The sequence below is a fragment of the Streptopelia decaocto genome (genome assembly GCF_964273445.1).
Source record: "Streptopelia decaocto genome assembly, contig: HAP1_SCAFFOLD_58, whole genome shotgun sequence".
Taxonomy (NCBI): Eukaryota; Metazoa; Chordata; class Aves; order Columbiformes; family Columbidae; genus Streptopelia; species Streptopelia decaocto.
In genome coordinates, this window is record NW_028115117.1 from 676,876 (window position 1) to 747,691 (window position 70,816).

The window sequence follows — 70,816 nt, forward strand, 5'->3', positions numbered from 1 at the left end:
TTGTTGCCCTACCAGGCAGACGTAAAGCAGTTGGCCCAAGATACTTTGGAGTGTTGGTACCTGTATCTTTGCCTGACCAGTGAATGTCAGGGCAATCACAGTTCCCCATAGGAACGTACTCATTCACTGGTGAGTTGCTCGAGTTGCCGACAGAAGATCCATTTCTTCTCCATGATCAAGTAACTTGTAGCACACATGTTGTCACCCTGTACTGGGCTTACATGGCAAAGCCTTGGAACTGGGGGTGAGTGTGGGTGTGCTACAGTTGTCACCTCTGAGAAGACAACAGGGTTTGACCAACATCAGACAGAGCTGCTTTCAGCTGCTCCAAGATAGACCCACTCCTTGCCAAATCTGAGACACTCAGTGATGCTGGCAGCACCTCTGGGATATTGTATTTGAGAAAGGGTAAAAAACGCTGCACAACAGCAGGTGGGAGAGAGGAGGGAGGAGATGTGAGAGAAAAGCTCTGCAGACACCAAGGTCATATCCCATAGGACCCAAGCAGGTCCCTCAGCAGCCAAATCCTGCTCTCCTGAAATCCTGCTCTTGGCCTTGTTCTCATCTGCCAGGAGCCTCAGCTCCACTTTCCCCTCCCTGACTGTGCCATCCTGACCAACTCTTTCTGGTTTGTAAGTGTGAAGTCCCACAGGGCACCTCACCTCACTGACTCCTCAGTCACCCGTGTCAGGAAGATGTTGTCAATGGGTTCCAAACCCTCCTGGATGGCTGGTACCTTGTAGATATTCTGATATCTCAGGTCTGCCACAATGACACGGCCCTGGAAACATGAGGCATCTTTCATTTGTCTGAAGGAGGCCTCATCTCATTCCAATTTCTCATCAGTGAGTCAGTAGCTGATGTCCAGTGACCACAACATTGCCCATGTTGTTCTGCCCTATCATGCTGACTCCTAAAAGTTCAGCTGACATTGTCTGTCCCCAGGCAGAGCTCCACACATTCCTGCTGCTCTCCCACATGAACAGAACCTCTCTCTTTGACTCCAGACCTCTGGCATTATGAGCAATACACGCACAAGACCCCACAGTTTCTCCAGGAGATGGTATTTATAGTGTCCTATACCTCCTCATGCTGTTATGTTGGGAGATACACCCCCATCAGGATAAACAATCTGCATGCAAACTTTAACAGCTGAGCAAATGGAGATTCAATCCAGGGAGAAAATCTGGGATTTACCCAACAGAAAACTCTTAATTTGTAGAAGGAGAAATGAGCAGTGATGTATCAGGGTGGGACAATAACCCCATCCATCAGGACAGAGCAGGACCTGACACGCTGAGCAGTGACCCTGAGGAGAAGGGCCTGGGCACTACAAGGTCCTCACACCAGCCCGTGGTGCACGCTCACCATGAACAAGGCAGCTGCACACGGGGCTGCATGAGGAGGAGCGTGGGGACCCAGACACCTGCAGTTCTCATCCTATTCGGTTCAGCACTGGTGTGACCCACACACACGGGTGTGTGCCAGTGTGCGGCTTCCCAGTTTAGAGCAGCAGGGAGGAACTGGAGAGTGCAGGGCTGTGCCAAGGCAGGTTCAGCACCTTGTGCACATGGTGTGGGGTGCTGAGGGACCTGGGCTGCTTTGGCCCAACAGCGCTGGGGAGGCAGCAGCAGTGCAGGAGTAGCCTGAGAGCACTTGAAGGGCGGTTTCAGAGATGGTGGAGGTTTCTGCATAGTGGGAAAGAGCCTGAGAAAGGAATAATGGCCAAAGTGCAGCTGGCGAGGTCCAGGCTGGACATGAGCAGAAAGGAATGTGATGGAAGGGCAGTGCTGTGGTGGAGCAGGTCAGCAGAGGGAGTCTGCATCAGCCCAAGGCTTTGTGCTTCAGGAACAGCTGGGGAGGATGGAGAGATCTCAGCAAAGGAAGGAAGATGCTCAGACAGGAGCAAGGTGGGGCAGGAGGGGGGATGTCTCCAGCCTGCAGGGACAGAGGTGCAGGGGATGCCACAGCACAGGACAGGCTGTCGTGGAGATGATCACGGGATGGAAAGAGGCTGAAAGCCCCACCAGACATGAGCTCCTTCTCCCCTTGGCTGTGGCTGTTGTCTGCACCTCTGATGCCTGTGAGGAGACACCTTGTCCTTGCAGCACAGGGGCCTCATGGCCTCCTTGTCCCCAGCCAGGAACCTGGGAGGTGTGGGACCATAGTCCTGCCCTTGGCCTTGCACAGCCCCACATCACACTGTCCCAGGAAGGGCCCTGGGCAATGTGGGAGAGACAGGATCTGATTTCCCAGGGCTGGGGGTCAGGGCTTGGCCTTTTGGTTAAAGAAACACAACCAGGTTTACTCAGCATCAGAGCCACCTTTACTGTGCTTTTCCTGACCTCCAGTTTTCTTCTCTAACTGAACCTGGATATTGTTTCTCAGTAGGTTCCCTCAGTGGGACCCATTAACATTACAAGAAACTTTGGAGTTTGAATCTGACTTTGACTTCTTGAGAGGTTTCATCATCTTCCTCCAGGGTCTGAAGTTCATGGACTCAGCACCAAAGCCACCAGAGGGGTCATTAAAGGGCCTTGGGCTGCTCCTGTGCTGCTGAGCTGGGCTGGGCTTCTGGGACACAGGGAGCTCATGGCAGCGGCAGCGCTGCAGAGAGACAGCTCTGCCCAGGAGCAGCTCCTCTGCACACGCAGCAGGGCTGAGGGCTCTGCCTGGGGATCTCAGGAGACGAGCAAGGCAGGGAGAGATTAAAGGTGGTCAGGACTGGAGGATGACTGAGAGCTCACTGGAGGAGAAACCTTTGCAGCCCTTGCCATGGTAAGTCTCTGGTGCAGGCCAGTGCAGCTGTAGCTCCTGGAGGCATCTCCTGAAACTGGCACAGGCACAGCTGGTGGGATCTGTAAGGACGGGGCTCTTGTCAGGCCATGTTGAACAGCTGTGAAGCCGGGTGAGCACCCAGGGGTGCCCAGGGCTGTCCTGCAGAGCAGGGTCCCTGCACCCCAGGGCTGTGCCGGGCAGGGACTCTGCCGCCTGCCAGGGTCAGCACTCAGCCTGCCCGGGAGATCCCAGCAACAAGGAGGGGAGAAGGTGTGGGGGGAAGGAGTGATCCCAGGCAGGACAGGGTCCTTCTGCCTTTGAGAGGGTGCTGTGTGGATCAGAGTTGCTGACAACTCACCCCCAGGGACATTCCAAGAGGGACAACAAGGCAGGGATTATCTGACAGGGAAGCAATTATTACCTTTTGTCCTCTACTCTTGGCTGGCTGGCTAGGAAAGGTAAGATGGAAATATGTCTTTCAGTTACGGGGGAAGTGCTGACACTCCAAATATTTATTTTTCTCTGAGAGCGCAATTCAACGCTCGCTGGCTCACAGAGCAGCAACATCTCCTTTCTAGCCCCTTTAGGGCTGGTGTGATGTTCTCAGCAGAATCCGCACACACATAGAGCTGTTCCTGGGCAGTGCTGAGCTGCCAGGAGGTTTGTGCAGGGAAGAGCTGAGCACACAGGGGGTGGGACAGACTGGCCCTGAGAGCAGTGACAGGGAGGAGACACAGGGACAGAGAAACAGCTCCTGGCAGGAACAGCTCCAGGCAGTGGAGACCTGGGCAGGGGGAGAGAGGGACCTTCTGCCAAAAGTGCCATCACAGGGGGAACTTGGGCACCTCCCTGCCATCCCCTGCAGTGTTGATGTCTACCCCTTAGCAGTGCTGCCAGGCTCCTCTCCCAACCACCACAGCTTCTGCCCTCAAGTCTGTGGTGTCTTGAGCTGAGGCACTTCCTTGGCAGCCCAGCTTCCAAGAAGGAGAAGCTCCTGAGGGCCTGTCCGTGTCTCCCTGTTCTCTCTCAGCAGGGGCGCTGGGCCATGTCTCCTTGTCCACTCAGTGGCTCCGCTGCCTGTGTTCTTCCCTCAAACTCTCTGCAGTTGGCCTTTCAGAAGAAGATCAGATACTGATGCTGGAAGTCCTGCCATGCAGATGTCTCTGTGGGAGCAAATTCCCTAAGCCCATCATGCCCTGTGGGGCTCTGGGTTGTGCGATGTGTGGGGCTGGGGAATGAGCCCATTCTGTCCCAGTCAGAACAGCTTTACGACATCCCAGTGCTTTCCTGGCATGATATTGTGAATTATGATTACGATATAAGTAGATTATGATTATGTATAAACACAAGAACTTGCCCCCTTTCCCAGGTCCTGGTGCTGTAGGGCAGGGCTGACTCCTTGGGAGCCTACAGGGAGAGGTCCTGATCCTCACAGCACAATCAGAAAGCACAAACCACAGCTCCAGCCACGGAGATGACCACAGGGGCTGCCAAAAAGGAGAGAACAATTTGCATTTCTGTATGCGGTGGCACAGGTGGGAGTAGAAGAGGGATGTTGGTTGAGGGGGGAAAGAGATTTTCTGGGAGAACTCTGTCCTGATTTGTGAACATGCTCTCCTGTTTCCACAGTGCCCCATGCCCACAGGCAGCAGATGTCCAACAGCAGCTCCATCACCCAGTTCCTCCTCCTGCCGTTCACAGACACACGGGAGCTGCAGCTCTTGCACTTCTGGCTCTTCCTGGGCATCTACCTGGCTGCCCTCCTGGGCAACGGCCTCATCATCACCACCATAGCCTGGGACCAGCACCTCCACACCCCCATGTACTTCTTCCTGCTCAACCTCGCCCTCCTTGACCTGGGCTGCATCTCCACCACTGTCCCCAAATCCATGACCAATTCCTTCTGGGACACCAGGAACATCTCCTACACAGGATGTGTTGCACAGCTCTTTGTCTTTACCTTCTTGGTAGTAGCAGAATATTGTCTCCTCACCATCATGTCCTACGACCGTTACGTTTCCATCTGCAAACCCCTGCACTACGGGACGCTCCTGGGCAGCAGAGCTTGTGTCCACATGGCAGCAGCTGCCTGGGCCACTGGGTTTCTCCATTCTCTGCTGCACACGGCCAATACATTTTCACTGCCCCTGTGCAAGGGCAATGCCCTGGGACAGTTCTTCTGTGAAATCCCCCAGATCCTCAAGCTCTCCTGCTCACACTCCTATCTCAGGGAAGCTGGGTATCTTGTAGTCGGCTTTTCTTTCGCTTTTGGCTGTTTTGTGTTCATTGTGGTGTCCTATGTGCAGATCTTCAGGGCCGTGCTGAGGATCCCCTCTGAGCAGGGACGGCACAAAGCCTTTTCCACGTGTCTTCCTCACCTAGCCGTGGTCTCCCTGTTTATCAGCACTGCCATGTTTGCCTACCTGAAGCCCCCCTCCATCTTCTCCCCATCCCTGGACCTGGTTTTGTCCTTTCTGTACTCCGTGGTGCCTCCAGCAGTGAACCCCCTCATCTACAGCATGAGGAACCAGGAGCTCAAGGATGCCCTGAGGAAACAGATGACTGGATTTCTTCTGAAGCTATAAACTGTCTCTAACTTCTTCTACATAAGAGTTATAGTCTAACTCATTGCAGCTTCATCCTGTGTGCAGTATTTTTTGTTTCTCCTTGTGTTTGTTTATTATGAAAATATTTTAATTCCCTTTGTAATTCACTGCCTGCTTTTCTTTTCTCACTGAGTGGCTGTGTCAGTGAGGAATTCGTGCTCTCTGTGTTTAAGTACAATAAAAGGACCTTCCACAATTTTTTTTCTACTGACATTGTAACTCCAAGGCCTTTCTAGAGCTGCAGGGACAGTTCCTGTGATGGGAGGAGGGGAAATGTGTCCATCCTGGCAGCCCTGCCAGGGAGCAGCAGCGCTTGTTCTTCCAGAGCTGTTCTGGTTCCACTCCACACTCTCCTTCTCATCCCTGGTGTTGGTGCAAGGTCTGAGTGCTCTAGCAGCTTGGTCACCGTCCTGCTGTGTCCTGTGTGTCAGTGCTGTGGGCGCAGGCAGGGACAGGCAATGGGCACTGCTGTGACAGAGCTGGCCTCACAACAGCCTTTCCAGATAGAAAGGTGGTCTCCTGTGGGCAGTACATGATGGTTTATATCTTCAAGCATATGAGTACAAAAGTGTCCCACAGATTCAAACCCCAGGGTACATCTGAACAGCGTGTGTGTGCAGGGCTGGCACACAGCAGTGTCCTCCCACAGCCAGGCTCCTGCCAGAGACCTGGAGGACCAGCAGAGCAGGGGCTGGGCTGTGCCCCTGTGCACTGGACACCCCATGGAAGGAGCCTCAGGTCAATCACCATGGACTGGCCCCTCACAGCCACCATTTCCAGCTCTGGCCTCTCTCCCCAGCTCACAGAGGTTGCTTTTCCCTCCACGGAGGGACCCTGAATCAGTAGGTCAGAAATCCATGTTTGCACTGTTCAGATGAGATGTGAGCACGCACATCATGTATGTGAGGTGACATGACCCTGAGTGAGGAAAAATTCCATCAGCTGTTCCTGGAGGTTCCATGAAGGCCTGTGGGACAGACAGTTTCTCGAGGTCACTTCACGTTGGAGGTAACAGCCCATGGGAAACCACCCACTGGGATCTTCTTCCTTGAACTGAGGTCCCTGTGTCCATTCCTCATGATGTGGGACATCTCAGGTGAGTGCAGAGCAGGTGACACACCACAGGGCTGAGGTGCATCCCATCCCTTTGAATGGCAACAGGAGGCCAGAGGGACACTGTGACTCCTGCCTCTGTGTGTAAAAGGGACAGACTCTGTCTCTGTACATCCCTGGGTGCATAAGGAGTCCATGAGGTCCGGTCACATGTGGATGCTTGATGAAACCCTGACATTTCTGTGTGTGACTCCAGGAACAAACTTCACAGGTCCACTGAGATTCATCTCAGCTGCCTTGGACAAGCTCATTGCAAGTGCTCCAGTCTCCTACCTCACCCTTGCACCTGATTCTGGATTGAGCTCTCAAAAGTGCCATAGAAACCAGAATTCTTCTGGGGTCCTTAGAAAACGCAGACCTCAAACCCATCTTCAAGAAGAGCACAAACAAGAACTGGGATAACTACAGGCTGGCCACCCTTCCTCCCATCCTGGGAAGGTGTTGGGACACGTCCTCCTGCAGCCATTTCCAGGAATGTGAAGGGCAAGCAAGGAATTGCTGAACCTAAACAGAAAAGACAAAGAAAGGCATGTTGTGTACAAGGCATGGTACAAAGTCCTCCGTGCAGCCAGTTACTGGTGTCATCTCTCAGTGACCAGCACTTGGGCCAACACTGTTGAACATCTTTGTTCTCCCCTTCTATGATGTAACAGAGAGCAGTTTCGGTGCCTTTGAGGAAGGTGCAAACCTGGTTGGAGGCCTTGAGCAACCTCACCTGGTTCACCCTGCCCTGAGCAGGAGAGTGAGACAAGATGAGTGAGACAAGGCCTCTCTGCAAACGTGAGTTATTCTGTGATTTGAATGAATTTTTGCCTTGGAGAGGTTTTTGGAGAGAGAATAGGTAGAAGAATAGGGAAAAAAAAAAAAAAAAAAAAAAAAGAAAGGCAGAAGAGGAGATCTAGAACGTGTTAACGGAAGTACAGGAGTTCCAGTGAGGAGCACTTTTCACTCACAGTGTTAACAGGAAATATATTTGACAAATTTGAACAAGGTGAGGAAGCGAGATGGGTGTCTACAGCCTGTGGGAAAGAGGAGCAGGTGTAGGATGATGTAGAACACAATTCAGTCTTGGTCAGGTCCGGGGTGCTGAGGAGGGGGATGGACGAGTGTGGTATTAGGAGGTCAGTTGTATCTCAGACACTCATAATCCAGTCAGAATCATGTGGCTGTGAAGGGGACAGTGAGGTCAGTTCTGTGTCTGGAGGTGACAGCCCAGCAGCAGGGATATGGCTGGGAAAGAACCTCTGCCAAAGTGCCCACAGGTCTTACCCAGGAAGAGAGACGGGTTGTCATGTCCATCCCACCTGAGAACACGGCGGGACAGCAGCAGAAACATGACCATGTGTATCAGAGATGCTGAAAGGCCAGCAGCACTCATGGGATTTAGAAGATCATGGTGAGTTGACTTCTCTCCATTCAGGTAAAAGACCACAGGAAGACTAACGGGTTGTGTTCCCTGCATGAAGGGCAGTTTCTGAGGTGGATGAGCTTTCCTTGATAGTGGGAAAAAGCAGAAGAGGGAAAAAAATATCACAAAGTGCTATTTGGAAGGTGCAGACTGGATATCAGAAGTAAGAAATGTCACGGGAAGGGCAGTGCTGTGGGGCAAGAGGTGACCCAGAGGGAGCTGGATCAGCCCATGGTTTGTGTTCCAAAGAGCAGCCAGTGAGGGTGCAGACACACCAGTGAAGGTGCAGAAATGCTGGGGTAAGAGCAGGTGGGGAAGCGAGATGGGTGTCTGCAGCCTGCAGGGAAAGAGGGGCAGGGGTAGCACCGTGTAGAACAGCCTGTGCTGGAGATGGCAAAAGGCGCTGTAAGGCTGGAAGGGACCCACAGAACCCAGGTCTCTGTCCCCTTGGCCATGGCAGTTGTCTCTGCCACTGAGGCCCAGGAGAAGACATGTTGTGCTCATGGCACTGGGGCCTCGGTGCCTCCTTGCAGCCCCATGGGGAAGCTGGAAGTTGTTGTACCAATGTTGTCCTTCCCTGGGCCTTGCACACCCACATCCCATGGTCCCAGGAAGAGCCCTGAGCTTGTATTAGAAATGATGTGGCCAGCAGGACTAGAGAAGTGATTGTGCCACTGTTCTCAGTGCTGGTGAGGCCACAGCTTGAATCCTCTGTTCAGTTTTGGGCCACTCATCATAAGAAGGACATTGAGGCACTAGAGAGAGTGCAGAGGAGGTGACGGAGCTGCTGAGGGGCTGGAGCGCAAGTGTGATGAGGACCGGATGAGGGAACTGGGGCTGTGCACGCTGGAGAACAGCGTGAGGGGAGACCTTCTCGCCTTCTGAGGGGAGACCTTCTCGCTGTCCAAACTGCCTGAAAGAAGCTTGGAGCATGGAGGGTGTTGGTCTCTTCTCCCAAGCAGCAAGTGACAGGATGAGAGGAAATGGCCTCAAATTGTGCCAGGGAAGGTTCAGATTGGATATTAGGAAAAAATTCTTCCTGGAAAGGGCTGTCAGGTGGTGGAACAGGCTGCCCAGGGCAGTGGTGGAGTTGCCATACCTGGAGGGGTTTAAATGGTGTTTAGATGAGGTTCTTAGGGACATGGTTTAGTGCTAGATTTAGGTTATGGTTGGACTCAATGATACTGAGGCTCTCTTCCAACTGAAATAATTCTATGATTCTCTGATACCATCTGGAAAATTCTATCTCTTCTTCAAAGTGCTCTTCACATACCTGCCTCTTTACCTACAGTCCTGAAACTTCTCTAATTAAGCACACAATCTTGAATACTAGACGGAAATGATGAAAGCACCATCGCTCTATCAGTCTGGTCCGATACCTGCCAGTTCCAGGCAAACACCTCAGGTACACGGGGGCCTCTCGAGTTGTGTGCTTGTAGTGAGACCATGGAGCTCAGCTCAAAAAACTGAGAACTCCCCTCAAAACTGAAAACCAAACCAAATGAAACCAAACCAAAGCAACAAGAACAACAACAAAACAAAAAAAAAACCCACACTTTTTAAATCTGATGAAATAATTCAGTATTTCCAATAAAATGTCTGTGGAATTTCTATCCTGCCAAAATATGAGTTTTCACAATGTGTATGTACTGTGTCTCAAGTCGTCTCTTCAGAAGCCTGTCTGGGCATTTGCACTTTCCATCGCTCCCCAGAGGTTCTTCACCTCTCACTCTTGGCTCATTCAGAGCCTCTCAGCTCTCACTCTGCTTTGAGCTTCAGGCAGGTAAAGTCTTTCAGCAGTTGCTCTCGTACTCCCTATAGGCAACTCTTCAATTATGGCAATGGACCTCACTGGAAACTACTTAATTTAACCACAGAACTGAGAAACATCATTAAGTTCTATTGTGTTTATTTGTCTCCTTTTTTCTGTTTCCTCTAATTAAAAATTCCCCGGTGCCTGTTTACATCCAGTTCTCTAAGGAAACATGAAGCAATTCCTGCGAAGAAGCTGTAACAATCAGTGCAAACTTCAGTGCAGAATCTGATGTAAAGAAATGTGCTGTAAATCCCAGGGGCCAATGAGCAGAACAGGGAGTTTGGGGAGCTGGTTATAGATTTCCTGCTGACAATCTGAGCAGAGAAACATTCTCCACAGGACTGCTCTGTTTATTTGACACCTTTCAGGTCTCCTCCTCTGCCTGTATTTTTATTTTCTTGTTCCTCCACCTCTTCCTTCTTCCAAAACGTTTCCAAGGGAAAGATCCCTTGAATCACAGAGCAACTCAGGTTTGAACACCATCTTGTCTCACTGTCCTGCTCAGGGCAGGGTGACCCAGGTGAGGTTGTCCAAGGCCTCTGCCCAGCTTTGCACCATCCACTAAGGAGCTGAAGGTTCACTGTGTCACATCATACAGGGGGAGAATAGAGACATTCAACAGTGTTGGCCCAAGTGCTGGTCCCTGAGGGATCCCAGTGGTAACTGGCTCTATGTGGGACTTTATACCAATGGTGACGTTTTAGCTTCATCATCCAGCCAACTTCCCATCCAGCATCCACTTCTTTACTCACAGAGCACCATTTGGGTTCAGTAATCCCTTCCTTGTCCTTCACATTCCTGGACATGGCTGCAGGAGGACGTGTCCCATCTCCTTCCCAGGGAGGGAGGTAGGGTGGCCAGCCTGTTATTCTCCCAGTTCCTATCCCTGCTCTTCTTGAAAATGCGTTTGAGGTCTGCGTTTCCTTAGGACCCCAGAACCATTCTGGTTTCTAGGGCACTTTTGAGATCACAATCTGGAATCACAAGAAAGGGTGACAGAGCAGACTGGAGCACTTGCAATGAGCCTGTCCAAGGCAGCTGAGATGAATCTCACTGATCCAGTGGGGTTTGTTCCTGGAGTCACACACAGAAACTTCAGTGTCTGTCAGGTGTCCACATCTGATCTGACCTCATGGGCTCCTTATGCACCCAAGGATGTTCAGAGACAGAGTCTGTCCCTTTTACACACAGCGGCAAAAGTCACAGTGTCCCTCTGGCCTCCTGTTGCCACTCCCAAAGGACGGGAGACACCTCAGCCCTGCGCTGTGTCACCTGCTCTGCAATCATCTGACATGTCCCACGTCACGAGGAATGGACACAGGGACATTGGTTAAAGGAAGCACGTCCCAGTGCTGCATTCAAACAGTTTCCACGCAATGTTATTCCCAATGAGAAATGACCTCGAGACCCTGTCTGTCCCACAGGCCATCATGGAGCCCCAAGGAATAGTGGATGGTGTTTGTGCTGACTCAAGTTCATGTCAACTCATGTACCTGTTCTGCATGCTCACATCCCATCTGTACAATGTGAACATGGATTTCTGACCTACTCATTCAGTGTAATTCCATGAAGGGACAAAGACCAGAGCTGGAAATGGTGGTTGTGAGGGGCCAGTCCATGGTGATTGACCTGAGGCTCCTTCCACGGGGTGTCCAGTGCACAGGGGCACAGCCCAGCCCCTGCTCTGCTGGTCCTGCAGGTCTCTGGCAGGAGCCTGGCTGTGAGAGGACACTGCTGTGTGCCAGCCCTGCACACACACACTGCTCAGATGCACACTGTTGTTTCATCTGTGGCCATTTCTGTATGAATAAGCTTGAGAGAAACTTTGCAAGAAGATATAAACCATCATGCACTGCTCAAAGAAGATCTCTTTTCCTTGTGCAAGTACTGTTACTGAGGCCAGCTCTGCCACAGCAGTGCCCACTGCCTGTCCCTGCCTGCGCCCACAGGACTGACACACAGCAGGACGGTGACCAAGCTGCCAGAGCACTCAGGCCTTGCACCAACACCAGGGATGAGAAGGAGAGTGTGGAGTGGAACCAGAACAGCTCTGGAAGAACAAGCGCTGCTGCTCCCTGGCAGGGCTGCCATGCCAGAGCTGTTTTCCCCTCCACCCACGCACAGGAACTGTCCCTGCAGCTCCAAAAAGCCCTTGCAGGAAGGATATAGCGAAAAACAAGTCACTAAAGAGCCCTTTATTCTGTTTAGGGACAAGGAGAGCACTGCTGCTTATTTAAGCAGCCAACAGGTATAAAAGAAAAGCCAGCAGTGAATTAGAAAGGGGTTGACAACATTACCACAATAAGAAAACAACCAACAACACTAGAAAATCCAGTTGACAGGCTGGGCTTGTAATTAACTACATTAAAACTCCTGTATAGAAGAAGATGGGCAGTTTATTGCTTCAGAAAACAGAGGGATATGAGTTTGCACAGGGCATCCTTGAGTTCCCTGTTCCTCATGCTGTAGATGAGGGGGTTCACTGCTGGAGGCACCACCGAGTACAGAACAGACACCACCAGGTCCAGGATTAGGGAGGAAATGGATGAGGGTTTCAGGTCAGCAAATATGGCAGTGCTAAGGAACAGGGAGACCACGGCCAGGTGAGTGAGGCAGGTGGAAAAGGCTTTGTGCCATCCCTGCTCAGAGGGGATCCTCAGCACGGCCTTCAAGATCTGCACATAGGACACCACAATGAACACAAAACACACAAATACTACTAATATACAAACCACAAGAAGCCCAAGTTAGCTGAGGTAGGAGTGTGAGCAGGAGAGCTTGAGGATCTGGGGGATTTCACAGAAGAACTGGCCCAGGGCATTGCCCTTGCACAGGGGCACTGAAAATGTATTGGCCGTGTGCAGCAGAGCATTGAGAAACCCAGTGGCCCAGGCAGCTGCTGCCATGTGGACACAAGCTCTGCTGCCCAGGAGGGTCCCGTAGTGCAGGGGTTTGCAGATGGCAACGTAGCGGTCATAGGACATGACCGTGAGAAGAAAAAACTCTGCTGAAGCTAAAAAGGCAAACAGAAAGAGTTGTGTAGCACATCCTGTGTACGAAATGACCTTAGTGTCCCACAGAGAGTTGGCCATGGACTTGGGTACAGTGGTGGAGATGCAGCCCAGGTAGAGGAGGGCGAGGCTGAGCAGGAAGAAGTACATGGGGGTGTGGAGGTGCTGGTCCCAGGCTATGGTGGTGATGATGAGGCCGTTGCCCAGGAGGGCAGCCAGGTAGATGCCCAGGAAGAGCCAGAAGTGCAAGAGCTGCAGCTCCCGTGTGTCTGTGAACGGCAGGAGGAGGAACTGGGTGGTGGAGCTGCTGTTGGACATTTGCTTTTCCTGAGCACGGGGCGCTGTCATGAGAAAAAAAAAAAAAGACAGTGAGAATCCAGGGCAGAGTCCTCTGACAAAAATCATACAAACTCCCATAGACCCTCCCCTGTCACACACAGACACCCTTTTGATTTTCTAGGAGAACATTCTTCAGCACTGTGCCTGGAGCCCTGTTTGGTGCTGGAAAATGTGCAACCAAGAGCAGGGCCTGTGCCCATGGGCCGTCAATAAGTCAGCCCAGCTCTGCAGAAGTGGGGCCACGGGAACGGTGGAGGCTGTCCTGGTTCTGCTAACACAGAAGGGCTGTCAGCACTTGCTTTCCCAGTGATAGGGAACAGAGATGGTGAAGGCAGTTTAGGAGTTCCAGGTTTATTTACATCTACCTCCATATTCACTGCAGAGTGTTGTTGGGTGTCAGGAACCTCAGCATTTGTGCTGCACTCAGGGAGAACAGAGCGAGTCCTGTGAGACCAGAGGGTGCCTGTGGGTCAGTGCAGAGTGAGGGCAGCTGCTCTGTCCCTCTGTCCTGCTCCAGCTGCCCTGGGCTGGCACCTTTCTGAGATGGGGGCTGATCACACTCCCATGTTACCCTGAAAAGCCACCAGGCACTGCTGAGAGCAGAGGGATCCACCTCAGACCGTGACAGGTCTCACCCTTTCCTAAGGTCTCAGCACCCAACGTTTAGCGCAGGACAGACACGGCTCATTTCACAAACCAAACAGCATTTTATCTGTTGTAGCATCTCTGTGCTTCTCCATGGGCCTTTCAGATAACACAGAGATGCTGTAGGACAGGTTTGCATCCTGGAGGGAAGCTCATAGCTTGGAAGGAAACATCAACAAGACAGCCAAGGGTCCTAGTGATGGCATTTGATTGAGGGAGACTCAGCTCATTCCCCACCCCCACAGACTGCATTGCCACAGCCCACAGGTCAGAGCAAAGCTGGGACACGTGTGCCCATGGACACACCTGCAGGAAAGGACCCACAAGATCAGGCTGTGACTCTGCAGCTGAAACTGCCATCCCCAGAGAGCCTGACAGCAAGAACAAGATCCCAACAGCAGTGACCCAGAGCAGGGGAGCAAGAAGGACAATGCGGTGAGGGTGTGTGTGAGAGAGGCCAGGGCACAGGCAGCCGGGCACTCAGACAGCGTCACCCTTCCCCAGCTGTGCAGCCACCTCCCAGACACCAACACTGCCGGGCAGCTGCTCTCACCCCTGTGCTCTGCAGAGGAACTGCAGCTCTGGCTGCACAGGAGCTGCTTCATGCCTTGGAGCCCCCGGCCCTGAGGGCAGAGGCTTTGCTGGGTGGGACAGGAGGCCAGGGGGCTGCTCACAGGAGGGATCTGACCTGCAGGGGGTCACAGGGACTTTTCTCTCTTCTCCCTCCCATAACAATTCTGGGTTTGGTTTCCTCTCATTTCTGATCATTTCCCTGCTGCCTGGAGATTCTCCCCTGGGAGGTGTTTCCCTGTCCATGTCTGTTCCCTGTCAGTGCTCACAGCCCATCCCACCCTCTGTGCCCTCCCCCTGGCCCTACAGATCCTGCCTGTTCACAGGGCACTGCCTGGGGGCATCTTCTTGTCTGCAGGCTGGAAAACAGGACAGGTCAGACTAAGGCTGACGGGTCCAGCCAAGGTGATGCAGGTGCTGTGCACAGGCAGAGGGGTGGGGAAGGGATGTCATGAGCCTTCTGGCAGATGTACTGATCACTCAGAGTTGCAGTTCAGGAGTCTCAGTGACTTGTTTCAGCATGAGAGCTCGTTTTCATTTTATCCTTTCCTGCACCCCCCACCCCCTGGGAGAGGAAACTGAAAAGACAGGCTCAGGAAAGCTCCTTATCTGTCTGGTAATCCTTGCATTGATCTTGTCATTGGGGCATCGCCTTAGAAAAAACCTGCACGTGATCTGGATGTGTGAGCAGCCCTGACCCACACAGCACCCTCTCCACTGCAGAAGCACCTTTCCTGCCCTTATCGGGGATGCTCCTTCCCCCCACAGCTTGTCCCCACAGCACCGTGGGGATCTCCCCCAGACAGGGACCCTGCTCTGCAGGACAGCCCTGGGCACCCCTGGGTGCTCCCCCTGCAGTCACCCTCAGCAGAAGTTGTCATCATTCCCTGTCCCTCTGACAGTGCAGCAGGGAAGCCCTGCTCTGGAGTGTGTTCTTCTCCTCTACAACAGAGATACTGTGAGAGAGACCTGACACATCCTGTAAATCGTGGAATGTACCAGCCTAAGGTCTCCCTCCAGGAAATGCAGCTGCATTGTCCTACAGCCAGAGACTTACCGTGTTAGATCCGTGATTTGTCTCATTGAATCCTCAGCAACCAACCACCCCACATTGCCTTTAATCTCTCTCTGCCTGGCTCCTGTGCCCTCGGTGCTGCAGGCAGAGCCCTCAGCCCTGCTGCGTGTGCAGAGGAGCTGCTCCTGGGCAGAGCTGTCTCTCTGCAGCGCTGCCGCTGCCATGAGCTCCCTGTGTCCCAGGAGCCCAGCCCAGCTCAGCAGCACAGGAGCAGCCCATGATGTCCCTTTCTCTGTCCCCTCTGGGCTCCTCCAGGTGTCCCTGGGGCTCCAGGGGCACAACTTCAAAGTTGAAGTAATCAGTGATGTTGATTCTCTCTCCTCTTCAGAGACACTTCTTTCCAGTATTGTATTTTTCATTTTAAAAAATGAATCGGTATGGGAATCGTCTTTTCTTGTCCCATCATTAGACAGGACACCAGGAATGTTACAGCAAAGGATCTAATTCCTCCAAGCCGGGGGAGGAATATGTTCAGTTGAATGAGTTCAGGCATTTTGTTTTGGTTTTACACTCCTGGGTCTAGAGAGGCATTCATCAGTCTTTGGCCATGTCATGTCTGTGCTCTGATTCAAAGCCTTTGCACACATGGGCTCTTGGACACTTTGTACCAGGTTTCTTGTGCAGGTCAGAGCTGGGCTGGTGCCACAGCTGGGGTGGCTCAGCCCAGATGTGAGGCAATGTCCTCATCAGGGACCTGACTGGGGAGCTGGAGCTGTCAGTGCTGCAGACAGAGCTGTGACACGGATGGAATGAACTGCCAGGCAGGGTGGCAGGAGTGAGTTCATCTGGTCTGCAAGGACAGCAGCCTCCAAGCACAGAAACAGTCCAGATCAAAACCCAGCCTAAACATGTAAAGAGGTTTACGCAGGGTGGATTGTGCCTGTCCATTCTCTTTGCTTTCTGTGAGGAAACGACAGGCTTGCTGGATGTGGGGACAATAGTTATGATATTTTACTTGCAAGTCAGCAAGGCATCCATCATCATCCCCTGCAATATTCATGTGTCCAAAGCAGGATATTATGGTCTGCTTTGATGTTCAAGTAAATGGCTATAAAGCAAGCTGGATGGTTGGGCTGAGAAGGACAGTAGGTAAAAGGAGCAACTTTCCAGTCATGAGGACAGTCCAGCACTGGAAGCTGTTTCCCAGGAGTGCGCACTCACTCTGTCCCAGAAAGTGACCAAGATGTGTTTGGATCAAGCCCTGAGCAATCTGGTCTGACCCTGCTGTGAGCAGGAGGTTGGTCAAGACACCTCCTGAGCTCCCTTTGAGCCTCAATGACGCTGTCCTTCCTTCCCCTTCATGTTTTCCATTTAGGGACAGCTCTCAGGTGTTCCCTGAGCACAGGAATAATTCAGAGAAGGTCTAGGGCTGCATTACAAGTGCCCCCAAACAGCCCTGACCACAACTTTTCCATCCTTTTTCTTTTGACCTGACCCAAAATCTTCTTTTTTGTTGTCCTAATGCCTTTCCAGAAAGAACTGCCCATCTCTTTAATCCTTTCATAGCAGTTTGTTCAAGAGGTGTCAGCATCCATGTACAGAGTCTGCACAACAGCCAGACATCAAATCCATCATTACAGAAATGGAGACGAGGCTCTTGACCAGCTCCTATCACCGAGCAATTGGCACAACTTGTCTTCTGAGATTCCAGGGAACATCTGAACTTTAGGAAAGAGAGAATTTTTAGTCCTCTCTGAGCATCCTGGTTCATCTCCTGACTCATGTGGTGGTTCAGGTTGTGAAGAGAATCAAAACCAACTTCTTGACTGGGGTAGTTCCATTTTACATGGTGCCAAACAGGGCAGACAAATGGGGCTTATAACTCCAATCTCTGCTGCACAGTTGGGACTTCAGAGATTAGAAATATAGGGAATGATGTTGTGCCAGTGCACACCATATAAAGATTCTGGCTTCCTTTGTGCCTTTTCACTAAGCTGGGATCTGTTCCTTGGCTTTCTATGGCTACAAAGGAAACAACTCCCCTATGCCACCTGCCCCTCACACCGGAAAAAGAAAGGAGAGAATGTATGGAAGAGGGATGAACTGGGAGCAATTCTGACCAACAGGTGTATTCTTTCAATAATAAAAAAGGTAGAAGTGAGAGAAAGCACTGTTCTAAGAACTTCATACAAGAGGCCAACTACTGAAACACAATATGTATTTTGAGAAGTGAGAATGACTGCTGGGAACTTTAATTCCTCGCCATAATCAAGAATACGGAGTGTTCTGTTATTAGTGATAGAACCACTATTCAAAAACATCCTTGAAAACGTTGCTGTCATCCCTTGCCTTCAAAGCTCAGCCCGCTCAGTATTTGACAGGACTGCTTCAAACATCTGTGACCCAAGTCTTTTACCCCAGGAAGGGGAAAACTTCCAGTGCAGGCACCAAACCAGTGCCCAACCTGCCTGGAGAGCCAGGACAGTTGTGCCACACAAGAGCCACCCTGGACAGAAGCTACGGTTAGTGAGAATAGAAATATTTAAACTCCAATCATACAATCAAAGCATTATGGAATCATTTATTTTGGAAAAGACACATAAGAACATGTAACTCCAACATAAGAACTCCACATAAGAACTCCAACAATAAACCATATCCCTAAGTGCCACATCTCCATGTCTTTTAAACACCTCCAGCAATGGAAGCTCCAATCCTGAGCTGGCAGGACACCATTGGCTGCAGTTGGACATAAGATACTGGTCATGGCTGTGAGTTCAGCCCTCGCTGCAGAATGTCTCACACCCTCACTGAGGAGGGCAGGGGGCTGGGAGATGGGAGCACGTTTCAGTTTCCAGATCCCAGGACAGAGCCCAAACCATCCTGCCCTTGGACTCTGGATCCCATTTCCTGAGATGCAAAGCTGGTGGCCTTCTGAGGATAATCATGTTAAAAGGCATGAAAAGTCCTTCAAATGTTTGTGTAATTTGTCTAGGAATGTCAGTTGTATATGCTTATATTTAAATATCTGTAAAATAGTACTCTGCATCTCTGGTAGCCCCTCTGGCATTGACAATTAAATAAACATTTGCACTATAAGGCTCCATACCCCATCCACAAGCACACATCTAATGGTTCAGATGAAGGGTGGTCTGGCAAACGTCACCCTTTGTGTCCCCAGGTGATGGACACTGCTCATGTGCCTCTGCAGAGAGTGGCAGGAGCTGGATCCCCTTCTCGGGACAGACTCCTTCCAGGAGAGACACAGACACAGGGGAACTCATCAGGGCTTTACGGCATTTCACTCGGCATCAGTTTTGACATATTGGGTGCTGTCCTGTGACTGCCCTTTCTGCACAAATGATCATAAAAACGCAACTATATACTGAAACATGGTCATAAAGGGGCTGTTATGGACAAGAAATGTAACCACGAACTGTGGAGAGAGCGAGGAAGTTCATAATAAGCACCAGGAAGAACCAAGAAGTTCGAGGCCTCTTCTGAAGAGCAGGAGGCCTGAGCAGCCATGATTGGCCATTGTAGGTGTGGGAGAGGGTCAGGGCATGTCAGGGAGAAGCGATGAGATGGTGATGGCTTCAGTGAACCCTTCCAGCCATGTCTGAGCCCAGAAATGGAAAGCAGTTGATGTCTGCAGGTGGAGGAGGAACAGGAGGAAGATTTTCCTGGGAATACGGAAGGAAGAAAGGCCTCTCTTGGGCTAATCATGTATGGCAGTGCCATTTGCATGCTGTGGGCATGGCTGTGCCTGGGAGATGGGGAACGGCTGCTGCTGGGGTGGCTGTGCTCAGTCATGGCCCATGAGCTGACCCTGCTCTGCTCCTCTCTTACACTGCCCACACTTGGATGGTCCTCAGGAATCATCCAGGAACCTGGTGGATCCATGAACCTCCTGCACTGATGGGCTATGGATCCAAATAAGGGATTCAAACAAGTTTGAGACTGAGACATTGAGGTGATTGGTGACCATTGCCAGGTGTATGAAAGAAGCTGGATGAGTTGTGAGGAACTCACGGGCATTTCCAACTCCACAGAAAACCAGAGCCTTGCAGTTAAAGCAACAGCACTTGACATAAACACCACCCCAAAACAAAAAACACTCACACTGACCACAGGAAAAGCCTTGAAAAACATTGGAGAAAAATCTACTAGGTCCCAGGGGTCAGGGCTCAGCCATTCTGGTGATGAACAAGCATCAAGGGCTGACATTGCACCAGAGCCACCTCCACATGGCCCTCACCACCTGGAACCAGTGTCTCCAAGTCTTTCCTTCACCATCCCCCAGGGACAGGGACCTGCACTGGTTGTTTCCTTCACAGCTGTGTCAGTGATGGCCCTTCATGGGGTCCCAACACCCTCAGAAACTTGGGGTTTGCTTCTGCCTTTCACTTCATTAGACGTTTGTTCAGTTCCAGTAGCTGCAGTTCAGAATTGCGACACCAGAGGGCTCACTAACATCTAAAATGCTCTTACAAGCCAAGGTTCTGTGCATCATTTTCCTAAAGGCTTCAAGTCTGGTGTGGATGATTAGAGAGATTTCAGGAACAGCCAAACAGAGAGCACTTCCATAATAAATAGCAGTTAAGCCAAATTTCTTCTATTTCCTTCCCTGCTCGCCCTTCCCTCCCTTTCCAGAACAGGTGGTATCAGCAGACTCCAGTTCATATTGATGTGTTGCATCTCCTGATAAAGACTGAATATGTCAGAAATGTGGGTACATAAATCACCATGTGAGTGAGGAGACAGGCCAGGACAGCTCAAGAGGAGTCACACTCCTCTGGACCAAGAGGTGGGTGTCCCTGGCAATCTCAGGTGCCACAGCACAGTGATGCTTGTGTTCAGGGAGGTGGTCAAGTGACCCATCTCCTGTTCTGTAACGGTGTCTGAGTTTGCTCAGGACACCCCTGACTTGAGCTCCATCTACTCCTGGGTGTTCTCCAGACTCCTGCCTTCAGGAACAAAGTCCGAGGAGACCTTGCTGGTGAAGATGGAGGCAAAGAAGCCATGAAGAACCGCAGTCCCGTCTGATTCTACTCTTATGAAGTTCAGCAGCAGGCCCACGTTCACCCTGTACATTCTCTTACTGCAAGTGAAGCTCTGTCAGCTCATCTTGCTGCCCTTCCAGTGCAGGTATCAAGTCCAGGGCAGCTTTGGCATCATCCCCACATCCATGGACAAGGTTTCTAAATTCCTCCTTTGCAGCTTCCCCTGCTCCCACCTCCTGTGTGCTGCCTTTCTGCCCTGCAGCTCCATCAGTGCAGAGAAGCAGGCTCACAAGATAAATGCTTCTGTTCATGGGTACTTGGAGAGATCATTCTTGTGCTTGGAGCAGCCTGTCCTGTAAGGATTATCAGATTTCCTGAGCTCCTTCACCCTTCCGATCTATTTCCATGTCTCCACCTGCCCACCATCCCCCAGTATGTCCAAGCTTTCTCTTCTGGATTCCACCACGCTGTGCTCTGTTGCTGGCCTTCCTCCCTCCCCTCTGGTGCCTGGGACCCCACTGTGTCCTGCTCATGACAACCAAGGTGGACACTGATGTTCACATCCCTCACCAGGGTTTCCTTGTTTCCCGGTTCCAGATCCAAGTGAGAATCACCCTTGTTGCCCATCAAGCAGACATTTTAAGAAGTTGGCCTAAGATCCTTTGAAACTGCACCTGCAAATATGCCACGCCCTGAATGTCTGAACAATTACAGTTTCCCATGGGAACCTGCTCTTTGACTGGTGATTTCCTCAGGTTGCTGACAGAAGATCTTTTCCAGTACTTCTCCATGATGCAGCAGTTTGTTACACCCAACACACTGTTACCCTGTACTGGGTTTACATGGCAAAGTCTGAGCGTGAGTGTGGGTGTGCTGCAGTTGTCACCTCTGAGAGGACAACATGAGTTTCACTGACATCAGACAGAGGGGATTTCAACTGGCTCCAAGATGGACCCACTCCTTGCCAAATCTGAGCCACTCAGTGATGCCGGCAGCACCTCTGGGATATTGTATTTGAGAAAGGGTAAAAAACGCTGCACAACAGCAGGTGGGAGAGAGGCGGGAGGAGATGTGAGAGAAAAGCTCTGCAGACACCAAGGTCATATCCCATAGGACCCAAGCAGGTCCCTCAGCAGCCAAATCCTGCTCTCCTGAAATCCTGCTCTTGGCCTTGTTCTCATCTCCCAGGAGCCTCAGCTCCACTTTCCCATCCCTGACTGTGCCATCCTGACCAACTCTTTCTGGTTTGTAAGTGTGAAGTCCCAAAGGGCACCTCACCCCACTGACTCCTCAGTTACCTGTGTCAGGAAGATGTTGTCAATGAGCTCCAAACCCTCCTGGATGGCTGGTACCTTGCAGATATTGGGATATCTCAGGTCTGCCACGACGACACAGCCCTGGAAACATGAGGCTTCTTTCATTTGTCTGAAGGAGGCCTCATCTAATTAAAATTTCTCATCAGTGAGTCAGTAGCTGATGTCCAGTCACCACAACACTGCCCATGTTGTTCTGCCCTCTCATGCTGACTCCTCAACGTTCAGATGACATTGTCTGTCCCCAGGCAGAGCTCCACGCATTCCTGCTGCTCTACCATATGAATGGAAACTTCCCCTGAAAGTGTAGACATCTGGCATTATGAGTACTGGACGCCCAAGACTCCACAATTTCTCCAGGACACGGTATTTGTAGTGCCTTGTAACTCCTTATCCTGTTATTTTGGGAGAGACACCCTAATCAGGATAAGCCATCTGCATGGAAACATTAACAACTGAGCGAATGGAGCTTCTGTCCAGGGAGAAACGCAACTTTGAGGAAATCTGGAATTCACCCATCAGAAAGATCTGAAGTTTGATAAGGGGAAGTGGCCATTTCTGTATCAGGGTGGCACAATAACCCCATCCATCAGGACAGAGCAGGACCTGACACGCTGAGCAGTGACCCTGAGGAGAAGGGCCTGGGCACTACAAGGTCCCCACACCAGCCCGTGGTGCACGCTCACCATGAACAAGGCAGCTGCACACGGGGCTGCATGAGGAGGAGCGTGGGGACCCAGACACCTGCAGTTCTCATCCCATTCGGTTCAGCACTGGTGTGACCCACACACACGGGTGTGTGCCAGTGTGCGGCTTCCCAGTTTGGAGCAGCAGGGAGGAACTGGAGAGTGCAGGGCTGTGCCAAGGCAGGTTCAGCACCTTGTGCACATGGTGTGGGATGCTGAGGGACCTGGGCTGCTTTGGCCCAGCAGCGCTGGGGAGGCTGCAGCAGTGCAGGAGTAGCCTGAGAGTGCTTGAAGGGCGGTTTCAGAGATGGTGGAGGTTTCTGCATAGTGGGAAAGAGCATGAGAAAGAAATAATGGCCCAGAGTGCAGCTGGGGAGGTCCAGGCTGGACATGAGCAGAAAGGAATGTGATGGAAGGGCAGTGCTGTGGTGGAGCAGGTCAGCAGAGGGAGTCTGCATCAGCCCAAGGCTTTGTGCTGCAAGGACCAGCTGGGGAGAATGGAGAGATCTCAGCAAAGGAAGGAAGATGCTCAGACAGGAGCAAGGTGGGGCAGGAGGGGGGATGTCTCCAGCCTGCAGGGACAGAGGTGCAGGGGATGCCACAGCACAGGACAGGCTGTCGTGGAGATGATCACGGGATGGAAAGAGGCTGAAAGCCCCACCAGACATGAGCTCCTTCTCCCCTTGGCTGTGGCTGTTGTCTGCACCTCTGATGCCTGTGAGGAGACACCTTGTCCTTGCAGCACAGGGGCCTCATGGCCTCCTTGTCCCCAGCCAGGAACCTGGGAGGGGTGGGACCATAGTCCTGCCCTTGGCCTTGCACAGCCCCACATCACACTGTCCCAGGAAGGGCCCTGGGCAACGTGGGAGGGACAGGATCTGATTTCCCAGGGCTGGGGGTCAGGGCTTGGCCTTTTCCTTAAAGAAACGCAACCAGGTCTACTCAGCATCAGAGCCACCTTTACTGTGCTTTTCCTGACCTCCAGTTTTCTTCTCTAACCAAACCTGGATATTGTTTCTCAGTAGGTTCCCTCAGTGGGACCCATTAACATTACAAGAAACATTGGAGTTTGAATCTGACTTTGACTTCTTGAGAAGTTTCATCACCTTCCTCCAGGGTCTGAGGTCCATGGACTCAGCACCAAACCCACCAGAGGGGTCATTAAAGCGCCTTGTGCTGCTCCTGTGCTGCTGAGCTGGGCTGGGCTCCTGGGACACAGGGAGCTCATGGCAGCGGCAGCGCTGCAGAGAGACAGCTCTGCCCAGGAGCAGCTCCTCTGCACACGCAGCAGGGCTGAGGGCTCTGCCTGGGGGTCTCAGGAGATGAGCAAGGCAGAGAGAGATTAAAGGTGGTCAGGACTGGGAGGATGACTGAGAGCTCACTGGAGGAGAAACCTTTGCAGCCCTTGCCATGGTAAGTCTCTGGTGCAGGGCAGTGCAGTTGTAGCTCCTGGAGGCATCTCCTAAACCTGGCACAGGCACAGCTGGTGGGATCTGTAAGGACAGGGCTCTTGTCAGGCCATGTTGAACACTGTGAAGCCGGGTGAGCTACAACCTGAAATGCTTGAGATGGGATTCAGGACCCCCCTGCCATATCCTGCAGTGCAGACACATTTCCCAGTGCAACCCCTGGTCTCCTCTCCTCCCCAGCAGACCCTCTGCCCCAACGCCATGGGGTCCAGGTCACGAGTCTCCACCTCAGCAGCTGGACCTCCAGCTGAAGGGTTCCTGCAACATGGTACACAAAAGGTGCTAAATGTACTTGCTCTCCAGTGTCATTATGTGAGTGGCAGCAGCACAGCCGGGTCAGGAGAAGGTTCCACAGCATGCCCGTCTGCCTTTCTGTCCTTGCTTTATTTTCTGGTAACACTGCATGTCCTTCCCTGTTTCTCCACCTGTCCCTGGTGCTCTTGCTCTGTGGGGTTGGGGTGCGAGTGTGAGTCAGATTTTGTTCTGACACCAGCACAAGGGGTCTTGACCCAGAGGTGTGTTCATGGTATCTAGATGCCCAAGCTGCATTTTAAGCTGTGATGAACTGTTATTCAAACTTAGTAGAAAGAGAGTATGAGCTGAAACATCCCTCCATCAGGGAGGGGGTTTTCCAGGAGAAACAGCATGTTTATTTTCCTCAGAGAAGTCACCCCTAACATGTACCTGTCTTTCCTCCTTTCACAGGTCCTCATGCCCACAGGCAGCAAATGTCCAACAGCAGCTCCATCACCCAGTTCCTCCTCCTGCCGTTCACAGACACACGGGAGCTGCAGCTCTTGCACTTCTGGCTCTTCCTGGGCATCTACCTGGCTGCCCTCCTGGGCAACGGCCTCATCATCACCACCATAGCCTGGGACCAGCACCTCCACACCCCCATGTACTTCTTCCTGCTCAACCTCACCCTCCTCGACCTGGGCTCCATCTCCACCATTGTCCCCAAATCCATGGCCAATTCCCTCTGGGACACCAGGGCCATTTCATACTCAGGATGTGCTGCACAGCTCTTTTTTTTCTTTTTCTTTGCTACAGCAGAGTATTGTCTCCTCACCGTCATGTCGTACGACCGCTACGTTGCCATCTGCAAACCCCTGCACTACGGGACCCTCCTGGGCAGCAGAGCTTGTGTCCACATGGCAGCAGCTGCATGGGCCACTGGGTTTCTCAATGCTCTGCTGCACACGGCCAATACATTTTCAGTGCCCCTGTGCAAGGGCAATGCCCTGGGCCAGTTCTTCTGTGAAATCCCCCAGATGCTCAGGCTCTCCTGCTCACAGTCCTACCTCAAGGAACTTGGGCTTATTGTGGTTAGTGCCTGTTTAGTTTTCATGTGTTTTGTGTTCATTGTGGTGTCCTATGTGCAGATCTTGAGGGCCGTTCTGAGGATCCCCTCTGAGCAGGGACGGCACAAAGCCTTTTCCACCTGCCTCCCTCACCTGGCTGTGGTCTCCCTGTTTGTCAGCACTGTTATATTTGCCCACCTGAAGCCCCCCTTCATCTTCTCCCAATTCCTGGATCTGGTGGTGTCTGCTTTTTACTCAGTGGTGCCTCCAGTAGTGAACCCCCTCATCTACAACATAAGGAACCAGGAGCTCAAGGATGCTCTGTGGAAACTCATATCTTAGTGTTTTCTGAAGCAATAAACTGCTCATCTGCTTCTACATAGAAGTTGTAATGTAACTTGTTACAGGTCCAGCTTGTCATCTGTATTTTCTGTTGTTGTTGACATTTTTTATTCTGATATTTTTATTCAGATTTAACACCAGAGTACATCTGAACATTGTGTGTGTGCAGGGCTGGCACACAGCAGTGTCCTCTCACAGCCAGGCTCCTGCCAGAGACCTGCAGGACCAGCGTAGCAGGGGCTGGGCTGTGCCCCTGTGCACTGGACACCCCAGGGAAGGAGCCTCGGGTCAATCACCATGGACTGGCCCCTCACAACCACCATTTCCATCCCTCGTCTCTCACCCACAGAGGTTGTTCTTCCCTCCATGGATGGACACTCAATGAAGAGTTCAGCAGTCTGTGTTGCTTTGTACAGATGAGATGTGAGCATGCACATCATGTATGTGAGGTGACATGAACACGAGTGAGCACAAACACCATCAACTGTTCCTTGGGGTTCCATGAAGACCTGTGGCACACACAAGGTCCTGAGGTCACGTCCTGTTGGAAGTAACACCCCATGGGAAACTGCCTGAATGCAGAACTGGGTTGTGCTTCCTTAACTGAGGTCCCTGTGTCCACTCCTCATGACGTGGGACATCTCAAATGAGTGCAGAGCAGGTGACACACCACAGGGCTGAGGTGTCTCCCACCCCTTTGGAGTGGCAATGGGAGGCCAGAGGGACACTGTGACTCCTGCCTCTGTGTGTAAAAGGAACAGACTGTCTCTGAGCATCCCTGGGTGCACAAGGAGTCCTGAGACCAACTCAGATATAGATGCCTGATGGAACCCTGGCATTTCTGTGTGTGACTCCAGGAACAAACCTCAGTGGCCCAGTGAGATTCATCTCAGCTGCTGGGACAGGCTCATTGCAAGTGCTCCTGTCTGCTCTGTCACCCTTGCCTGTGGTTCTGGGTTGTGCTCCCAAAAGTAAGACAAAGTGGTAAGAGGGTTTCTGAGGTCTTTGGAAAAGGCAGATATCAAACCCATCTGCATGAAAAGCATGAAGGAGAATTAACAGCTGGTCAACCTGCATCCATACCCAGAATTTTGCAGGGTCACAGACATGGTGTTCCTTGGTGTCCTAGTAGCCAGATCAGTGATCTCTGGGCTGGAAAATTGGAAGCTGGGTGGAAAGTTGGCTGGACAATCAAGCCAAATGTCATCAGTGGTACAAAGCCCTCCATGCAGCCAGTTACTAGTAGCATCCCTCAGTGACCAGCACTTGGACCAACACTGTTAAACGTCTTTATTCTCCCTCTGTATGATGTGACGAGTGCACTTGCAGCTTCTCTGTGGATGATGCATAGTTTTGCGGAACCCTTGAACAACCTCACCTGGTTAACCCTGCCTGGAGCAGGACAGTGAGACAAGTGAGACAAGGGCTCTCTTCAAACCTGAAGTTATTCTGCGATTCAGTGAATCTTTCCCTTGCAGAGGATTTTGAAGGCAGAATAGGCAGAGGAAGAATAAAAAGAATAAAAGACAGAAAAGGAGTTCTTAATGTTGTCAACAAAAATACAATACAGCAGTTCCTCTGAAGAGTGTTTTTCAACTCAAATTTCTAGTAGGGAATATATTTAATAAATTTCATAAAACAAGTATACTTTCATCTGATCGGGTCCTGGGCCATAAAAAAGGTGATGGATAGTTATGGTATTATGAGGTCAGTTGTGTCTCAGACACTCATAATCCAGTCAGAATCCTGTGGCTGTGAAGGGGACAGTGAGGCCAGTTCTGTGTCTGGAGGTGACAGCCCAGCAGCAGGGACATGGCTGGGAAAGAACCCCTGCCTAAGTATGACAGATCCTACCCAGGAAGAGGCCTTGGAGACAGGTTGTCACATCTATCCCACCTGAGGGCATGACGGGACAGCAGCAGGGACATGGTCGTGTGTATCAGAGATGCTGAAAGGCCAGCAGCACTCATGGGATTTAGGAGATCATGGTGAGGTTACTTCTCTCTAGTCAACTGCAAGACCACATGAAGAATAACAGGTTGGGATCTCTGCTTGATGGGCAGTTTATGAGGTGGTAAAGCTTCCACAGGTAGTGGGAAAAGCAGCAGAGAAAAAAAACCAAAGCCACCAAGTGCAGATTGGGAAGTAGAGACTGAATATCGGGAGGAAGAAATGTCACTGGAAGGGCAGTGCTGTGGGGCAAGAGGTGACCCAGAGGGAGCTGGATCAGCCCATGGTTTGTGTTCCAAAGAGCAGCCAGTGAGGGTGCAGACACATCAGTGAAGGTGCAGAAATGCTGGGGTGAGAGCAGGTGGGGAAGCGAGATGGGTGTCTGCAGCCTGCAGGGAAAGAGGGGCAGGGGTAGGACCGTGTAGAACAGCCTGTGGTGGAGATGGCAAAGGGCGCTGTAAGGCTGGAAGGGACCCACAGAACCCAGGTCTCTGTCCCCTTGGCCAGGGCAGTTGTCTCTGCCACTGAGGCCCAGGAGAAGACATGTTGTCCCCACGGCACAGGGGCCTCGGTGCCTCCTTGCAGCCCCATGGGGAAGTTGGAAGTTGTTGTCCCAGTGTTGTCCTTTCCTGGGCCTTGCACACCCACATCCCACGGTCCCAGGAAGAGCCCTGAGCCATGTGTTTACATCTCATCTGTAGAATGAAAACATGGACTTTTGACCTAGTGTTTCATAGAATCATAGAATGTCCTGAGTTGGAAGGACCCACAATGATCATCAAATCGAACTCCTGTCCCTGCACAGGACACCCCACAGGTCACCCCGTGTGTCTGAGGATGTTGTCCAGTCTCTTCTTGAACACTGTCAGGTTGGGGCCGTAACACCTCCCTGGGGATCCTGTTCAGTGTCCAGCACCTCTGGGTGAAGATCCTTTTCCTCATGTCCAACCTGACCCTCCCCTGTCACATCTTCCAGTAATTGAGTAGAGCAGGAATTTCAATGATGTTTGAGGAGATGCCTTTAAGATTTCACAAGTCTATGTTCTATAAAGACAGAGGTTCAACTTGTGAAGCACACAAGGCTAAACCTAAATTAGTGTGATTTGTGTTTTCTAAACTCTGGGTACAGTCACTTAAGTGTATTTACAAATCTCCTTCTTGCCAATCTTCCCTTATATTCCCACACCTACAATTAGGGTCATACTCAGTATAAAGCTGGAGCTGACATTTCTGGCTGGTTACTTCCGTTAGTTCAGATTTGCCAGGTACTTTGGTTAGTTTAGTTTGGAAGTTCCATTCTGCTGGGAGTTTTGAGTGAGTTTTTTGCTGTTCTGCCATTTTGCAGTTGACCCTTGGGCCTTTTTGCTCTGTCTTGCTGGGATTGGTTGTTTGGGACCAAGGTGCTCCTTTCTCCAGGACTGGCTGCTCCGTGTGACTGGAGTTACATGACGGATTGCACTGAGTATATTTTCTTAATTTAATTTAGTTTGATTTTTTATATTTCATTTTAATTTTTAAATTTCATTTCATTTACTTATGTACATAGTAGTAGTAGTATATTATACTATTTTATTGTCTTATTAAAGTGTGGTTTCTCCGTTCCCTTCGGTTATCTTCCATAGCGCACTTAATAGTTTAGGGGACTACATGAGCAGCTATTGTGGTCTTAGTTGCTGGCTGGGGTAGAACACTGACAGGGAATGATAGTAGTGGCTCAAGAACTCTTGAAAATCACTTTCCAAGATGATGGCACTTTTTTTTTTTTTTTTTTTTTTTTGTAGTGGGAAACAGCATGAGAAAGGAAAACCATCAGAAACTGCAGCTCTAGATGTCCAGGGTGGAGCTCAGGATTAAGAAATGTCACAGTGAGCACAGTGCTGTGGTCATTCAGAGGGACCCTGGATCAGCCATGACTTTGTGATTCAAGGAACAGCTGGTGAGGATGGAGAGACAGTAACACAGGTAGGGACACACTGGGCTGAGAACAAGGTGAGGAAGCGCATGGGGTGTCTGCAGCCTGTGGGGAAACAGCCACAGGCCTGGGACAGTGCAGGATGGACCATGGTGGACATGGCCAAGGGCAATGACAAGGCTGGAAGTCCCTGCAAGAGCCAAGGTCTTTGTCCCCTTGGCTATGGCTGATGTCCCTGCCAGCGAGGCCTAAGAGGAGACACATGGTTGTCATGGCCATGGCACCCATTGCCTCCTTGCACACCCAGGGAGTGTCACACTATTGTCCTGCACTGGGCATCGCACTCCCCACATCCCCAGGAAGAGCCCTGAGCCACACGTGAGGGACAGGATCTCCCTTCCCAGGGGCAGGGGCTCAAGGTTTCGCCATTGTCCTTCATCAAACAAACCAAGGGCTTTCTCAGCATCAGAGCTGCTGCACTTTGCCTTTGCCTGATGCAATCACTGCCTCCAATTATCTGCTCTAACGAGTCCCTGGGGAGGCTTTGTCAGTAACAGCCCTCAGTGTGGCCCATTAATGCTTCAAGGTACTTTGGAGTTTGCTTCTGGCTTGGACTCTTGAGCAGATTCTTCAGTCTGTGCTTGGTATCTGAGGTTCATTGACTCAGCACCAAATACGCCATGGGACTCATTAAAACACAGAAAGCCCTAACGAGCGATGTTTCTTTCTGTAATTTCATTCAAATCTTCCAGACTTGTAGAACTAACTGGAAAGGTTTCAATGGGACACTTGCTGATGAAGATTTCAAAGAAGATTTCATAAAGGAGGGTTTTCTCTTTCCAGGGTGTTTTCTGTCATTTTTCAGTATATACAAGAAGTGATAGCAGCATTCTACACTGGACATTGATCCCGAGGGTCTCCTGAAGACATCTGGACAGGCAGGAGAACAGTCCCTTGTGGCTGGACACTGTATGGACAACCTCGCTCCTCACCCCCACCCCCAGTTTGCCGGTTCCCTCATTGGCCACCACAGATTGCATCACTTTTCCTACATCAGACTTCTCCACTGAGCTCTGCAGGAGATGCTGCAGCTCCTGTGCACCAGCTCCACCTGCTCTCCTGTGTGAACACTGCACAGTTTAATAAAGAGTAAAACACTTTCCTCAGCTGTGAGTGTAAGCTGGATCTAATGAGGTCCAGCATCCACAAGGGACACCCACACAAGAACTGGTTTAGACAGAGAGATAGGAGAGGATAGATATAAACACAATGAACGTGTTGACTACCATGTTAATTAGAGCTCTGAAGAATGGGGCAAGTTTGTAACTCCCTGAAGCTCAAAGCAGAAACCAGACAGTTGGCCACTGAATGACCAAAGAGCGAGTGGAGGAGAAACCTGAGAGCACTGGGAAGGGCAAACGTCCAGACAGTGCTGGAAAGGTTGTCCTTGGACAGGGACATTTAATCAGGAGAGGTGGGAACTCCTGAATGACGAGGGAGATGAAATCATAGAGTGCTGGTAATAGAAGTACAGGGGAAGACCAATATTTCTTCTCCTACCCTTAGTACATCAGTCATCAGCTGTCTCACCATAAACAGCCAGTGCCATTTAGGGGTCCAGTGTACCTGGGGTGCTGGCCCTGGGATTGGCGTCTATCACATAGGACCTGGGGAGACCAGAGCACATCGCCGTGCAGGTGGAGCCTGGGCAGGGGTTCCCAGGGCATCTACACTGGAACCAGGTGTTTGTGTCCCTGGAGCTGAAGACATTTATGTCCTAAATCCATGCCCAGTTCTGGAAAACTCTTTTCTTTCCAAATAAAAGAGACTCCCCTACAAAGACTTAAAAATAGCTAAATAAATAAATAAATAAATCGGTAAATACATAAATAATTAAGCAAAAAATTAGATAAGTAAATAAGTAAATAAATAAATACAGACAGAAATAGAAGGAAAGAAAGGAAAGGAAAGGAAAGGAAGGAAGGAAGGAAGGAAGGAAGGAAGGAAGGAAGGAAGGAAGGAAGGAAGGAAGGAAGGAAGGAAGGAAGGAAGGAAGGAAGGAAGGAAGAGAGAGAGAAAGAGAGAGAGAAAGAGAGAGAGAGAGAGAGAGAAAGAGAGAAAGAGAGAGAGAGAGAGAAAGAGAAAGAGAGAAAGAGAGAAAGAGAGAGAAAGAGAGAAAGAGAGAAAGAGAGAAAGAGAGAAGAGAGAAAGAGAGAAAGAGAGAAGAAAGAAAGAAAGAAAGAAAGAAAGAAAGAAAGAAAGAAAGAAAGAGAGAAAGAAAGAAAGAGAGAGAATGAAAAAGAAAGAAGGAAAGGAAAAAAGGAAAGAAGGAAAGAAAGAAGGAAGGAAAGAAGGAAAGAAATAAAGAAAGAAGGAAAGAAAGAAGGAAAGAAGGAAAGAAGGAAAGAAAGAAGGAAAGAAAGAAGGAAAGAAGGAAGGAAAGAAGGAAGGAAAGGAAGGAAAGAAGGAAAGAAGGAAGGAAGGAAAGAAGGAAAGAAAGAAGGAAGAGGAAAGAAAGAAGGAAAGAAGGAAAGAAGGAAAGAAGGAAAGAAGGAAAGAAGGAAAGAAGGAAAGAAAGAAGAAAGAAAGAAGGAAAGAAGGAAAGAAAGAAGGAAAGAAGGAAAGAAAGAAGGAAGAAAGAAGGAAAGAAAGAAGGGAAGAAAGAAGGAAGGAAAGAAGGAAGGAAAGAAAGAAGGAAAGAGGGAAAGAAAGAAGGAAAGAAGGAAAGAAGGAAGGAAAGAAGGAAGGAAGGAAGGAAGGAAGGAAGGAAGGAGGAAGGAAGGAAGGAAGAAAAGAAAGAAAGAAAGAAAGAAAGAAAGAAAGAAAGAAAGAAAGAAAGAAAGAAAGAAAGAAAGAAAGAAAGAAAGAAAGAAAGAAAGAAAGAAAGAAAGAAGGAAAGAAAGAAGGAAAGAGAGAGAAAGAGAGAAAGAGAGAAAGAGAGAAAGAGAGAGAGAAAAGAGAGAGAAAGAGAGAGAGAAGAGAGAGAGAGAGAGAGAAAGAGAGAGAGAAAGAGAGAAAGAAAGAGAGAAAGAGAGAAAGAGAGAAAGAGAGAAAGGAGGAGAGAGAGAGAGAAAGAGAGAAAGAGAAGAAAGAGAGAAAGAGAGAGAGAGAGAGAAAGAAAGAAAGAAGCAAGAAAGGAAGGAAGGAAGGAAGGAAGGGAAGGAAGGAAGGAAGGAAGGAAGGAAGGAAGAAAGAAAGAAAGAAAGAAAGAAAGAAAGAAAGAAAGAAAGAAAGAAAGAAAGAAAGAAAGAAAGAAAGAAAGAAAGAAAGAAAGAAAGAAAGAAAGGAAGGAGGAAAGAAAAGAAAGGAAGAAAGTTGACACCTTCCTTTGCTTTGGATCTTTGCCTTCAGTTCTTCTTATTTTAATTTTCATTGACATCAACTGACATCTGATGGGCCTGCAGGCATGAAGCCAAGATCATGTTGTGTCTTGCACAGCGCCCCATGCCCTCTGAACCTTCCCTGCCCAGGACTCCTCACACGTTGCCCAGAGCGAATCACACTGAGGTGTTGGCTGGTTCACTGGCTGAGATGTTGGTTTAGATGGTCACCTACAGCACAGGTGGATCCTGCCCCATCATCGCCTGCTCTGCTCCAGTCTGAAACTGAGCCCAACATCACAATGGGATCATGAGAGAACTGAGGCTGAAGGGGCCTCAGGAGTCTGCAGTCCAACCTGTCACCAACTGGGTCACACCAAGGTGTTCAAGCCTTGATTCAATCAGAGCTTTAGCAGGACTAGAGAAGTGATCATCCCTTTGTACTGGGCACTGGTGAGGCTGCACCTTGAATCCCGGGGTCAGTTTTAGGCCCCTCATGGCAAGGAAGACATTGAGGTGCTGGAGAGAGTTCAGAGGAGGGTGACAAGGCTGGTGAAGGGTCTGGAGCACCAGTCTTACGAGGAGCAGTTGAGGGAGCTGGGGCTGTTCAGCTTTGAGAACAGGAGGCTGAGGGGAGACTTTATTACCCTCCTGAAAGGAGGTTTTATCATGGAGGGTGTTGGTCTCTTCTCCCAAGTAGCAAGAGATAGGACAAGAGGAAATGGCCTCAAGTTGCACACGGGGAGGCTTAGATTGGATATTAGGAAGAAATTCTTTAAGGAAAGGGTTTTGAAGCAATGGAACAGACTGCCCAGTGAGGTTGTGCAGTCACCATCACTGAAGGTGTTTAAAACACAGATAGATGGGGCTCTTAGGGACATGGTTTAGTGCCAGATTTAGGTTATAGTTGGACTCTATGATCCCAAGGGTCTCTTCCAACCACAATTATTCTATGATTCCATGATAAGTCATTTTTGCTATTTTCTTTCTCAGAGGACCATGCAGCCTCCCTGAGATCCAGGACTTTTCTGAGGTGTTGGAGAGATGTCTCACGGTCACACCAGCCAGTTCCACCAGCCCCTGTCTGTCCCTTCCCAGACCAAACCTTTTCTCCATATCCCAACCTTCCAGGCAAGTTTCTGGGACACAACAAATGCTGTGCTGGTCTTCTGGGCCTGTTCAGAGAGAACAGCTTGCCAACATGTTGATGGGCTTTCTGTGCACTTCGAAGCTTTCCTGACCATTTTTCTCAAAGCTCCAATTGCACCCAACCTTTCTGGTCGTTAACCTGTGGATGAGGGGATTGAACAGGGATGTGGGGAAGGTGTAGAAAAAAGGCTTTGTCAAACTGTCTTCTGAGGGCTGTTCTGGGCATCCCACAGTCCAGGATGAGGCTGCTGTAGAAACCAGTGGCATTGGTGGGAGGTCCAGGTGGAGAAGGCCTTGTGCCTGTCTACACTGGGGCAGAGCAGTGATGCATTCATGGGATGCCCATGTGAACAGAAAGGGGAGAAATGGCCGAGGGGACAAAATGCCTTCCAGCCAGTTCTTTACCCATCGCAGATACACCATCCAGGCCATGAGCTGCAGCTTCTCCAGGAGATGCTGTGGGACACGGTGTCAAAGGCTTTCCTGCAGTCTAAGGACACAACACCCACAGCCTGTGGGGCGGATTCACTCCCCATGACAGACTTTCCCTCATCTGCTCAGCCGGTCACCTTGTCACAGAAGGAGATCAGGCTGCTCAAGCAGGACCTGCCTTTCATCCAGCCATGCTGATTGGGCCCGATTGCTCGTCTCGTGTGTGTGACCTCACAGTCCTTTCCCAGCCATGTTCCTGCTGTTGGCCAATCCCCTGCAGAGGCAGAAGTGACCTCATAGTGCCCTCCACAGCCATTGGTTCTACTGGACTATCAATTCCTGAGACACAAGTGACGACACGACATCGTACCCACCATCACCCTCCTTGTGGTCCAGTGTGTGAGCAGATCAAACTCAGCTGCTTTCATCAAATGTATCTGATAGATTTCCTATCAAGGGTTTGAGTGGAGAAACGTTCCTCAGAGGAGCTGCTGTATTTACTCTGGGGAATTTTATATCTCTGCTTCTGCCTCTAATTTTATCTTCTCCTTCCTCTGTCTATTCTGACGTGAAAGAGCTCTCCAAGGAAAAGATTCAGGGAATCCTACAATAACGCAGGTTGGAAGAGACCCCTGAACACCATCTCTGTCCCACTGACCTTTATGGCACCCCAACGAACAGCTGATGGCATTTGTGCTCCCTTGGGTTCATCTCACCACATGCACACAGTGGACATGCTCATGATGTGTATGTTTACAACTCATCTGCACAGTGAAAACATTGACTTTTGACCTAGTATTTCGTAGAATCATACAATGTCTTGAGTTGGAAGGACCCACAAGGATCATGGAGTCCAACTCCTGTCCCTGCACAGGACACCCCACAGGTGTATCTGAGGACGTTGTCCGGTCTCTTCTTGAACACTGTCAGGTTGGGGCCGTGACACCTCCCTGGGGAGCCTGTTCAGTGTCCAGCACCTCTGGGGGAAGAACCTTTTCCTAATGTAAAACTGACCCTCACATCTTCCTGCCATTCCCTTGGGTATTGTCATTGGTCACCAGAGAGATTACATCAGTACCTTCCCCTCCTTCTCCACTTTGAGGTCTCCTTTGAGTCTTTTCTTCAGCTCTCATGCTCAGAAACCCCTTGGTTTGCTTTCTGAAGCAGAAAGGAGAAGCCGTGACCTCCAGGCAATGGGAAGGGGGATCCTGTCCCTCACACACGGCTCAGGGCTCTTCCTGGGACCGTGGGATGTGGTTGTGCAAGGCCCAGGGAAGGACAACACTGGGACAACAACTTCCAGCTTCCCCATGGGGCTGCCAGGAGGCACTGAGGCCCCAGTGCCATGAGCACAACATGTCTTGTCCTGGGCCTCAGTGGCAGAGACAACTGCCCTGGCCAAGGGGACACAGACCTGGGTTCTGTGGGTCCCTTCCAGCCTTACAGCGCCCTTTGCCATCTCCAGCACAGGCTGTTCTACACGGTGCTACCCCTGCCCCTCTTTCCCTGCAGGCTGCAGACACCCATCTCGCTTCCCCACCTGCTCTCACCCCAGCATTTCTGCACCTTCACTGCTGTGTCTGCACCCTCACGAGCTGCTCTTTGGAACACAAACCATGGGCTGATCCAGCTCCCTCTGGGTCACCTCTTGCCCCACAGCACTGCCTTTCCAGTGACATTTCTTCCTTCTCATATCCAGTCCTCACCTTCCAAGCTGTACTTTCTGACATTTTTTGTCTTTCCTGCCTCTTCCCACTACCAAGGGAAGCTCAGCCACCTCAGAAACTGCTCCTCATGCAGAGAATCCCATCGTCAGGCTTCTTGTGTTTTTTTAGCTGACCAGAGAGAAGTCACCTCCCCATGATCTTGTAAATCCCAGGACTGCCACTGGCCTTTCAGCTTCTCTGACAGACACGACCATGTCCCTGCTGCTGTCCCGTCATGTTCGCAGGTGGGATGGACATGACAACCCATCTCCAAGGCCTCTTCCTGGGTAGGGCCTGTGGGCACTTTGGCAGAGGTTCTTTCCCAGCCATGTCCCTGCTGCTGGGCTGTCACCTCCAGACACAGAACTGACCCCACTGTCCCCTTCACAGCCACAGGATTCTGACTGGATTATGAGTGTGTGAGACACAACTGACCTCATAATACCACACCCATCCATCCCCCTCCTTAGCACGCAGGACCTCACCAGACTGAAGCATGTTCTATACATTCCTACACCTGCCCCTCTTTCCCACAGGCTGTAGACGCCCATCTTGCTTCCTCACCTTGTTCAAATTTGTCAAATATATTTCCTACTAACACTGTGAGTGAAAAGCCCTCCTCACTGGAACTCCTGTACTTCCGTTAACACCTTCCATATCTCTTCTTCTGCCTTACCTTTTTTTTTTTTTTTCCTATTCTTCCACATATTCTCTCTCCAGAAACCTCTCCAAGGCAAAAATTCTGTCAAATCACAGAATAACTCAGGTTTTCAGAGAGCCCTTGTCTCACTCATCTTGTCTCACTCTCCTGCTCAGGGTGAACCAGGTGAGGCTGCTCAAGGCCTCCACCCAGGTTTGTATCATCCTCAAGGCACTTAAAGTGCTGTCTTTTATATCTTGGAAAGCGAGAATACAGACGTTCAACAGTGTTGTCCAAGTGCTGGTCACTGAGGGATGACACCAGTAACTGGCTGGATGGAGGACTTGGTACTACTGATGACATTTGTGCTGGATGGTTCAGCCAACTTCCCACCCAGCATCCACTTCTTGAGCCCCATCAGCACCACTCTGGCCAGAAGGGGACCATGTCTCAGCCTTGCAAACGCCCTGTGCACAACATGCCTTTCTTTCCCCTGTACATTTGGGTTCAGCAATCCCTTCCTTGTCACTCACATTCCTGGAAATGGCTGCAGGAGGACGTGTCCCATCCCTTTCCCAGGGAGGGAGGAAGGGTGGCCAGCCTGTAGTTACCCCAGTTCCTATTCCTGCTCTTCTTGAAGATGAGTTTGAGGTCTGCGTTTTCTAAGGACCGCAGAACCATTCTGGTTTCTATGGCACGTTTGAGATCACAATCTGGAATGACAAGAAAGGGTGACAGAGCAGACTGGAACACTTGAAATGATCCTGTCCAAGGCAGCTGAGACGAATCTCACTGATCCAGTGGGGTTTGTTCCTGGAGTCACACACAGAAATATCAGGGTTCTGTCAGGCATCCATATCTCAGCTGGTCTCAGGACTCCTTGTTCACCCAGGGATGCTCAGAGACAGAGTCTGTCCCTTTTACACACAGCGGCAGGAGTCACAGTGTCCCTCTGGCCTCCTGTTACCACTCCCAAAGGACGGGAGACACGTCAGCCCTGTGCTGTGTCACCTGCTCTGCACTCATCTGAGATGTCCCACGTCATGAGGAATGGACACAGGGAGCTCAGTTCAAGGAAGCACACCCCAGTGCTGCATTCAGGTTATTTCCCATAGCTTGTTCCTCCCAATGTGAAGTGATCTCAAGACCTCGTCTTTGCCACAGGCCTTCACAAAATGGAAATGAGTAACTGATGATGTTTGTTGTCACCCAGGTTCATGTCACCTCACATACATGATGTGCGTGCTCACATCTCATCTGTACAAGGCAAACATGGACTGTTGAACTATTCATTGAGTGTGCATCCATGGAGAGAAAACAACCTCTGTGGGTGAGAGACGAGGGATGGAAATGGTGGTTGTGAGGGGCCAGACCATGGTGAATGACCTGGGGCTCCTTCCATGGGGTGTCCAGTGCACAGGGGCACAGCCCAGCCCCTCCTCTGCTGGTCCTGCAGGTCTCTGGCAGGAGCCTGGCTGTGAGAGGACACTGCTGTGCAGCCCTGCACACACACGCTGTGCAGCTGTACGCTGGGGTTTCATCTGTGGGTCACTTTCTTGAAAATGTTATTGAGAAAAACTTTGTAAGAAGATCTAAACCTTCAGTCCCTGCCCTGAGGAGATCACCTTTCTGTCTGGAAAGGCTGTTGTGAGGCCAGCTCCGTCACAGCAGTGCCCATTGCCTGTCCCTGCCTGCGCCCACAGGACTGACACACAGCAGGACGGTGACCAAGCTGCCAGAGCACTCAGGCCTTGCACCAACATAAGGGATGAGAAGGAGAGTGTGGAGTGGAACCAGAACAGCTCTGGAAGAACAAGCGCTGCTGCTTCCTGGCAGGGCTGCCAGGATGGACTCTTTTCCCTCCTCCCATGAAAACAGGAACCATCCCTGGAGCTCAAAAAATGTGCTTGCAAGAGGGATATAGTGATAAACAAGTCACTAAAGAGACTTTTATTGTGTTTAGAGACTAGGAGAGCACAGCTCCTCCTTTACACAGCCAACAGTTATAAAAGAAAAGCCAATAGTGAATTAGAAAGGGGATGACAACATTATCACAATAAGAAAACAACTAATAACAACAAAAAATCCAGTTGACAGGCTGGGCCTGTAATTAGCTACATTAAAAAGCCTATGTAGAAGCAGATGGGCAGGTTATTGCTTTACAAAACAGTAAAATATGAGTTTGCACAGGGCATCCTTGAGCTCCTGGTTCCTCATGCTGTAGATGAGGGGGTTCACTGCTGGAGGCACCACCGAGTACAGAACAGACACCACCAGGTCCAGGGATGGGGAGGAGATGGAGGGGGGCTTCAGGTGGGCAAACATGGCAGTGCTGACAAACAGGGAGACCACGGCCAGGTGAGGGAGGCAGGTGGAAAAGGCTTTGTGCCGTCCCTGCTCAGAGGGGATCCTCAGCACGGCCATCAAGATCTGCACATAGGACACCACAATGAACACAAAACACCAGAGGTCAAAAAATACCGTAACCACCATAAGCCCAAGTTCGCTGAGGTAGGAGTGTGAGGAGGGTCCCGTAGTGCAGGGGTTTGCAGATGGCAACGTAGCGGTCGTACGACATGATGGTGAGAAGGTAAAATTCTGCTGAAGCTAAAAAGACAAACAGAAAGAGTTTTGTAGCACACCCTGCATAGGAAATGACCCTGGAATCCGACAAAGAGTTGGCCACGGATTTGGGGAGAGTGGTGGAGATGGAGCCCAGATCAAGGAGGGCGAGGTTGAGCAGGAAGAAGTACATGGGGGTGTGGAGGTGCTGGTCCCAGGCTATGGTGGTGATGATGAGGCCATTGCCCAGGAGGGCAGCCAGGTAGATGCCCAGGAAGAACCAGAAGTGCAAGAGCTGCAGCTCCCGTGTGTCTGTGAACGGCAGGAGGAGGAACTGGGTGGTGGAGCTGCTGTTGGACATTTGCTTTTCCTGAGCACGGGGCACTGTCATGAGAAAAAAAAAAAGACAATGAGAATCCAGGTCAGAGTTCTCTGACAAAAATCAAACCAACTCCCATATACCCTCCCCTGTCACACACAGACACTCTTGTGTTTTTCTAGGAGTACCTGTTTCAGCACTGTGGCTGCAGCCCTGCTTGGGGCTGGAAAATGTGCAACCAAGAGCAGGGCCTCTGCCCATGGGCCGTCGATAAGTCAGCCCAGCTCTGTAGAAGTGGGGCCGTGGGAACGGTGGGGACTGTCCTGGTTCTGCTAACACAGAAGGGCTGTCAGCACTTGCTTTCCCAGTGATAGGGAACAGAGATGGTGAAGGTGGTTTAGGAGTTCCAGGTTTTTTTACATATCCCCCCATATTCACTGCAGAGTATTGTTGGGTGTCAGGAACCTCAGCATTTGTGCTGCACTCAGGGAGAACAGAGCGAGTCCTGCGAGACCAGAGGGTGCCTGTGGGTCAGTGCAGAGTGAGGGCAGCTGCTCTGTCCCTCTGTCCTGCTCCAGCTGCCCTGGGCTGGCACCTTTCTGAGATGGGGGCTGATCACACGCCCATGTTACCCTGAAAAGCCACCAGGCACTGCTGAGAGCAGAGGGATCCACCTCAGACCATGACAGGTCTCACCCTTTCCTAAGGTCTCAGCACACAACGTTTAGCCCATGACACACACAGCTCATTCCCCAGCCCCACAGAATGCATTGCCCACAGCCCACAGGTCAGAGCAAAGCTGGGACACGTGTGCCCATGGACACACCTGCAGGAAAGGACCCACAAGATCAGGCTGTGACTCTGCAGCTGAAACTGCCATCCCCAGAGAGCCTGACAGCAAGAACAAGATCCCAACAGCAGTGACCCAGAGCAGGGGAGCAAGAAGGAAAATGCGGTGAGGGTGGGGGTGAGAGAGGCCAGGGCAAAGGCAGCCGGGCACTCAGACAGCGTCCCCCTTCCCCAGCTGTGCAGCCACCTCCCAGACACCAACACTGCCGGGCAGCTGCTCTCACCCCTGTGCTCTGCAGAGGAACTGCAGCTCTGGCTGCACAGGAGCTGCTTCATGCCTTGGAGCCCACGGCCCTGAGGGCAGAGGCTTTGCTGGGTGGGACAGGAGGCCAGGGGGCTGCTCACAGGAGGGATCTGACCTGCAGGGGGTCACAGGGACTTTTCTCTCTTCTCCCTCCCATAACAATTCCAGGTTCAGTTTCCTCTCATTTCTGATCATTTCCGTGCTGCCTGGAGATACTCCCCCTGGGAGGTGTTTCCCTGTCCATGTCTCTTCCCTGTCAGTGCTCACAGACCATCCCACCCTCTGTGCCCTCCCCCTGGCCCTACAGATCCTGCCTGTTCACAGGGCACTGCCTGGGGGCATCTTCCTGTCTGCAGGCTGGAAAACAGGACAGGTCAGACTAAGGCTGACGGGTCCAGCCAAGGTGATGCAGGTGCTGTGCACAGGCAGAGGGGTGGGGAAGGGATGTCATGAGCCTTCTGGCAGATGTACTGATCACTCACAGTTGCAGTTCAGGAGTCTCAGTGACTTGTTTCAGCATGAGAGCTCATTTTCATTTTATCCTTTCCTGCACCCCCCACCCCTTGGGAGAGGAAACTGAAAAGACAGGCTCAGGAAAGCTCCTTATCTGCCTGCTAATCCTTACATTGATCTTGTCATTGGGGCATCGCCTTTAAAAAATTCTGGTGGTGATCTGGATGTGTGAGCAGCCCTGACCCACACAGCACCCTCTCCACAGGAGAAGCACCTTTCCTGCCCTTATTGGGGATGCTCCTTCCCCCCACAGCTTGTCCCCACAGCACCGTGGGGATCTCCCCCAGACAGGGACCCTGCTCTGCAGGACAGCCCTGGGCACCCCTGGGTGCTCCCCCTGCAGTCACCCTCAGCAGAAGTTGTCATCATTCCCTGTCCCTCTGACAGTGCAGCAGGGAAGCCCTGCTCTGGAGTGTGTTCTTCTCCTCTACAACAGAGATACTGTGAGAGAGACCTGACAGATCCTGTAAATCAAGGAATGTACCAGCCTAAGGTCTCCCTCCAGGAAATGCAGCTGCATTGTCTTACATGCAGAGACTTACCGTGTTAGGACTGTGAAGATTTGTCTCTCAATGAGCCCTCAGCAACCTACAACCCTACATTGCATTTCCCCTCTCTCTGCCTGTCTCCCGTGCCCTCGGTGCTGCAGGCAGAGCCCTCAGCCCTGTGCGTGTGCAGAGGAGCTGCTCCTGGGCAGAGCTGTCTCTCTGCAGCGCTGCCGCTGCCATGAGCTCCCTGTGTCCCAGGAGCCCAGCCCAGCTCAGCAGCACAGGAGCAGCCCATGATGTCCCTTTCTCTGTCCCCTCTGGGCTCCTTCAGGTGTCCCTGGAGCTCCAGGGGCACATCCTTTCAAACAACCTTAAGTAATCAGTCATGTTGATTCTCTCTCCTCTGAAGAGACACATCATTGTGTTCTTTGTATTAAACAATGAATTCGTATGAGAATCGTCTTTTCTTGTCCCATCATTAGACAGGACACCAGGAATGTTACAGCAAAGGATCTAATTCCTCCAAGCCGGGGGAGGAATATCTTCAGTTGAATGAGTTCAGGCATTTTATTCTGGTTTTATATTCCCAGGTCTAGAGAGACATTCATCAGTCTTTGCCCATGTCATGTCTGTGCTCTGATTCAAAGCCTTTGCACACATGGGCTCTTGGACACTTGGTACCAGGTTTCTTGTGCAGGTCAGAGCTGGGCTGGTGCCACAGCTGGGGTGGCTCAGCCCAGATGTGAGGCAATGTCCTCAGCCAGGGACCTGACTGGGGAGCTGGAGCTGTCAGTGCTGCAGACAGAGCTGTGACACGGATGGAATGAACTGCCAGGCAGGGTGGCAGGAGTGAGTTCATCCGGTCTGCAAGGACAGCAGCCTCCAAGCACAGCAACAGTCCAGATCAAAGCTCAGTCCAGACCTGTAAGGCAATTCAAGGGCCCCATAATGAGCTGTTACTACTGCAGGAACAGGTAAAGGAGAAACAAAGACACTTTGTAGCTACTGATGAATTTAATAAGAGAAAGAGGTGAGAATCCCTGTGTCCTTTTGTCATCCCTCTTCACCAGCCATGTGTCCCAGGCCTCTGTGACCTGAGACAGGAATCTGCAGAACAACCAGCAGTGGATGGGGATCAAGTCAGGGGTCACTGGAACTAACACAATCCTCTCCAGTCTATGGGACAGCAGGGGCAGCATCCCAGGAGCTGGGACAGCAGGACCATGTCACAGTGAGGCCACTCTCCACCATCTTGGAAAGCTCATGGAGACTGGGGGGACTCCCTGACCACTGGCAGCTCTCACACAGTGTGTGCACTTTTCAAAATGGCCAATGGGTGAGCAGGGGAACTAAGGGCTGTGCCCCAGAGCATGTCCACTGGGACCCCATTTCTGGGTGTCTGGAAGAGAAGGTGACGGGGTTTGCCCAGGGCAGGTTGTTCCTGTCCATCCTCTTTTCTTTCTGTGATGAAAGGACAGGGTTGTGGACGTGGGGAGAACATTGATGGTCTGTTACCTGGAAGTCAGCAAGGCATTCAGTGTCATCCCCTGCAATATTCTCGTATCCAAGGTGGGATATTATGGTCTGTGTCAGTGAGTAAGTAAATGGGTAAAAAGCAATCTGGATGGCTGGGCTTGGAAATGTGCTGTAGAAAGGGAGAAACTTTCCAGTCATGAGGACAGTCCAGCACTGGAAGCTGTTTCCCAGGAGTGCACACTCACTCTGTCCCAGAAAGTGACCAAGATGTGTTTGGATAAAGCCCTGAGCAATCTGGTCTGACCCTGCTGTGAGCAGGAGGTTGGTCAAGACACCTCCTGAGGTCCCTTTGAGCCTGAATGACGCTGTCCTTTCATCCCCTTCATGTTTTCAGTTAAGCAAAGCTCTCAGTTTCTCACTGAACACATGAATCATTCACATGAGGTGCAGTGCTGCTTTGACAAGTAATCGTAAACAGTTTTGACCACATCTTTTGCATCCCTTTTCATTTGCCCCAACCCAGGGTCTTTTTTGCTGTCCTAATACCCTTGCAGAAGGAACACACCACCTTGTTTGTCCTTTCATAGCAGGTTGTTCAAGAGGTGTCAACATCCATGTACAGAGTCTGCACATCAGCCAGGCAGCAAAGCCACCGTTACAGAAATGGAGTCGAGACACTTGACCAGCTCTTTGAAGCCAGGAATCAGCGTGACATGTCTGCTGAGATTCCAGTGAACACCTAAATTTGAAGAGCAGGACATGTGAGTCCTCCTTGGGAATCCTGGCTCAAATTCTTACCCTTATGGTGCTTCAGGTTGTGAAGAGAATCAAAAGCAACTTTTTGATGGGGTTAGTTTATTTTACATGTGTCACACAGGGCAGATGATGAGAGCTCGCAGCTCCAATCTCTGCTGCACTCTAAGGTTTGATACCCCATCCATAGGGATATATCTAAGTGGTTCTGATAAAGTGTGGTCTTGCAAAAGTCACCTTTTGTGTCCCCAGGTGCATGGACACTGCTCATGTGCCTCTGCAGAGAATGACAGAGGCTGAATCACTTTCTCAGGAGAAACTCCTTGCTGGAAAGATACAGCTACGGGGCTGGCTCAGCCAGGTTTTATTGCATTTCACTTGGTATCAGATTTGTATATATTGGATGCTTTTCGGTGGTAACACCTGCACAGATGATCACAAAAAGAGGGCAATTTCATAAGAGATGGTTACAAAGGGCTTGTCATGAACAAGAAATCTCACCATGAGCTCTGGAGGGAGCGAGGAAGATTATAACAAGCACCAGGGAGAACCAAGAACCATGCTTGAGGCCTCTATTGAAGAGCAAGAGCCCCTGAGCAGCAGTGACAGGACACGTGTGGTGTGGGACAGGTGCAGGGGATGTGGGGTAGAAAAGGGTGATGGCTGATGAATTCAGCAAATCCTCACAACCATGTCTGAGCCACAAGTGGAATGTGGCTGATGTTTGTGGGTGGAGGGGGAATAGGAGGAAGATTTTTGGGGGTAGGGTTCCTTCGGAGTAATGATATATGGCAGTGTCATTTGCATGCTGTGGGCATGGCTGTGCCTGGGAGATGGGGAACGGCTGCTGCTGGGGTGGCTGTGCGCAGTCATGGCCCATGAGCTGACCCTGCTCTGCTCCTCTCTTACACTGCCCACACTTGGATGGTCCTCAGGAATCATCCATCAACCTGGAGGAAGCACCAACCTCCTGGAGCATTGGCCCATTACAGAACAACAGGAGTGAAAGGTTTGTGAGACACATGGGGGTGCAGGAAGAGAGTGGTCTATGCGTAGCAGTAAGTGTGTTAAAGAAGAAGACCTAAAGACCATGGTCTGGTCATGCTAATGTGGAATAGACTGATATTTCTTTTTTTATTTTAGGGCAGCAGAAGAAGGAACGTGTGCATTTCAGTGCTGGGGCACGGATCCAAATTGAGGATTCAAGCAAGTTTGGGACTGGGACAACTCAGGTGATTGGTGACCATTGCCAGGTCTATGAAAGAAGCTGAATGGGTTTTGAGGACCTCACAGGCATTGCCAAATCCTCAGAAAACCAGAACCTTGTGGTTAAAGCAACAGCACTTGGCACCAAACCCACCTCCAAAACAAATACCCTCCCAGTGACCACAGGCAGAGCCTGAGAAATATAAGAAAGAAATTGTGTCCTTGGTCGGGTCCTGATGTCAGGGCTCAGCCATCGTGATGATAAACAGACATGAAGGGCTGACATGGTATCAGAGCCACCCCCACATCACCTTCCACACCTGTAACCAGTGTCTCCAAGTCTTTCCTTCACCAACCTCCAGGGACAGGGACCTCGACTGGTTGTTTCCTTCACAGCTGTGTCAGTGATGGCCCTTCATGGGGTCCCAAACACCCTCAGAAACTTGGGGTTTGCTTCTGCCTTTCACGTCATGAGAGGTTTGTTCATTCTTTCAGCGTCTGCAGTTCACGATCGTGGCAGCAGAGAGCTCATGAACATACAAAATGCTCTTACATGCTAATCCACTGTGCATCGTTTTCCTAAAGGCTTCAAGTCTGGTGTGGATGATTAAGGAGATTTCAGGAGTAGCCAAACAGAGAGCATTTCCATAATAAACAGCAACAAAGCAGTATTTCTTCTGTTTCATTCCCTGCTCACCCTTCCCTCCCTTTCCAGAACAGGCGGTCTCAGCAGTCTCCTGTTCATATTGTTCTGGAGCGTCTCCTGATAAAGACTGAACATGTCAGAAAAGTGTGTAACTAAATCACCATGTGAGTGAGGAGACAGGCCAGGACACCTCAAGAGGAGTCACACTCCTCTGGACCAAGAGGTGGGTGTTCCTGGCAATCTCAGGTGCCGTGCACAGTGATACTTGTGTTCAGGGAGCTTGTCAAATGACCCATCTCCTGTTTTGCACAAACACCATCAACTGTTCTTTGGGGTTCCATGAAGACCTGTGGCACACACAAGGTCTTCAGGTCACTTCATATTGGGAGAAACAACCCATGGGAAATAACCTGAATGCAGCACTGGGATGTGCTGTCTTGAACTGAGGTCCCCATGTCCATTCCTCATGATGTGGGACATCTCAGATGAGTGCAGAGCAGGTGACACAGCACAGGGCTGACGTGTCTCCCATCCTTGGGAGTGGCAACAGGAGGCCAGAGGGACACTGTGACTCCTGCCTCGGTGTGTAAAAGGGACAGACTCTGTCTCTGAGCATCCCTGGGTGCATAAGGAGCCCATGATGCCAGCTCAGATGTGGACATCCGACAGAACCTGACATTTCTGTGTGTGACTCCAGGAACAAACGCCACAGGCCCAGTGAGATTCATCTCAGCTGCCTTAACCAGGCTCTTTGCAAGTGCTCCTGTCTGCTACATCACCCTTGCCCGTGATTCCGGATTGTGCTCTCAAAAGTGCCATCAAAACCAGAATGATTCCAGGGTCCTTAGAAACTGCAGACCTCAAACCCATCTTCAGGAAGAGCAGGAATAGGAACTGGGAGAATAACAGGCTGGCAACCCTACCTCCCTCCCTGGGAAGGGGATGGGACACATCCTCCTGCAGCCATTTCCAGGAGTGTGAAGGACAAGGAAGGAATTGCTGAACCCAAATGGACAGGGGAAAGAAAGGCATGTTGTGCACAGGGCATTTGCAAGGCTCAGCCATGGTCTCCTTCTGGCCAGAGTGGTGCTGATGGGGCTCAAGAAGTGGATGCTGGGTGGGAAGTTGGCTGAACCTTCAAGCCCAAATATCATCAGTGCTACAAAGTCCTGTGTGCAGCCAGTTACTGGTGTCATCCCTCAGTGACCAGCACTTGGACCAACACTATTGAACATCTTTGTTCTCCCCTTCTATGATTTAGAAGAGTGCAATTTCAGTGCTTTTGAGGATGATGCAAAGCTGGTTGGAGGCCTTGAGCAACCTCACCTGGTTCACCCTGCCCTGAGCAGGAGAGTGAGACAAGATGAGTGAGACAAGGGCTCTCTGCAAACCTGAGTTATTCTGTGATTTGCCTTGGAGAGATCTCTGGAGAGAGAATAGGCAGAAGAAGAGTAAAAAAAAAAAAAAAAAAAAAAGCAGAAGAAGAGATAGAGAAGGTGTTAATGTAAATAGAGCAGTTCCAGTGAGGAGTGCTTTTCACTCACATTGTTAGTAGGAAATATATTTGACAAATTTGAAGAAGGAGAGGAAGTGGGATGGGTGTCTACAGCCTGTGGGAAAGAGGGGCAGGTGTAGGAGTGTGTTACAGCCTTGGTCACGTCCTGGGTGCTAAGGAGGGGGATGGGTGTGTGTGGTATTATGAGGTCAGTTGTGTCTCAGAAACTCATAATCCAGTCAGAATCCTGTGGCTGTGAAGGGGACAGTGAGGTCAGTTCTGTCTCTGGAGGTGACAGCCCAGCAGCAGGGACATGGCTGGGAAAGAACCTCGTGTCTGTCAGAGAAGCTGAAAGGCCAGCAGCACTCATGGGATTTAGAAGATCATGGTGAGGTTACTTCTCCCTGGTCAACTGGAAGACCAGAAGAAGCCTAACAGGTTGGGTTCCCTGCTTCATGGGCAGTTTCTGAGGTGGTGAAGCTTTCCCAGGTAGCGGGAAAAAGCACGAGAGAAAAAAAAAAAACAAAACACCAAATGTAGGTTGGGAAGTGGAGACTGGATATCAGGAGGAAGAAATGTCACTGGAAGGGCAGTGCTGTGGTGCAAGAGGTGACTCAGAGGGAGCTGGATCAGCCCGTGGTTTGTGTTCCAAAGAGCAGCCAGTGAGGGTGCAGACACGGCAGTGAAGGTGCAGAAATGCTGGGATGAGAGCAGGTGGTGACAAGGAGGCCATGAGGCCCCTGTGCTGGAAAGACAAGGTGTGTCCACACAGGCATCAGAGGTGCAGACAACAGCCACAGCCAAGGGGAGAAGGAGCTCATGTCTGGTGGGGCTTTCAGCCTCTTTACATCCCGTGATCATCTCCACGACAGCCTGTCCTGTGCTGTGGCATCCCCTGCACCTCTGTCCCTGCAGGCTGGAGACATCCCTCCTGCTGCCCCACCTTGCTCCTGTCTGAGCATCTTCCTTCCTTTGCTGAGATCTCTCCATCCTCCCCAGCTGGTCCTTGAAGCACAAAGCCTTGGGCTGATGCAGACTCCCTCTGCTGACCTGCTCCCCCACAGCACTGCCCTTCCATCACATTCCTTTCTGCTCATGTCCAGCCTGGACCTCGCCAGCTGCACTTTGGGCCATTCTTTCTTTCTCAAGCTCTTTCCCACTATGAAGAAACCTCCACCATCTCTGAAACTGCCCTTCAAGCACTCTCAGGCTACTCCTGCACTGCTGCTGCCTCCCCAGCGCTGCTGGGCCAAAGCAGCCCAGGTCCCTCAGCACCCCACACCATGTGCACAAGGTGCTGAACCTGCCTTGGCACAGCCCTGCGCTCTCCAGTTCCTCCCTGCTGCTCCAAACTGGGAAGCCGCACACTGGCACACACCCGTGTGTGTGGGTCACACCAGTGCTGAACCGAATGGGATGAGAACTGCAGGTGTCTGGGTCCCTACGCTCCTCCTCATGCAGCCCCGTGTGCAGCTGCCTTGTTCATGGTGAGGGTGCACCACGGGCTGGTGTGGGGACCATGTAGTGCCCAGGCCCTTCTCCTCAGGGTCACTGCTCAGCATGTCAGGTCCTGCTCTCTCATGAGGGATGGGGTTATTGTTCTGCCCTGATCCAGAACTGCTCATTTCTCCTTGTACAAGTTCAGAGCTTTCTGATGGGCGAATACCAGATATTCAGAAGGTTTGGACTCTCCCATGACTGAAGCTCCATTTGCTCAGCTCTTAATGTTTGCACACAGATGGTTTATTCTGATGAGGGTGTCTCTCCAAAGATAACATGCATGAGGAGTTACAGGACACTACAAATACCATCTCCTGGAGGAAATGTGGGGTCTTGGGGCCCTGCTACTCATAATGCCAGATGTCTGGAGTCAAACAGATAGGTCCACTTCAATTGGGAGAGCAGCAGGAATGTGTGGAGCTCTCTCCTGGGAACAGACAATGTCAGCTGAACATTGAGGAGTCAGCATGAGAGGGCAGAACAACATGCACAACGTTGTGGTGACTGGACATCAGCTACAGACTCACTGATGAGGAAGAGGAATTAGATGAGGCCTCCTTCAGACAAATGAAAGAAGCCTCGTGTTTCCAGGCTGTGTCCTCCTGGAAGACCTAAGATGTCCCAATATCTGCAAGGTACCAGCCATCCAGGAGGGTTTGGAGCTCATTGACAACATCTTCCTGACACAGGTAACTGAGGAGTCAGTGAGGTGAGGTGCCCTGTGGGACTTCACACTTACAAACCAGAAAGAGTTGGTCAGGATGGAACAGTCAGGGATGGGAAAGTGGAGCTGAGGCTCCTGGGAGATGAGAACAAGGCCAAGAGCAGGATTTCAGGAGAGCAAGATTTGGCTGCTGAGGGACCTGCTTGGGTACTGTGGGATATGACCTTGATGTCTGCAGTGCTTTTCTCTCACATCTCCTTCCTCCTCTCTCCCACCTGCTGTCGTGCAGCATTTTTTACCGTTTCTCAAATACAATATCCCAGAGGTGCTGCCAACATCACTGAGTGGCTCAGATTTGGCAAGGAGTCCATCTTGGAGCATCTGAAATCGGCTCTGTCTGACATAAATCAAATTCCTGATTATCTGTCAGCAACTCAGTAAAGTCACCAGTCAATGAGCAGGTTCCTACGGGGAACTGTAATTGCAATGACATTCACTGGCCAGGTCAAGCTGCAGGTGCCAACAGCCCAAAGGATCTTGGGCCAACTGCTTAACAGAGCTGCCTGATGGGCCAACAAGGGTGATGCTCACCTGGATCTGGAACTGGAAAACAAGGAAGAGCTGGTGAGGGATGTGAACATCAGTGTCCACCTTGGCACAGTGGGGTCCCAGGCACCAGAGGGGAGGGAGGAAGTCCAGCAGCAGAGCACAGGCTGGTGGGCTCCAGAGGAGAAGACTGGGGGGATGGCCGGTGAGGTGATGACATGGAAGTAGGTCTGAAAAGTGAAGGAGCTCACGAAATCTGATCGGTCTTACAGGACAGCCTACTACAAGCACAGGAATGGTGTCTCCAAATACCCATGAGAAGAAGCATTTATCTTGAGAGGCTGCTTCTCTTAACTGATGGAGCTACAGGGCAGAAAGGCAGCACACAGGAGGTGGGAGCAGGGGAAGCTGCAAAGGAGGAATTTAGAAACCTTGTCCATGGATGTGGGGATGACGCCAAAGGTGCCCTGGACTTGATACCTGCACGGGAAGGGCAGCAAAACGAGCTGACACAGCTTCATTTGCAGTAAAAGAATAGACACGGTGAATATGGACCTGCTGCTGAACTTCATAAGAGTAAAATCAGACAGGACTGAGGTTCTTCATGGCTTCTTTGCCTCCATCTTCACCAGCAAGTTCTCCTGGGCCTTTGTTCCTGAAGGCAGGAGTCTGGAGAACACCCAGCAGTGGATGGGGCTCAAGTCAGGGGTGACCTGAGCACACTCAGACACCGTTACAGAACAGGAGATGGGTCATTTGACCAGCTCCTGAACACAAGTATCGCTGTGCTGTGGCACCTGAGATTGCCAGGGACACCCACCTCTTGGTCCAGAGGAGTGTGACTCCTCTTGAGCTGTCCTGGATTATCTCCTCATTCAAGTGGTGATTTAGGCACCCACTTTTCTGACATATTCAGTCTTCTCAGGACGTGTTCCACATCCATATGAACAGGAGAGTGGTTATACCACGTGTTCTGGAAAGGAAGGGAAGGGTGAACAAGGACAAAAATAGAATAGATTTGGCTTTACTTCTATTTATTATGGAAATGCTCTCTGTTTGGCTACTCCTGAAATCTCTCTAATCATCCACACCAGACTTGAAGCATTTAGGAAAATGATGCACAGAGCTTGGCTTGTAAGGGCATTTTAGATGTTAGTGAGCCATCTGGTGCAATGATCCTGAACTGCAGCTACTGAGAGAATGAACAAACCTCTCATGAAGTGAAAGGCAGAAGCAAAACCCAAGTTTCTGAGGGTGTTTGGACCCCATGAAGGGCCATCACTGACACAGCTGTGAGGGAAAAAAACAGTGCAGGTCCCTGTCCCTGGAGGCTGGTGAAGGAAAGACTTGGAGACGCTGGTTCCAGGTGAGGGGAACATGTGGAGGTGGCTCTGATGACATGTCAGCCCTTGATGCTTGTTCATCACCAGAATGGCTGAGCCCTGACCCCTGGGACCTGGTAGATTTTTCTCAAATGTTTTTCAAGGCTTTTCCTGTGGTCAGTGTGGGTATTTTGTGTTTTGGGGTAGTGTTTATGTCAAGTGCTGTTGCTTTAACTGCAAGCCTCTGGTTTTCTGTGGAGTTGGAAGTGCCTGTGTGTTCCTCACAACTCATCCAGCTTCTTTCATTCACCTGGCAATGGTCACCAGTCACCTCAATGTCCCAGTCCCACATTTACTTGAATCCCCTATTTGGATCCATACCCATCACTGCAGGAGGTTCATGGATCCACCAGGCTCATGGATGATTCCTGAGGACCATCCAAGTGTGGGCAGTGTAAGAGAGGAGCAGAGCAGGGTCAGCTCATGGGCCATGACTGAGCACAGACACCCCAGCAGCAGCCGTTCCCCATCTCCCAGGCACAGCCATGCCCACAACATGGACATGTCAATGCCATATAGGATTAGCCCAGAGAGGCCTTTCTTCCTTCCGTATTCCTAGGAAAATCTTCCTCCTGTTCCTTTTCCACCTGCAGACATCAACTGCTTTCCATTTCTGGGCTCAGATATGGCTGGAAGGGTTCACTGAAGCCATCAGCCATCTCATTGCTTCTCCCTGACATGCCCTGACCCTCTCCCACACCTACAATGGCCAATCACGGCTGCTCAGGCCTCCCGCTCTTCAGAAGAGGCCTTGAGCTTCTTGGTTCTTCCTGGTGCTTATTATAAACTTGTCGCTCTCTCCATAGCTCATGGTGAGCTTTCTTGTCCATAACAGCCCTTTATGACCACGTATTATTAAATAGTTGTCTTTTTATGATGATTTGTGCAGAAAGGGCAGTCACAGGACAGCACCCAATATGTCAAAACTGATGCCGAGTGAAATGCCGTAAAGACCCGATGAGTTCCCCTGTGTCTGTGTCTCTCCTGGAAGGAGTCTGTCCCGAGAAGGGGATCCAGCTCCTGCCACTCTCTGCAGAGGCACATGAGCAGTGTCCATCACCTGGGGACACAAAGGGTGACGTTTGCCAGACCACCCTTCATCTGAACCACATAGATGTGTGCTTGTGGATGAGGTATGGAGCCTTATAGTGCAAATACCTATTTAATTGTCATTGCCAGAGGGGCAACCACAGATGCACAATACTATTTTAGAGATATGTAAATGTAAATGTAAGCACATTAAACTCCTATTATTCTTTAAAAACTGACATTCCTAGACAAATTACACAAACACTTGAAGGATTATTCATGCCTTTTAACATGGTTATCCACAGAAGGCCCACCAGCTTTACATCTCTGGAGATGGGATGCAAGAGCTCAAGGGCAGGATGTTTTGGGCTCTGTGCTGGGATCTGGAAACTGAAAGGTGCTCCCATCTCCCAGCCCCCTGCCCTCCTCAGTGAGGGTGTGAGACATTCTGCAGCGAGGGCTGAACTCACAGCCATGACCAGTATCTTATGTCCAACTGCAGCCAATGGTGTCCTGCCAGCTCAGGATTGGAGCTTCCATTGCTGGAGGTGTTTAAAATATGTGGAGATGTGGTGCTTTGGGACATGGTTTAGTGGTGGTCTTGGCAGTGTTTGATTTACGGTTGGACTCCATGTTTTTAATGGTCTTTTCCAGCATAAATGATTCTCTGATTCTATTATTTGGGTTGAAAACATTTCAATTCCAGCACCTCCAGCTTCTCTCATAGGCTGCTGTTGTGTGGCACAACTGTCCTGGCTCTCCAGGCAGGTTGGGCACTGGGTTGGTGCCTATATTGGCAGTTTTCCCCTTCCTGGGGTAAAAGGCTGTTGAGGAGAGACAGTTGTAGAGATCTGGGTCACAGGAGTTTGCAGCAATCCTTTCAAAACCTGAGCAGGATGAGCTTTGGAGCCCAGGAAAAATGGAGATGCTCTGAAGGATGTTTTTGAACAGCGGTACTGTCACTAGTAACAGTAATAGGGAACTCTTTCTTCTCACTGGTTATTATGATGATGAACTAAAAGTCTTTGATTTCATTCCTAATAGTCATTCTTGCTTTTCAAAATATCTCCTATACCTCAGCAGTTGTGTCTTGAAAGAAGCTCTTAGAACAATGATTTCTCCCTACTGTGAGGTGGAGGTGGTGTAGGGGAATAGTTTCTTTTTTACACAAAGATGCCAAGGAACAGATCTCAGGTCAGTGCAAAGGCCCAAAGGAAGCCAGAATCTTCATGTGTGTGCACTGACACACACTGTCACCTGCATTTCCACTCTCTGCAGTCCCAACCGTGCAGCAGAGTCTGGAGTTCTGAGCTCCCTCATCTGCCCTGTGTGACACGTGTAAAATGGAACTGCCCCAGTCCAATGGCTGGTTTTGATTCTCTTCACAGCCTGAAGCACCACATGGGTCAGGAGACAAGCCAGGATACCCAACCAGGACTCACATGCTCTGCTCTTACAGTTCAGGTGTTCACTGTAATCTCTGCAGACATGTCATGTCGATCCGTGGGTTAAAGGAGCTGGTCAAGAGCCTCGTCTCCATTTCTGTAACGGTGGCTTTGCTGCCCGACTGATGTGCAGACTCTGTACATGGATGCTACACCTCTTCAGTAACCTGTTCTGAAAGGATCAACAAGATGGGAATGAACTGAGCAAAAGAGAAGAACCTGGCTGGGGGCAAATGAAAAGGGATGCAACAGATTTGTGTCAGGACTGTTTGGGGGCACTTGTAAAACCGCCATGCACCTCATGTGAATTATTCCTGTGCTCAGGGATCACCTGAGAGCTGTCCCTAAATAGAAAACATGAAGGGGAAGGAAGGACAGCCTCATTCAGGCTCCAAGGGAACTCAGGAGGTGTCTTAACCAACCTCTTGCTAACAGCAGGGTCAGACCAGATTACTCAGGACTTTATCCAAACACATCTTGGTCACTTTCTGGGACAGAGTGAGTGTGCACTCCTGGGAAACAGCTTCGAGTGCTGGACTGTCCTCATGACTGGAAAGTTTCTCCCTTTCTACAGCACCTTTCCAAGCCCAACCATCCAGATTGCTTTTTACCCATCTACTCACACACTGACACAGACCATAATATCCTACCTTGGGTACAAGAATGTTGTGGGGAATGATGCTGAATGCCTTGCTGACTTCCAGGTAACAGACCACCACTGGTAACAGACCATCAATGTTATCCCCACGTCCACAACCCTGTCCTTTCATCACAGAAAGAAAAGAGGATGGACAGGCACAACCTGCCCTGAGCAAACCCCATCACCTTCTCTTCAAGACACCCAGAAATGGGGTCCCAGTGGACATGCTCTGGAGCACAGCCGTTAGTTCCCCTGCTCACTCATTGGCCATTTTGAACAGTGCACACACTGTGTGAGAGCTGCCAGTGGTCAGGGAGTCCCCCCAGTCCCCATGAGCTTTCACAGATGGTGGAGAGTGGCCTCACTGTGACATGGTCCTGCTGTCCCAGCTCCTGGGATGCTGCCCCTGCTGTCCCATAGACTGGAGAGGATTGTGTTAGTTCCAGTGACCCCTGACTTGATCCCCATGGTTGTTCTGGCTCCAGTCAAAGAGGCCTGGGAGATCTTCCTGGAGAAGAGGGAGAACAAGAAGACACAGGGATTCTCACCTCTTATTAAATTCTTCAGTGGCCACACAGTGTCTTTGTTTCTCCTTTAACTGTTCCTGCAGTAGTAACAGCTCATGTTGGGCCCTTGATTTGCCTTACAGATCTAGACCAAGTTTTGCTCTGGACTGTTGCTGTGCTTGGAGGCTGCTGTCCTTGCAGACCAGATGAACTCACTTCTGCCACCCTGCCTGGCAGTTCATTCCATCCGTGTCACAGCTCTGTCTGCAGCACTGACAGCTCCAGCTCCCCAGTCAGGTCCCTGGCTGAGGACATTGCCTCACATCTGGGCTGAGCCACCCCAGCTGTGGCACCAGCCCAGCTCTGACCTGCCACAAGAAACCTGGTACCAAGTGTCCAAGAGCCCATGTGTGCAAAGGCTTTGAATCAGAGCACAGACATGACATGGCCAAAGATTGATGAATGTCTCTCTAGACCTGGGAGTGTGAAACCAGAACAAAATGCCTAAGTTCATTCAACTGAAGATATTCGTCCCCTAGCCTGGAGAAATTAGATCTTTGCTGTAACATTCCTGGTGTCCTGTCTAATGATGGGACAAGAAAGATGATTCTCATACCAATTTATTTTTTACAATGAAAAATACAATGCTGGAAAGAAGTGTCTCTGAAGAGGAGAGAGAATCAACATCACTGATTACTTCAACTTTGAAGTTGTGCCCCTGGAGCCCCAGGGAAACCTGGAGGAGCCCAGAGGGGACAGAGAAAGGGACATCATGGGCTGCTCCTGTGCTGCTGAGCTGGGCTGGGCTCCTGGGACACAGGGAGCTCATGGCAGCGGCAGCGCTGCAGAGAGACAGCTCTGCCCAGGAGCAGCTCCTCTGCACACGCAGCAGGGCTGAGGGCTCTGCCTGCAGCATCGAGGGCACAGGAGCCAGGCAGAGAGAGATTAAAGGCAACGTGGGGTGGTTGGTTGCTGATGGCTCGTTGAGAGACAAATCTTCACAGTCCTAACACGGTAAGTCTCTGCATGTAAGACAATGCAGCTGCATTTCCTGGAGGGAGACCTTAGGCTGGTACATTCCACGATTTACAGGATCTGTCAGGTCTCTCTCACAGTATCTCTGTTGTAGAGGAGAAGAACACACTCCAGAGCAGGGCTTCCCTGCTGCACTGTCAGAGGGACAGGGAATGATGACAACTTCTGCTGAGGGTGACTGCAGGGGGAGCACCCAGGGGTGCCCAGGGCTGTCCTGCAGAGCAGGGTCCCTGTCTGGGGGAGATCCCAACGGTGCTGTGGGGACAAGCTGTGGGGGGAAGGAGCATCCCCGATAAGGGTAGGAAAGGTGCTTCTGCTGTGGAGAGGGTGCTGTGTGGGTCAGGGCTGCTCACACATCCAGATCACCACCAGCATTTTTCCAAGGGGATGCCCCAATGACAAGATCAATGTAAGGATTAGCAGACAGATAAGGAGCTTTCCTGAGCCTGTCTTTTCAGTTTCCTCTCCCAAGGGGTGGGGGGTGCAGGAAAGGATAAAATGAAAATGAGCTCTCATGCTTAAACAAGTCACTGAGACTCCTGAACTGCAACTCTGAGTGATCAGTACATCTGCCAGAAGGCTCATGACATCCCTTCCCCACCCCTCTGTCTGTGCACAGCACCTGCATCACCTTGGCTGGACCCGTCAGCCTTAGTCTGACCTGTCCTGTTTCCAGCCTGCAGACAGGAAGATGCCCCCAGGCAGTGCCCTGTGAACAGGCAGGATCTGTAGGGCCAGGGGGAGGGCACAGAGGGTGGGATGGGCTGTGAGCACTGACAGGGAACAGACATGGACAGGGAAACACCTCCCAGGGGAGAATCTCCAGGCAGCAGGAAAATGATCAGAAATGAGAGGAAACCAAACCCGGAATGGTTATGGGAGGGAGAACAGAGAAAAGTCCCTGTGACCCCCTGCAGTGCAGATCCCTCCTGTGAGCAGCCCCCTGGCCTCCTGTCCCACCCAGCAAAGCCTCTGCCCTCAGGGCCGTGGGCTCCAAGGCATGAAGCAGCTCCTGTGCAGCCAGAGCTGCAGTTCCTCTGCAGAGCACAGGGGCTGAGAGCAGCTGCCCGGCAGTGTTGGTGTCTGGGAGGCGGCTGCACAGCTGGGGAAGGGTGACGCTGTCTGAGTGCCCGGCTGCCTCTGCCCTGGCCTCTCTCACACCCACCCTCACCGCATTTTCCTTCTTGCTCCCCTGCTCTGGGTCACTGCTGTTGGGATCTTGTTCTTGCTGTCAGGCTCTCTGGGGATGGCAGTTTCAGCTGCAGAGTCACAGCCTGATCTTGTGGGTCCTTTCCTGCAGGTGTGTCCATGGGCACACGTGTCCCAGCTTTGCTCTGACCTGTGGGCTGTGGGCAATGCAGTCTGTGGGGCTGGGGAATGAGCCGTGTGTGCCCTGGGCTAAACGTTGGGTGCTGAGACCTTAGGAAAGGGTGAGACCTGTCACGGTCTGGGGTGGATCCCTCTGCTCTCAGCAGTGCCTGGTGGCTTTTCAGGGTAACATGGGAGTGTGATCAGCCCCCATGTCAGATAGGTGCCAGCCCAGGGCAGCTGGAGCAAGACAGAGGGACAGACCAGCTGCCCTCACTCTGCACTGACCCACAGGCACCCTCTGGTCTCGCAGGACTCGCTCTGTTCTCCCTGAGTGCAGCACAAATGCTGAGGGTTTCTGACACCCAACAACACTCCCCAGGGTGGGAGGGGAGAAGGAGCTGTAGAAACACCAAACCTCTCAAACTCAGTTTCTCTGGCCTGGGGGTACAGATGCTGACAGTCCCTTCTGCACCAAGAGCGGTTCCAGCTGACAAAGCTGAACCCCAGGAGTGGCCCCTGCCCACCCGATCACACAGGGTCAGGCTGACTCCTCAGGAGCCCCTAGGCACAGACCCTGCTCTTCATTGCACACTCATCAAGCACCGACGAGGGCTCCAGCCAGGACGTTCTCCTGGAAAAAGAAAAGTGTCTCTTTGTGTGACAGGGTGGGAGGGTCTGTGGGAAATGGTTTAGATAATTCCCAGAGAAGTCTCATCTAAAACTTCACTATCTTTTCCTCCTTGCACAGGTCCTCATGCCCACATGCAGCAAATGTCCAACAGCAGCTCCATCACCCAGTTCCTCCTCCTGCCGTTCACAGACACACGGGAGCTGCAGCTCTTGCACTTCTGGCTCTTCCTGGGCATCTACCTGGCTGCCCTCCTGGGCAACGGCCTCATCATCACCACCATAGCCTGGGACCAGCACCTGCACACCCCCATGTACTTCTTCCTGCTCAACCTCGCCCTCCTCGACCTGGGCTCCATCTCAACCATTGTCCCCAAGTCCATGGCCATTTCCCTCTGGGATTCCAGGGCCATCTCATACTTGGGATGTGCGACACAGCTCTTTTTGTTTCTCTTCTTAATCACAGCAGAGTTTTATCTCCTCACAGTCATGTCCTATGACCGCTACGTTGCCATCTGCAAACCCCTGCACTACGGGACCCTCCTGGGCAGCAGAGCTTGTGTCCACATGGCAGCAGCTGCATGGGCCACTGCATTTCTCAATGCTCTGATGCTCACGGCCAATACATTTTCACTGCCCCTGTGCAAGGGCAATGCCCTGGGCCAGTTCTTCTGTGAAATGCCCCAGATCCTCAAGCTCTCCTGCTCACACTCCTACCTCAGGGAACTTGGGTTTATTGTGGTCAGTGTCTGTTTAGCATTTGTGTGTTTTGTGTTCATTGTGGTGTCCTATGTGCAGATCTTCAGGGCCGTGCTGAGGATCCCCTCTGAGCAGGGACGGCACAAAGTATTTTCCACCTGCCTCCCTCACCTGGCCGTGGTCTCCCTGTTCCTCAGCACTGGCGTTTTTGCCCACCTGAAGCCCCTCTCCATTTCTTCCCGATCCCTGGACCTGGTGGTGTCTGTTCTGTACTCAGTGGTGCCTCCAGCAGTGAACCCCCTCATCTACAGCATGAGGAACCAGGAGCTCAAGGATGCCCTGAGGAAACTCATATCTTATTGTTTTGTAAAACAATAAACTGCCCATCTGCTTCTACATATTCGGTTTAATGTAGCTAATTACAGGTCCAGCCTGCCATGTGGATTTTTTGTTGTTATTAGTTGTTTTCTTATTGTGATAATGTTGTCATCCCCTTTCTAGTTCACTATTGGCTTTTCTTTTATAACTGTTGCCTCTGTAAATGAGAAGTCGTTCTCTCCTTGTCTCTAAACACAATAAAGGGCTCTTTAGTGACTTGTTTTTCACTATATCCTTCCTGAAAGCCCTTTTTAGAGCTGCAGGGATGGTTCCTGTGTTCATGAGAGGAGGGGAAAAAAGTCCATCCTGGCAGCCCTGCCAGGGAGCAGCAGCGCTTGTTCTTCCAGAGCTGTTCTGGTTCCACTCCCACACTCTCCTTCTCATCCCTGGTGTTGGTGCAAGGCCTGAGTGCTCTGGCAGCTTGGTCACCGTCCTGCTGTGTGTCAGTGCTGTGGTCGCAGGCAGGGACAGGCAATGGGCACTGCTGTGACAGAGCTGGCCTCCGAACAGCCTTTCCAGATAGAAAGGTGATCTTCTATGGGCAGGGTGTGAAGGTTTAGCTCTTCTTAAAAAAATTCTCTCAGAACATGCCCAACAAAGTGGTCACAGATGCAAACCCCAGTGTGCAGCTGAACAGCGTGTGTGTGCAGGGCTGGCACACAGCAGTGTCCTCTCACAGCCAGGCTCCTGCCAGAGACCTGCAGGACCAGCAGAGCAGGGGCTGGGCTGTGCCCCTGTGCACTGGACACCCCAGGGAAGGAGCCCCAGGTCAATGACCATGGACTAGCCCTCGCAACCACCATTTCCAGCACTGGCCTCTCACCCCAGCTTAGAGTTCTTTGTCCCTCCATGGAATTACACTGAATGAGTAGGTGAGAGGTTGATGTTTGCTTTGTACAGATGAGATGTGAGCATGCACATCATGTACATGAGGTGACATGAACCTGAGTCAGCAAAAACACCATCCTACAATTGCTAACCTAAAATATGTAAATCCTCTCCGTTTTGGTCAGTCTGCTCCGCTAACAAAGATAAAAGTGTCGTTTAAAACACCTAATCAGAACCTGCAAAAACACTGTCCTTGCAGCACAGACACTTTGGAGCCTGCACAATTAGCTGAGTTTTGTTTTAACATCTGTCTCAAGACCCTTACATAAAGTGTCCTTTAGCTGAACTTTGCTCCTTTTACGCTCATTATAATGCTAAAACACACATCCCCAGGATGGGAGCCCCAGGCTCAGCCCGGGACCCTCTCTCAACAAGCATGTGTAGTGGTGAAATGATTATGTAACCAATATGCCAATGTGTGAACACTTGGCTCTTTAGCACTGCTGGGAAGGTCTGAATGTAGAGATAAGATTTGTATATAATAGATGTCCCTTCTCTATCTGTTGTGCTGGTTTCATTCCAGCATCCAGACTTGCACAACTCTGCAATAAACAAGATCTCATCTCTGGGTGTGGGATTGGCTTTGCACTTCAGGTAGCGAATTCACCATGAGCAACCAGGAAGAAGGAAAACAATAAGAAATAAAAGAGGTAGGAGAGGACATAGAAAAGGTTTCAACATTTCACACTCCTGTCAGGAATGCTTCTCATCTCAGACCTTTAGCAGGAAATAGATTTGATCAATTTGATAAAACAAGCATAGATTTATCTAGTCAGATCACGGCCCATAAGGAGGGGGGTAAATGGGTGTGAGATTATGATGTCAGTTGAGTCTCCGAAACTCATAATTGAGTGGAAAGACTTTGGCTGTGAAGGGGACAGTGGAGTCAGTTCTGTGTCTGGAGGTGACAGCCCAGCAGCAGGGACATGGCTGGGAAAGAACCTCTGCCCAAGGGCCCACAGGTCTTACCCAGGAAGAGAGACGGGTTGTCATGTCCATCCCACCTGAGAACATGACGGGACATCGGCAGGGACATGGTCATGTCTGTCAGAGAAGCTGAAAACCAGCAGCACTCATGGGATTTAGAAGATCATGGCGAGATGACTTCTCTCTGGTCAGGTAAAAGACCACAAGAAGCCTAACGGGTTGGGTTCCCTGCATGAAGGGCAGTTTATGAGATGGTTGAGCTTTTCTTGATAGTGGGGAGAAGCAGGACAGAGAAAAGAGAAGTCTACTTGGAAGGTGAGGAATGGATATGAGGAGGAAGAAATGTCACTGGAAGGGCAGTGCTGTGGTGCAAGAGGTGACCCAGAGGGAGCTGGATCAGCCCATGGTTTGTGTTCCAAAGAGCAGCCAGTGAGGGTGCAGACACAGCAGTGAAGGTGCAGAAATGCTGGGCTGAGAGCAGGTGGGGAAGGGACATGGGTGTCTGCAGCCTGCAGGGAAAGAGGCTGGAGCTCATGGCTTCTCCTTTCTGCTTCAGAAAGCAAACCAAGGGGTTTCTCACCATCAGAGCTGAAGAAAAGACTCAAAGGAGACCTCATGGTGGCTACAGCTTCCTCACAAGGGGAGAAGGTAAGGAAGGCACTGATCTCTCTGGTGACAAGTGAAGGAGCCCAAGGGAATGGCAGGAAGATGTGTCAGGGGAGGTTTAGGTTGGACATGAGGAAAAGGTTCTTCCCCCAGAGGTGCTGGACACTGAACAGGCTCCCCAGGGAGGTGTCACGGCCCCAACCTGACAGTGTTCAAGAAGAGACTGGACAACGTCCTCAGACACACGGGGTGAGCTGTGGGGTGTCCTGTGCAGGGACAGCAGTTGGACTCCATGATCCTTTGAGTCCTTCCAACTCAGGACATTCCATGATTCTATGAAATAGTAGGTCAAAAGTCCATGTTTTCTTTGTACAGATGAGATGTAAACATTCACATCATGTGCATGTCCACTGTGTGCAAGTGAACACAAATACCATCAGCTGTTCGTTGGGGTGCCATAAAGGTCAGTGGGACAGAGATGGTGTTCAGGGGTCTCTTCCAACCTGCGTTATTGTAGGATTGCATGAATCTTTTCCTTGGAGAGCTCTTTCACGTAGAATAGACAGAGAAAGATGAAGAAAAAAACCAGAGTCAGAAGCAGAGATATAAAATGCCCCAGAGTAAATACAGCAGCTCCTCTGAGGAACGTTTTTCCACTCAAACCCTTGATAGGAAATCTATCAGATACATTTGATGAAAGCAGCTGAGTTTGATCTGCTCACACACTGGACCACAAGGAGGGTGATGGTGGGTACGATGTCGTGTGGTCACTGTGTCTCGGGAGCTCATAGTCCAGTAGGAAGCCAATGGCTGTGGAGGGCACTGTGAGGTCACTTCTGCCTCTGCAGGGGATTGGCCAACAGCAGGAACACGGCTGGGAAAGGACTGTGAGGTCACACATATGAGATGAACAATCGGGCCCAATCAGCATGGCTGGATGAAAGGCAGGTCCTGCTTGACCAGCCTGATCTCCTTCTGTGACAAGGTGACCGGCTGAGCAGATGAGGGAGAGTCTGTCGTGGGCAGTGAATCCACCACACGGGCTGTGGGTGTTGTGTCCTTAGACTGCAGTAAAGCCTTTGACACCGTAACCCACAGCATCTCCTGGAGAAGCTGCAGCTTGTGGCCTGGATGGTGTATCTGTGATGGGTAAAGAACTGGCTGGAGGGCCAGGCCCAAAGAGTTGTGGTGAATGGAGACAATTCCCGTTGGTGACCGGTCATGAGTGGTGTCCCCAGGGCTCAGTATAGGGGTCAATTTTGTTTAATCTCTTTATCAATGATGTGGATGAGGGGATCGAGTGCAGCGTCAGTAAGTTTGCAGATGACAGGAAGTTGGGTGGGAGTGTTGATCTGCTGGAGGGTAGGCAGGCCATGCAGAGAGATCTGGACCCGCTGGATCATTGGGCTGAGGCCAATTTTCTGAGGTTAACAAGGCCAAGTGCCGAGTCCTGCACTTGGGTCACAACAGCCCCAGGCAGCGCTACAGGCTCAGGGAAGAGTGGCTGGAAATTTCCTGGTGGAAAGGAATGTGGGGATGTCGAATGACAGTGGCTGAACATGAGCCAGCGTGTGCCCAGTATCCTGGCTTGTATCAGGAATGGTGTGGCCAGCTTGAGCAGAGAAGTGATTCTGCCGCTGTACTCAGCACTAGTGAGGCCGCACTTTCAATCCTGTGTTCAGTTTTGGGTCCCTCTTCATTAGAAGGACATTGAGGCACCAGAGAGATTGCAGAGGAGGCGACAAAGCTGCGAGTGGCTGGAGCACAAGTGTGATGAGGAGCGGCTGAGGGAACTGGTGGGTTCAGCCTGGAGAACAGGAGGCTGAGGGGAGACCTTATCACTGTCTACAACTGCCTGAAAGGAGGTTGAACATGGAGGGGGTTGGTCTCTTCTCCCAAGTAGCAAGTGATAGGACGAGAGGAAATGGCCTCAAATTGTACCAGGGAAGGTTCAGATTGGATATTAGGAAAAACTTCTTCCTGGAAAGGGCTGTCAGTCGTTGGAACAGGCTGCCCAGGGCAGTGGTGGAGTCACCATCCCTGCAGGGGTTTATAAGATGTTTAGACGAGGTTCTTAGGGACACGGTTTAGTTCTAGATTTAGGTTGTGGTTGGACTCAATGCTCCTGAAGGTCTCTTTCAACTGAAATAATTCTATGATTCTCTATTATCAACTGGAATATTCTTCTATCACATCTGCTAAGTACTCTTCACATATCTGCCTCTTCACCTACAGTCCTGAAACTTAGCTAATTAGATGCACAAGTGTTGAATACTAATTGTAAATGATGAAAGCACCATCGCTCTACCAGTCTGGTCTGATACCTGCCCGTCCCAGGCAAACACCTCAGGTACACGGGGGCTTCTCGAGGTTTGCACTGGGTGCTTATAGTGAGACCATGGAGCTCAGCCCAAAAACCTGAGAACTCCCCTCAAAACTGAAAAACCAAACCAACAACAACAAAAAGAACAAAAAACTCCACACTCTTTTTTTCATCAGATGAAATAATTCAATTTTTCCAATAAAATGTCTGTGGAATTTCTATCCTGCCAAAATATGAATTTTCAGAATGTGTATGGGCTGTGGGAGATGAAACGTTGGCCTTTCCCTGTGCTTGCAGTGCCAGAACTCTGTCTATCACTACGTGTATTTCATCCCCTGGACATCCAGGAGTTTCCACCTGTCCTTGCCCAGCTCACCGTGTCTGAACTCATCTCTTCAGAAGCCTGTCTGGACATTTGCACTTTCCATCGCTCCCCAGAGGTTCTTCACCTCTCACTCTTGGCTCATTCAGAGCCTCTCAGCTCTCACTCTGCTTTGAGCTTCAGGCAGGTAAAGTCTTTCAGCAGTTGCTCTCCTACTCCCTACAGGCAACTCTTCAATTATGGCAATGGACCTCACTGGAAACTACTTAATTTAACCACAGAACTGAGAAACATCATTAAGTTCTATTGTGTTTTCTTTTTTTTTTCTGCTTTTTTTGTTTCCTCTAATTAAAAATTCCCCGGTGCCTGTTTACATCCAGTTCTCTAAGGAAACATGAAGCAATTCCTGCGAAGAAGCTGTAACAATCAGTGCAAACTTCAGTGCAGAATCTGATGTAAAGAAATGTGCTGTAAATCCCAGGGGCCAATGAGCAGAACAGGGAGTTTGGGGAGCTGGTTATAGATTTTCTGCTAACACTTTGAGTAGAGAAACATTCTTCACAGAACTGCTCTGTTTATTTGACACCTTTTAGGTCTCCTCCTCTGCCTGTATTTTTTTATTTTCTTGTTCCCTCACCTATTCCTTCTTCCAAAACCTTTCCAAGGGAAAGATCCCTTGAATCACAGAGTAACTCAGGTTTGAACACCATCTTGTCTCACTGTCCTGCTCAGGGCAGAGTGACCCAGGTGAGATTGTCCAAGGCCTTGCCCAGCTTTGCACCATCCACTAAGGAGCTGAAGGTTCACTGTGTCACATCATACAGGGGGAGAATAGAGACGTTCAACAGTGTTGGCCCAAGTGCTGGTCCCTGAGGGATCCCACTGGTAACTGGCTCTATGGGGGACATTGTACCACTGGTGACCTTTGGGCTCTACAGGGGACTACAGGTGCTATATAAAACACTATATAAAAAGATGTGCTCATGTTTTTGTGATAGTAGTGTATTGAAAAATTAAAATGTCATGAGTTTGCCTGTTTAAGAGTTGGGGTATTTGACTGGAGAAGAGAGGCTCCTGGGAGACCTTATTGCAGCCTTTTTGGACTGAAAAGGGGCCAATAAGAAAGATGTGGACAGACTTTGGAGCAGGGCCTGTTGTGATAGGACAAAGGGTGATGGTTTAAACTAGAAGAGGGGAGAGTCAAGGAATGAAATGAGGAAGATTTTTTTTTCGCTGAGGGTGGTAAAACACTGGGACAGGTTTCCCAGAGATGGGGTGGATGAACGATCCCTGGAGACATCCCAGGCCAGGCTGGACGGGGCTCTGAGCAACCTGAGCTGCTGAAGATGTCCCTGGTCGCCGAGGGGAGCTGAACCAGACGGGCTGTGAATGTCACTTCCAACTCAAACTACTTTGTGATTCTAGGATTCAGTGGCAGGAAAGACTGGATGCAACGATGCTTGATTGCCGGAAAAGCAGCTCTCCCCACCCGAGTGGATAGCTGACCCACTTCTGTACAAACCCACCCTGCCCCTGCCCCACAGTGCCCAGAGGATGCTGCCCAGGGCCCCAGGATGGGGATGCTGTGAAGGGGATGCCCCCTCAGAAAGCCAGGGAGAGCTGCATGGCACCAAGATGATGGAGTGGAGCATGTCCCATGTGAGGAGGTGATTCTGGTGTCATTTTGAGCCCTGAGGTGATTCTGGCACCGCTATTTTGAGTCAGCTTGGGGGTCACTCCCTTGTTCTCCTCTCTTCCCTGGTGAGACCACACCTGGAATATTGTGTCCAGTTGTGGCCCCTCAGTTCCAGCAGGACAGGGAACTGCTGCAGAGAGTCCAGCGCAGCCACCAAGATGCTGGAGGGAGTGGAGCATCTCCCATGTGAGGAAAGGCTGAGGGAGCTGGGGCTCTGGAGCTGGACAAGAGGAGACTGAGGGGGGACTCATTGCTGAGGATCAATATGGAAAGGGGGAGTGTCAGGAGGATGGAGCCAGGCTCTTCTGGTGACAACCAGTGACAGGACAAGGGGCAATGGGTGCAAACTGCAACACAGGAAGTTCCGCTGGAAGATGAGAAGAAACTTGTTTGGGGTGAGGGTGGCAGAGCCTGGCCCAGGCTGCCCAGGGGGTTGTGGAGTCTCCTTCTGTGCAGACATTCCAACCCGCCTGGACACCTTCCTGTGTAACCTCATCTGGGTGTTCCTGCTCCATGGGGGGATTGACCTGGATGAGCTTTCCAGGTCCTTCCAATCCCTGACATTCTATGATTAGGGGTGGGGGGGAGGGGCTTACTGGGAATGTTGGAGGGGTTGCTGGAATCACTGGGGGGTTGCTGGGAGGGTTACTGGGAGCACTAAGAGGATTCGTGGGGGAGTATTGGGAAGACTGGGAGGTTTACTGGGAGCACTGGGGGTTTACTGGACTTCTTGCAGGAGTACTGGGAACAATGGGGGTTACTGTGATCACTGGAGTGGTTAGTGGGGGGTTACTGGGAGCACTGGAAGGGTTACTGGGAACATTGGGGGTTGCTGAGGGTACACTGGGAGCACTAGGTGGTTACTGGGAGCACTGGGGGGGTTGCTGGGAGCACTGGTAGGGTTATTGGCAGTGTTATGAGAACACTAGAAGGATTAGTAGGAGGTTATTGGGAGAACTGGGAGGGTTACTGGGAACAATGGGGGTTGCTGGGTTGTTACTGGAAGCACTAGGTGGTTACTGGGAGCACTGGGAAGGTTATTGGGAACACTAGGAAGACTAGTGCGGGACAACTGGGAGCACTGGGAGGGATACTAGGAGCACTGGGAGGGTTACTGGGAACACTAGGAGGGTTAGTGGGGGTTGCTGCGAACACTGGGAGGGTAATTGGAAGCACTAGGGCTTTTCTGGGGGGTACCAGAAGTACTCGGTTGATACTGGGAGCACTGGAAGGGTTACTGGGAGGGTTACTGGGTACACTAGGAAGATTAGTGGGGGAGTACTGGAAATACTGTGAGGGTTACTTGGAGCATATGGGGTTGCCTGAGTGTTCCTGGGAGTATTATGTGGTTACTGGGAGCACTGGGAGGGTTACTGGCAACATTGGAGGTTGCTGGGGAATTACTGGGAGCAGTAGGTAGTTACTGGAAACACTGGGGGGCGGTTGCTGGAAACACGGGGAGGGTTACTGGGAACACTAGGAGGATTAGTGCATGGTTACTGGGATGACTGGGAGGGTTAGTAGGAGCACTGGGAGGGTTACTGGGAGGGGTACTGGGAACACTAGGAGTATTAGTGGGGGGTTACGTGAAACACTGCGAGGGTTACTAGGAGCCCTGTGGGGCCTTGCTGGGAACACTGAGGGGGTTGCTGGGAGCACTGGGCGGGCAGCTGGGGGGCTTACTGGGAACACTAAGAGGATTAGTGGGGCCTTACTGGGAGCACTGGGAGTGTTACTGGGAGTTCTTGCAGGATTCCTGGGAACAATGCGGGTTGCTGGGATAACTGGGGGGGTTAGTGGGGGGTTACTGGAAACACTGGGAGGGGTTATTTGGAACACTGAGAGTTGCTGGGGGCTTACTGGGAGCACTAGGAGGATTAGTGGGCATTACTGGAAGGACTGGGAGGGTTGCTGGGAATACTGGTTGTTGCGGGGGGTACTGATAGCACTAGGTGGTTACTGGCATAGTTACTGTGAGGCTTATTGGAAACACTACAAGGATTACTGGGGGGTTGCTGATAACACTGGGTGGGTTACTGGAACCACTGGTGCGGTCTCTGAGGTTGTTACTGGGAGCACTGGGGGTTTACTGGGAGTTATTGGACGGTTACTGGGAACACTGGGGGTTGCTGGGAGCACTGGAGGGGTTGTGGGCGGTTGCTGGGAGAACTGGCAGGGATACTTGAAATTCTGGGGGTTGCTGGGTGGTTACTGGGAGCACTGGGAGTGTAAGTGGGGGATTACTGGGAGCAATGAGTGGGTTGCTGGGAGTTACTGGGAGCACTGGGGTGCTTGCTGGGAGCACTGCGAGGGTTACTGGGAACACTAGGAGGATTAGTGGGGGGTTGTTGGGAGCACTGGGATGGTTACTGGAAGTTTCGGGGGGTTACTGGGAGCACCGCGGGGGTTTCTGGGAGCACTGGGAGGATTACTGGGAGGGTTACTTGGAGCTTTAGGAGGATTAGTGAGGGGTTACTGGGAACACTGGGAGGGTTACTGGGAGCACTGGGGGTTTACTGGGAGTTCTTGGAGGATTACTGGTAACAATGGGGGTTTCTGGGAGCACGGGGAGGATTACTGGGAACATAGGCAGTTGGTGGGGCCTTACTGGGAGCACTAGGTTGTTACTGGGAGCACTGTGGGGGCTTGATGGGAGCACTGGGCGGGATACTGGGAGCATTTGGGTTCATTGGGAGTTATTGGAGGATTACTGGCAAAGTTACTGGGAGCAGTAGAGGGGGTGGTGGGAACAGTGGGTGGGTTACTGGGAGGGTTACTGGGAGCACTAGGAGGATTAGTGGATGATTACTGGGAGCACTGGGAGGGTTACTGGGGGATTTGCTGGGAACAGTGGGAGGGTTACTCGGAACATAGGGGGTTGCTGGGGGCTCACGTGAAAGCACTAGGTGCTTACTGGGATCACTGGAGGGCTAGCGGGGGATTACTGGGAGCACTGGGGGGTTGCTGGGGCTCACTGCGAGCACTCGGGGGGTTGCTGGGAATACGGGGAGGTTTAATGGGAGGATTACTGGAAACAGTAGGATGATTAGTGGGGGGTTAATGGGAACACTATGTGTTTACTGGGAGTACTGTGGGGCTTTCTGGGAGCACAGGGAGGGTTACTGGGGGTACTGGGGGTTTACTGGGAGTTCTTGGAGGATTACTGGGAACAATGAGGGCTGCTGGGATCACTAGAAAGGTTAGTTGGGGGTTACTGGGAGCACTGGAGGGGTTAGTGGAGGTTACTGGGAGCACTGGAGGGGTCAGTGGGAGGGTTACTGGGAGCACTGGAAGGGTCAGTGGGAGGGTTCCTGGGAGCACTGGAGCATTAGGGGTGATACTGCTGTGGGGTCCATCACAATCCACCAGCTCAGGGTGAGGACGTTGCCGAAGCCTCTCCAGCAGCTGAGAGCGGCCTCAGTCACAGGCCCTGCTTGTCATGAGGGTTTGAACTGCCCTGATGCTTCTGGAAGGACAACTCAGCCAGACACAGTCCAGGAGGTTCCTCTGGTGCATTGACGAGAACTTTCTGATGGAAACGGTGGAGAAGCCGACCAGGAGAGGAGCTGCTGGACCTCATCCTCACTAACAAGGAGGGGCTGGTTGAAGTGGTAAAGGTTGGTTGGTGTTCAGGGACTGTTTCTACCGGGCACAAGATCAGAGCATCCCGACATGTAGGAAGTCAAGGAAGGGAGCCAGGAGACCTGTGTGGTTAAACAGGGAACTGCTGGGTAAGCTGAAGTGGAAGAGGAGAGTTTCTAGATCATAGAAGGAGGGGCTGGCCACTTGGGGAGAATATGAGTCTGTTGTTAGAAGATGTGGGGAAGCAACTAGGAAGCTAAGGCCTCCTTAGAATTAAACCTGGCGAGAGGGGTCAAGGACAACAGGAAGAGCTTTTTCCAATACGTGGCAGATAAAACTAACAGCAGAGACAATGTAGGCCACTGATGAACAAGGTGGGTGCCCTGGTGACAGAAGATACAGAGAAGGCAGAGTTACTGAACGCCTTCTTTGTCTCTGTCTGCTCTGCCGGGGGCTGTCCTGGTGAGCCCCGCACCGCTGAGGCCCCAGAGGAAGGCCGGACAATGGGGGAGTTTGCCTGGGTTGATGAGGACTGGGTTAGGGAGCAGTTAGGCAATCTGGACATCCATAAATCCATGGGTCTGGATGGGATGCACCCATGGGTGCTGAGGGAGCTGGTTGAAGTCATTGCTAGGCCACTCTCCATCATCTTTCCTAAGTCCTGGGAAACGGGAGAGGTGCATGTGGACGGGAGGAAATATCATTCCAGTCTTCAAAAAGGGCAAGAGGAGGACCTCGGTAACTATAGACTGGTCAGCCTCACCTCCATCCATGGAGAGGTGATGAAACAACTCATCCTTGGTGCCATCTCAAGGCCTATCGAGGAGAAGAGGGTCATTAGGGGCAGTCAGCATGGCTTCACCGAGGGGAAGTCATGCTTGACCAACCTCATTGCCTTTTACGAGGACATTACAATATTGATGGATGATGGCAGAGCGGTGGATGTGATCTACCTTGACTTCAGTAAAGCATTGAACACAGTCTCCCACAGCATCCTCACAGCTGAACTGAGGGAGTGCGGGCTGGATGAGCAGGTAGTGAGGTGGACTGTGAACTGGCTGAAGGGAAGAACCCAGAGAGTCGTGGTCAATGGGGCAGAGTCCAGTTGAGGTCTGTATCCAGTGCAGTGCCTCAGGGGGCAGTGCTGGGGCTGGTATTATTCAATATATTCATCAATGACTTGGATGAGGGAATAGAGTGACTGTCAGCGAGTTTGCTGGTGACACCAAACTGGGAGGAGTGGGTGACACTGGAAGCTGTGCTGCCATCAGAGACCTGGACAGGCTGGAGAGCTGGGCGGGGAAATAATTAATGAAATATAACAAGAGCAAATGTAGAGTCTTGAATCTGGGCAGGAATAACCCCAGGTTCCAGTGTAAGTTGGGAATGAGCTGTTAGAGCAGTGAAAAGGGACCTGGGGGTCCTGGGGACAGCAGGATGACCATGAGCCAGCACTGGGCCCTTGTGGCCAGGAAGCCAATGGGACCTGGGGTGGGTTAGAAGGGGGTGGTCAGTAGGTCAGAGAGGTTCTCCTGCCCCTCTGCTCTGCCCTGGGGAGACCACACCTGGAATCTTGTGTCCAGTTGTGGCCCCTCAGTTCCAGCAGGACAGGGAACTGCTGGAGAGAGTCCAGTG

General features: G+C 51.1%; 2 protein-coding genes and 2 pseudogenes across 4 annotated transcripts; 3 read left to right on the forward strand and 1 right to left on the reverse strand.

The window, feature by feature from the left end:
- Nucleotides 1-4,430: 4,430 nt before the first annotated feature.
- On the forward strand, nt 4,431-5,374 carry LOC309452951 (olfactory receptor 14J1-like; annotated as a pseudogene). Its single transcript has one exon. The product of its transcript is annotated as an olfactory receptor 14J1-like (transcript).
- Nucleotides 5,375-12,117: 6,743 nt separating this feature from the next.
- On the reverse strand, nt 12,118-13,050 carry LOC309452952 (olfactory receptor 14J1-like; annotated as a pseudogene). The gene has a single exon. The product of its transcript is annotated as an olfactory receptor 14J1-like (transcript).
- Nucleotides 13,051-24,500: 11,450 nt separating this feature from the next.
- Nucleotides 24,501-25,415, forward strand: LOC309452953 (olfactory receptor 14J1-like; the record flags this gene model as incomplete). Its single annotated transcript, XM_082077600.1, has 1 exon — nt 24,501-25,415. The coding sequence occupies one exon, from the start codon at nt 24,501-24,503 to the stop codon at nt 25,413-25,415; it is 915 nt and encodes a 304-aa protein (XP_081933726.1).
- A 32,489-nt stretch (nt 25,416-57,904) lies between these two features.
- On the forward strand, nt 57,905-58,837 carry LOC309452954 (olfactory receptor 14J1-like; the record flags this gene model as incomplete). Its single annotated transcript, XM_082077601.1, has 1 exon — nt 57,905-58,837. The coding sequence occupies one exon, from the start codon at nt 57,905-57,907 to the stop codon at nt 58,835-58,837; it is 933 nt and encodes a 310-aa protein (XP_081933727.1).
- Nucleotides 58,838-70,816: the final 11,979 nt, after the last annotated feature.